The sequence below is a fragment of the Dendrobium catenatum genome, unplaced genomic scaffold (assembly GCF_001605985.2).
Source record: "Dendrobium catenatum unplaced genomic scaffold, ASM160598v2 original_scaffold_217614, whole genome shotgun sequence".
Taxonomy (NCBI): domain Eukaryota; kingdom Viridiplantae; phylum Streptophyta; class Magnoliopsida; order Asparagales; family Orchidaceae; genus Dendrobium; species Dendrobium catenatum.
In genome coordinates, this window is record NW_021536024.1 from 1 (window position 1) to 63,243 (window position 63,243).

Genomic DNA, 63,243 nt, shown 5'->3' on the forward strand with positions numbered 1-63,243 from the left:
AAAAGGACGACGGTTCTCTGCCAACACAAGGGAAAGTATAAAAGGACGACGGTTCTCTGCCGCACATGGTAGTGGTGAAAAGAGTATTTGTAAAGGCTTCTCCGCCTTGCTGTGGGTGCAAAAGGAGAGACACTAATTGTATTAGTGCAATACTCAGAGGGTGTCTCTGGGGAGTGGATGTAGGTATGGTTTAGACCGAACCACTATAAATCGTGTGTCCTTTTATTTTATTGCTTTTTATTTTCTGCTTTTAATTTTGTGTTTTAAAAATTTGTTGTTGAAAAACTTTTTATAAAAAATTCATTAAAGTTTAATTTCGGTTAAATTTATCAAAAGAGGGAAAATTTTTAAATACAAATTCACCCCCCTCTTGGTAACCTTGGGACATTAACTTAGGTTTAACAACCTATTCACTAGACTCAACATATTTCTCCATCAAACCTCTCAATAAATGTATGGCTTCCATAATAGACCTACCCGGCATGAATCCAAATTGATTTTGAGAAACATTCGCTCTTTGTTTATTAACAAAAAAAAACCATCTTAAGCAAAAGCAAACACCAAGGCACATCCTCTAGCAAATGTCTAATAACAAATTACATGAAGAAAAATCTTACAATCGACGAAATTAGGAGGCGGTGAACTTAGGAAACTCATGGACGATTTTTGCCAAACCAGTCTCCTTTTGTCGGTGACGAAGGCGGTGATCATCGGCGACGTCGCGTGAATGTTCAGAAACCTCGGCGACGGCGATCTAGGGTGGGGCGACGCTGGGGCGACAAGAGAAGAAGGGAGATGCGAGAAATGGCGGAAGCAAAAGAGCAGCCAGACGGGCTAGAGTTTGGAAATAGGGCTTTCGCCAGCGGACTTTCTGGCGTCTTCTACGCCGGAACTTTTTCCGGCGTCTTTTATGACTGTTAAAAGTTATTGAGTTTAAAATGGCCATCGTCTTGTCCGCTGGTAAATGCGACGGGCTATTTCTGCCGTAAAATCTACCGCTCAGAATAAAATGTTGGTATTTTCCGACGTTAACCCCGGCGTATTGGGCGTTAGAAAACTACCAATGACGGTTCTGTCGGAAATAACGTCGTTCTTTTTCAGTAGCAAAATGCGCCGGTACGAATGCTGTACTTTCCGGGGACAAAAAATCTGCCAGAATGTGCGATGGTAATCGCGTGTTTTCCCGTAGTGTGGGTTGGTGATTTATTTGTAAAAGCATATCACATCTCAGATTTTAAAGAGACATTCATAGTCCTTAAGAAGAATAATATGCTTCTCAATCTTTTGAAATATACGTTGGTTATGTAATAGCCCAAAAATATGAAAAGTGTTTAAAAAATCTCTGATTTTTTTTTTGAACTGTGGCGCTGAAATGCTAAGCTTTGTGATGTTTTGGAGTTAACCTAAGAGAACAATAACACCAGAAATCACCATTGTAGCATTTGAGTTTCTATTTTACAGTAATTTATTTATTATAAATGATAATTATGATATGTATGATAGATAACCAATTGGAAAATAGTTGTGGTTAAAAATTATGAAAATATTATAATAAAGCTGGATGTCCTGTCATACTGAATGATACTGGAGATCATAATTGATGCATATACATGTATTGACTGCATATAATACATATGATTGATAGTAGATAAAATAGATAAGACTGATGATATTAACACTTGTAGGTTATGATTCATTTACTGATTTGTGAATGGTTTAGATAGGATTTCTTTACAAATTTATTAATTTTTGTATCAACTATTGATTCATCGAAATGATTTCTTATTTTTTATTGATCATTTTTTAGCCTTATGAATGATAACTGATCATTGATGAGATTAAATTGCAAGATACTTGAATATCACTCCTTACCAAGGCTTACTCATGAACCCTAAAATATTTTGCAGCCATCCCAAGCCCAAAATGGTAAAGCATCAAGGGTTAAACCTTTAGTGGCATCCACATCAGAGATGTTTGGTTGCACGTACAATTAATGAATGTATTTCTTTTTATGTATTTTGTTTTACTTTTTTCTATTTGGTATAAAGGAAGGCAAATATATGGCATTTATTTGAGCTATTGCTAATACCTAAAAAATAGTCATTTTTTCATGTCTTCAGAACACAATGGAATTGAGCAAATTTGAAAAACACGCTAGCAACCATTCTTCATTCGAGGAATGGACCTAGATGATCATTTTTTTATAAAAAAAATAACTACTTTATAAGTTGTTCAAAATTTAATTGGTTGGACCACTACTATTTAAAGATATATGTTTCATTTGGGTCGACTTTCTTATTGCTTCTTAAATCAGCTTTTTAGTACAAGAATTAAAATTTTTGTACTAAAAAGCTACTTTAATAAGCAATAAGAAAGCTATTTTAAACAAAGTCATAGTTTACCCATAGTAATAATGATATATAATAATCCTTAATTTTCAGAGAAAAAAAAAACTAATAAAATTAGCAATAACTTATGTGATTGTTCTTATAACATTAGCAATTAATTATGCTAATGTTGATTATGATATACTTGCATATGTATTTATTATTCATCAACTCTCTTATTAATATAATCAATCTTATATATTCATATATCATTGTATGGTGTTGCATTTGTAGGTTAGTTTACTTACCTGTAAGTCATTTACCCATATTATTGATTGGGATATAATTTACATTGATTTTATTACATCTCATATACATCTTAAATACCAACACTTCTATATACTTATGTGAGCTTGATTAGTTAATTATTTACATTTGGGACTGATTTTTTATTACTTTTAAATCATCTTTCTAGTACAAAATGAAAAATTTTTATACTAGAAAGCTGCTTTAAGAAGTAGTAAGAAAGCCGTCCAAAATGAAGCCTTTGTAATTTTGAGTTAGGAAAACTTTTAAATAAAATTATAAAGTTCAATCACACACTTTGGCTTCATTAGTTTTTGTCTTCAATACAAAATTTATTTCTTATATTAATTGATAGAATTAATGAAAGGGGTTTATAAACCCAAAAAATATAGATCCCATCGAAATGATTTACAATAAATAAATTTAACACTTCAAATAAAACTCAGCATAAATATATGAAAAATAAAGATCCATAATATTGTTCCCAAAAAAATATAATAAGACAAATGATGATTTGATGATTAATAAAATATATAAATAATAATAAAATTTTAGCACCTAATATAATTGAGTTGTCATTTGTTAGTATTTGATAAATCTAATAGTAAATAATTGTGATCCCTCTAAAGTACAAAAAAAATTCTTCCTTTTTTTTAAAGCCTCATAGGCCTATGATGAGGTTGTCTATCACATTGCCTCCTAATTTGTATTGAGGACATGTCTTTATCCTTCATGAAGTCCAATAATCTTTTATTAATGTAGATTGAGTTCATAATTTCAAAATTAACATATGCTAATTAAATTTTATAAATAAAATAATATCTTTAGCTTTTGAATGAAATAATAAAATATTTTTGATGTGCCATAATTGATTAATAGTCTTGAGAATAGTTTAAGTATAAGAATTGGCCACTAATAATTTATCTTCTATAGTTTAAGTATAAGAATTGACAGCACACCTTATTAAAATACTGGGGCTTCAAAACATGCAAACCACAACATATAATGCTTGTACTCATCCCAAAATCCAAACAATAAACGCTGATTTAGGCCTCGTTTGAGACGGCTTTCTTACTGCTACTTGAAGAAAATTTTTAGTACAAAAATTAAAATTTTTGTATTGAAAATTTACTTTAAGAAGCAATAAAAAAGTCGTTGATGTCTTAGGCTTAATTTTCGACGGCTTTCTTATTGCTTCTTAAAACATCTTTCTAGTACAAAAAATAACTTTTTTTTATTACATAGTTGTTTTAAGAAACAATAAAAAAGTTGTCCAAAATATAACGTTAATTAGTAAATATCCATAATATCTTAACCTCTCTATAATTCTTCAATTGTTTATGATGGAAATCTAATAAGGGGGAGGAAGCATATATCAACATGTAATAATCTTTCAAGCCATATATTTTGTGAGAATTTTATTTTTTTGAAGCATTTTTTTTAAAAGTAAAAGGAAAAAAAGATGTTTGGTGGCTCCATTCTTTCACCCCCTTCATTATTTTAAAACTTGTACATAGCTCTTCTATAACTAGGCTAAAATACAATAACTAATTCTCTTCAACGGAGTTGTTAAAAAAAATGGCATTTTAACTAAGGAATTTGACTTTATATAACTCATAACTATCATAATTTGAGAAATATGTTTATTATGTATGTATTTTGAGATAATTTGATTTGCTAAAAAAAATAAAATAAAATGAAATGTTATATAAAGGGAATGTAGTCTAAAATGAAATGCTATATAAAATAAGTGTAATATACTCGGAATATTTGAAATTGTTTGGATGAGCATATAATAAATGCAGGTGATTATTATTATTTTTTGTTGAATTAAAATGAATGCAATATAAAATTTAAATATGATGGTGACGGGTGATGGCAAGTGCCATAGTAGTGGGTGGAGGCACTAGAGGGAACAAAGGCAAATGGCAGCGGTCATCGATGGCGGCCGGTGGTGACAACGATAGTGATCGCCTATGGGTGGCTGGCTGTGGTGGCGGCATTTGTGTCTGTCAATAATAAGTGGCGGCTTGTGGCAGCTTGCGACTACAATGATAGAGAATTTACAATGTATTTGAAAATTGGCAAAATCTAATTATTTCCAAATACAATAAAGTTGAACAAAATGAAACATTCTAAATATTTTAAAATTTCATTTTGTATTTCTTTTATTTTAGATAGATTACAAGGATATTTCTCCAATATGTGTCATATAAATTCAACATTTTATTTTTAATATACACTTATTTTTATGAAATATAATAAAGATTTCTTTTTTATCCTAACATAAGAATTAGATATCAAGAAAGTGTGTGTAAGTCAATTTGTCAAAAATTAGCATAGCTTAGATAAGAATACTCTGTTAAAAATTCCATGAAAATAAATTAAATATTGAACTTCTTTTAAGATTAATAAAATATAAAGTCTTATAATTATGAACTTTTTTATAAGCACGATCAATCCCTTTGGTAGGTAAAGAAATATTTTTAAAAAATAAGTGCTAGTCATAAAATAAGTGTCATATGGCATTGGCTCAAAACATCAAGAAGTGTATAATGTAGTTTAATAAACAAATAAAAAAAATCAATCTAAAGTTGTCTCGTTAAGAACTTGAATGACCTGAATCAAACATGTTAACCCATTTGTATTATTAAAAATATAAATTATTAACTATAAATTTAAAATATTTTATTAAAAATAAGAAGATTTTACCAACAAATAAAAAAAAGAAAAAAATTTAAATGAGTCATTTATAAATCAAAAATGAATTTGTTGATAACATGAATTAACAAATTTGATACATAAGTCAAAAAAATCTAATTTACATTAAACTAGTTTATTAAAAAAAGTCAAATTCAAATTTAAATTTTTTGAATCAAAACTGATGATAATCACAAATTGGTTCATACTCATCAGATTTAACTTGGTTGGTGGACTTGTATGGTTGGGAACTCCGCAACCCACATTCGATTCCTCTCCCGAGCGGCCGAGCAGCTGGCCTCCTTTGAGGGGAATACACTAAGCATGGTTGGCTACGGCTAGGTCCGTCGAGCAATTAGTTTTGCTGCCAAACGACTCGAATAAGAGTGAGCCAGATGACGACAACGGATAGATATTCCCATTTATATATATATACATATAAATTCATATCCTCCACTTACACCGTAAATGTATATAAGCAAGGCGGTCTCTTTTACCCATGACAGAAATGGATTGGGCTCCAGTAAGCAGGGCCGTCTTTTTAACCCTCATGATATAGAAATAGAATTGGTTCCAGCGTCGCTGTTGTCTCAGTTGGGTGTTCAAACCCTAACTACCGCCACCGCATTGCAATGATGGTGGAACCCTATGCGAAATCTCCTTTCCACCTTTCAATCATCGTCAGATGGAGAAGAGAGAAAAAAGAGAGGAAAACCCTATTGGAAGTAAAATTGAGGGCAAGCAGTAGGGACCAGGGTAGTGAAACTGGGCCATGGTTGTTGGCAGTAGCTGGTATATATCACCAACCCCCTTTCCTTCCTTCTGTTTCTTCCACAAAGTCTCCTTCATCTCATCTCGAGTCCTATCCGTGGCCCTCTTTTAAGGTAGTGTTTCTACTGTTTGTCTCGTGTGCCCTTGTGATTTTTTTGAGGAGCCTTCTAGCTATTTGAAATGATTCGCCCTTCTTTGTGATTTATATTCTCTTGGTTTAATAGAAGTGATTATTGAATGGTTTTCCATTTTCTTTCTCTTAAATTTGGTTTGTATAAAGTTCATAATCTTGTAACTTATTGATTTAAATTACGATTTGGGCTTATTGATTGACATTATGCTAGAAAATTGATTGCAGCGTTTTCCTTTTTTGTTACTTCAAAACTTTCTGTATTCTGAGATTCTTATGGTTTATCTGATTATTATTTTTATTAATTTATGCTTGATAAATAAATCTTCTTGCATAATTGGCACTGAACCATTGATTTTGAAGTTGACATCAATTCTTTAAATTCTTGTATTGCAGTCGGGTTTTTTATTCGTATTTTCCTCATTATGGAATTCTTAATTCTTGAACCCATATTAAAATCCTTTTCATTCTTCACAATTTCTGTTATAATTAGGGCTGAGCTGCTGATATAATTGATATTTCTTTTGTCAAGGATCTTTCTATATAGGATAAGCTTACTTGCTAACTTTGTTTATTACTTGGTAATATGCATGCGTTAATGCTATAAACATGCTTTAGAAATGTATCAAATTCAGATTTGTAGTTTGAAGTACTTTTACCTGTACAGTAAATGAAAATGTCATAAAAACTTCATTTAAGCAACCTCCTTATGATAGTGCAGATTCATTGTGCATCTTAGTATTGATAAAAATGACATATCCTTTTACATTTTTAAAATAAGGGTGAATGGTAAAAAAGAAAACCGTAGCCTGTGGTTTTCTTTTGGTATTTCTACATTTCAATACATTGGACCAGGAAGAATGGCAATAGAACAAATAGAGGGAGAGAGAAATTTTAGGATCAGTTGTTATGTGGATGGCAATTGCATAAGCACTTTTTTCTTAAATTATTTGGATGCTCACCCAGTGTTAATAAAGGTGAGCTAGATGTTTGTCTGTGCACCTCGAAAAGCAAGGCTATAGCACCTCACACACCTCTCAAGTGAGACCAGTAGTTAAGTCAACCCTTGCCTTTCACCTATGGAAGCTTATTTTTATTTTAATATTTTAAATGTAGAAGCTGAGTTAGTTTTTATGATGATAATTGTACATGTAGTGATGTCAAAAGTTAAAAATGAGCTTAAGATACAAGAATGTTAACTAGGAAATATGATAGATTAGATTTAGGTGAAAGAGTTTCAAGTCTTAGGTAGTGAATCTTGAGGATGCATATGATAAGTTTATGGAGATAGTAGAGGAGATGGACAACCATAAATCCATTGAAGGAGAATGGTCTATAGATGATGATGATGAAATATGTTGTAGCTCAATTAGATAATTAGACAACTATGCATGCCTTAAACTTAAAGTTATTTCATCAGCTAAAGCTATTATTAATGTAGTAGAAAAAAAAGTCATAAAATGAAAAATTGAACCAAATTGAAAATATGACATGCTATTTAGTTTTCTAATAGTTATGGTTTTATTTAAAATTTTTTATGAAAAGGGCCAAATTAATTTACGTATGATTCAATCAATAGTTTGATTTAATTAAATATTATTTGATTTGATTATAAGATAATTAGATCTTAGTTGGTCGTGATATGATTATATTTAATTATATTTGATTAAATTAAATTGTAGAAATAAGTGGAAGAGTTTATATATTCAATTCTTTGTTGATCTAGTGTACAAATTGGGTTTAAATAGAAAATAGAAAGATGTGATTCATGAATTTTCAATGGACAAGAAATAAAGACTTTCTTAAACATGCCTTTATATATATTTGAATTCAGATCATTATTCTATACAATACACGAAGAAAAATAAATGCCCTAAATCAATGAGTTGAAAAAAGCAAAAAAATTGAAGCTCTATCGATAGGTGCTGGCAGATAGTTGGGGGAATTCATGAATTCTAGTAGCATCCAATACTCCACCTCAACTTGGGTAATAGATATTATATACACCCAACTTGGGATTTAGACTCTCAAAGTTTCTACGTTGGATGACCTTATTTAGAATATCAACTATTTGAAGATGTGAAGGAGTGTAAACAAGTTGGATAGTATTGCCATAAATCTTTTTCTCGATGAAATAACAACCAATCTTTATATGTTTCGTCCAATCATTATTGCTTGAGTTCTTAGCAATGCTAATGGTAGCTTTATTTTCTCACAATAATTTCATTAGACTACTTAATGATCTCTTTTGTTCTCATAGTAGTCTCTCCAAACATTTTTATTCATGGATCTTGTATGACATAGCCTAAATTTTATTTTAACATGACGTCATATCATGACAATCTTGTTTATTTTCATATGAATTAAGTTCTTCATACATCTGGGCAATATCTAGTAGTTCATTTCTTAGCAGTGATAAAACTTGCTAAATTTGCATCAGTGAACACTTTCACATCTCTGTTACAAGTTTTCTTAAAATTTAATCCTCTACTAGGGTTCTTCATGAATCTATTGGCCATGTTAACTGAGAAGAAAATATACGATTGGGTATACATCAATTAAATTAATTTTTTTTACATGTTTGTGAGATCTTCCTTTATCAATAGAACTTTCATCATTAGTCCCCATCTAACATTTTGGTTTATTAATGTCTATTGGCTTATATCCCGTTATTCTAGTTTCATTAAGGAGATCAAGACCATACTTTTGTTTAGATACAAACATTTCATTTGATCATGCAATTTTCATGCTAAGTAAATACAGAAGTTGTCCCAAATTCTTAATACTAGAGTCTTTTGTCAAAAGATTTTTTAAACTGGTTATATTCCCTCATCATTTTTATTAACCATAATATCATCAACATAACTAATATATATGATAATCTTGTATATTGACATATATTTTTGAATATGGTGTTATCAATTTGGTATTAAGAAAAGCCATGAACTATAACAAACCTTGATGATCGGTCAAACCATGTTCTCAGTTGTTGTTTTAGGTCATATAAGGTTTTTCCGAAGCTTGCAAATTTTGTCAATGTTGAATTGACTCTCAAGCTCAAGGGGAACAATCATATAGGCTTCTTCCTTTATTTAGATCCTTATTTAAAAAAAATAAATTAATACAAAGTTGGTTTAGGGTCCAATCTAGGTTTGTTACATGGGATATAAATACATGAATGGAGTTGAGTTTAACAATTGGAGCAAATATCTCTTTGTCGTCTATCTCATAGGACTATGTCATCTTCCTGCTCACCAACATAATCTTTGAATCCTATTCATACTTCCCTTAATTTTGCTTAAGGTTGGTCTCTTTCTCTTAGAATTTATTCTCTCTCTTAGAAGTGAGTGATTTTGTACGTGCCATTTCTTTCAAAGGCATCAATTTCAACCATTATAATTTCTTGATCTTATTGTTATTTAGATTTTGAACCTCAATTAATGATGTAAAATGGGCATGATTGGTAGGTGCTAACTTGCCATATGATACAAAGTTTCTGATTAGGTGCTTGGTATAAGATCTAACACCTTTCCTAACTGTAATAGATTGATTAAGATCACATAAAGTTGGTAAGTTTGTTATTTGATTTGGAGTTGAGCTGTCTTCATGCTTAATTCTGAATCATGGTTCTATCACTCATGGAATTTGAAGGATGGGTGCTAGTTTTGGGTGAGTTTGCATGAATTATGGTATTTTAAGTGGGTCAATATCATGCTCAATTTCCCAAAGTATTCTCCCTTATGATATCTGCGGTATAAAAGGGTTGATTTTGAAGAAGGTGACATTCATGGTACTCTATCTTTGCTTTTTTGTTTTTTTATGATGTTGAAGATGGATGTGGACTAAGGAGATGCATATAATGATTTTGGTTGGAATGGATGGTATGATTTAAGGAGGGTAGGTTTGGATGATAGCTTGATAAGGAGTTTGGGAATTTAGTATTTAGGGGTCATGAAATTAATAAGAATGCTACAATTAATATAGTTTCGCCTTTAGAAATATCTTGGAACATGTGAAGCAATTATGATTCCATCATATTTATGTTTTTTTTTTTACTTTTGATAACTCCATTTTATGGTGGAGTGTCGACACGTGTGGACAATCCTTAATCCAACGGTTAAGACCCAAGGGCAAATTGTTGGTACTTATGCCCATTGTCTGCCTGAACTACTTGGCATTTAGCTTTGAATTGAGTTTGCACTTTCTTATTAAAATTTAAAATATTGCTAATGTTAGATTTATCTTTCATATGGAATAATCGTGTCACTCTAGAGTGATCATTAATGAATATAATAAAGTATCTTTAGTCTGTGATTTTGTTAACATTGGATGTCCCCCATTCCACACTATGGATTTCAGAAAATGAATTCATGGTTTGTATGGGTGATTAGGGAAAGAGTTGCGAGTGTGTTTGGATAATTAACAAATTTCACATTGATCAGATCCAAATTTTTGTTTAAATAATGAAATATTTATTTTAGCTAAAAAAATACAAATGACCCAATCTGTAGTGCTATATCATATGACATTCTCATTATTCATGCTAGAAGATGAAATTACACTTGCCTTTTCCCAATATTGCCAATCAAGTTTTTCTTTTCTGAGATGATGAAGATCAACAACGATCTTAGGACTATCAGTATTCTTTACTTAATTCAACACCTAAAATTAGCACATGTTTGTGTGGAAGTTAGTAACACAATTTAGGTCTTTTATAAATTTGTTGATGACAAAAATGTTACAATCCAATTTAGAAATATGAAGTGCAAATTTAAAGGCAATGCCTTCTGAAAATATGACATATCTAATTCCAACAACAACAGACAAGCATCCATTTGCAATTTGAGTATTGAGGTTTTCAGTGCATGATTTATACTCATGGAAAATTATAGCATAACTAGTCATGTGATTTGAAGCACCTAAGTCACTGACCTAGAACCATACTTTTCATCATTTAATGAGTTACCTCTTTTAACAGCATAAGTTAAGCTCACCATAACTCCAATAGTTTGCAGGGTTTGTTGGGACTTTAGTGATTGTTGAATCAAAATTTGAAGGAATTCAATTTGTTCTTTGTTGAATGGACATAGGTCAATGGTGTGTGACTCTCAATAGTGATCATGTTGCCATGAATTTCATGATTTTGTATTGTCCTTGATCTGCAGCAAGTGTGTTTTTTTTTTTGTATAATTTCTAACATTTGTGTCCAATCTTGTGACAATGCTCACACCACAATCTGGTTGTTTTCTTGTAACTCTACCACCCTTATGGCTAAATTGGGTTCCACGAGCTGCAACTTCATAGTTTTATCATCAGTGTTTCAAGCATTGTTGGGCACCCCCAACATTATTTTTCTCCTAGTTTCATATCTTTTAATCTCATATACGACTTCATAAATACTAGATATAGGCTTTATGCTTAAGATTCTCCTATGAACATTATCTTGTATTGCTGACTATCTTGTTGGCACCTTTAGTCTTTATCATGAAAGATGCGCAGTTATAATGAACAACTAGTTAAATATTTGAAATATAGCATCATAGTGTTGTCGTTTCGATGTGGGTCATAAAGAAAGATTTTAATCTTGAATATGGTTTAGTTATTGTCAATTGGAGTAGGTATTATTTGTCGCATCTCAAATTTCTTTGGTATTTTGTAGTACATGGAAATTTCATCAATTTCGTTTTTCATGGAATTTATTAGTTATGACACCACAATACTGTTTTTGGTCTTCCATGGATTTTTTGATTTTTTTTTTGTGAAATTGTCTGCCATAGAACTTGGGGTTATGAGTTGCTCCTATGAGATAATCCTCCATGCTTTTCTCACATACGACATTATCACCGATTGAGACCGGCAACAAACAAGAACAACATCAAGCTTTTATCTCACCGTGGGGTCAGCTTTATGAATATTTTTTTCATTGTCCTGTTAAAATTCAACTGATTGAGAGCATTAGATGAAATTTTACCCAGCAAGTTTGTGGTCATTGACATGAAAAACAGAAGTATTTAATGGGATTGTATCATTGATCAGAATTGATGGACTAATAACAAAAAAGTAGGTGTTTTTTCTGCTGCCAGCGAGAGAGCGATATATGGGATAAAATAGGTGGAACAAATAAGAGGAAGAGCGAAAAAAATGGCCTGATATCATTTAAAATATGTGGAAAGGTTTATTGATTTCATTTACCGTGGATTCTAGAATTTAAGCTAGGTTTAGATAGAAAAGATCCCATGGACAACTAAACACTTCCCTAAACAGGAATGACGAAAAAGAAAAAAACATGATATGAATATTTGAATTTAGCTCTTTATTACATATAATAAAAAAAAAAAAAAAAAAAAAGCTTAGGGTCGATGAGCTGGATGAAGCAAAAATAAAAGCTCTCTTGGCTGGTGCTGCCGGAATGCAAGGGGAGTTTTTGGATTCCCACAACATCCAATACAATTATAATTTTGATCATAATAATGTTAGATTTTATTAGATGTATATTAGTATATTTTTTTTTTTCAAACGATTTGTTTCTTAACGTGTAAAATTCTATGATCTATAAATATGGATGTAATGTAAAAAGGTACTTTAAATTTTATTGAAAACTAGGAAGCACATCATATTTGGTTGTGAGCTCCGAAAATTCGGCCCCGGCCTCTGCCCGCTTTTCTTTTTATTCGGCGAGGAAGTTTTAACTGATAAGTTCCGAGGTAAATTTTTGAAGGCAAATGGGTTTGTAGATAAGACACTACCCAGAGATTTCGCCCTCATTTTGTGAGGACTTTATGTTATGAGTTCTGGTTTCCTATAGGCGCAAGCCCCTATAGTTAATTACCTCTCCTGATCACGAGAGAAAACTTTCGATTAAGGCTAGTCGTCAATCAGATATGTAGAGGATACATAGTATCTGACATATAGTAGCAACATGGATGTTGAGATTTGAGATGTTGAAATGGTTGGAGAATTTGATAATTTTGATATTTAAAATTGGAATTTCACCATCTTTCACTTAAAGCATATGATGGACCCGATCAAGATCCCATGGTTCCGTCGTCCCGGGCCATCGTGGTCCCTAGTCTACTTAGTCAGAGGAGGTAGTCGACCCAACCTGACAGAAGGATCCTTGTCGGCAGCCATGGGTTGCTTCGTCCAAGGGGACCTTGTAGACCTCTGGTGAATGTTTGTCTAAGGGGACAAATTTGAATCAACCTTAGCTGACATAGGGCTTTGTGCCCTATCAATCATATACTATTGATTCATAGCTCAAGGATTTGATTCCTTTAATGAACGTATTGGCACTGGCCATAATCGGTATTTCGTGGTGCCATTTAGCGGCAAAATCACTTGGTTCAGAGGGCCCCGGGTCATAACCGTTTATCCTGCGGCGCCATTTGGCGGCAAAACCGTCGGTTAGAGGACACGTACCACGTCCTTATTGGCAGGAGATTGGTTGAGAATAGATCCTAGTGATATTTTCGACTAGACATTTAGCTCACTGTGAGCTTAAGTAATTTTTTATTTGTCCACCTCGACAAACTGTTGCGGAGGGTGGATGGATTTTTTGCTTTTAAGTGTTTAATGGTTAATTTCATTTTTAAATATTTGGGATTTTGGGATTTTTTGGATATTTGGATTCTGAGTGGACTTTTGGGAGGCATTTGAAAATGCCTTAAATTAACCCCTCCGATTGAGATCTTCAATCAACGTGGCCATCATCGGGGTGTTCAGGGTCATTTCTCTTTTGTTGATTGAATCTTGTCAACTCTATCGAATTATCGATAGAGGATTGGATTTCGTTGGCTTTATGCCCTTGATAGTGAATTCTCTTTGTTATAGGGCTTGAAGGCCTAATATTAATGTATTAAGACAAATATGACGGTCGTCACGACCGTATATTTGTTTGTTGGTTCGAACCCTGTTGACTTATATTGACCCGTATAGAAGGATCGGTTTCGAACTTGAATTCACTTGTCAACCCGCGCAACATCCCTAGACGTCACGTGTGTACCAATAACACGCTCGTCGGGGCCATGTGGGTGTTTGGGGGCATTTTATAATTGAACTCTGTCCACTCCTTTTATCTTCTTAGGAGGATCGGGTTCAAATTTAATAACTTGCGCAGTATCCCTGGACGTCACGTGTGTACTAATAACACGCTCGCTAGGGCCCTTGCGAGTGTTTAGGAATTTCATTGATTTAACATACCCCTTTGTGTACCTATGTGTATACAAGCTACGGTGCACGTGCAAGAGTATTTTGAAAGTATTTGTATACGCCTTCTTTCCGCTTGTATGAATGTTGCGGATCCGGTGGCGTGGCGTAGTAGTTTCTGAATAGAGTTGTTTGCTGCTTCGTACAGGTAGACTGTCGTGCACTACTCGTTGCTTTATGTAGGTAATTCGTAGTATACTAACGAGTCTTCTGCTTTTGTTTGTATAGAGAGTTGCATTTGTAGGTAATTCACATGATCCCTTTGTTCGTGGTCAGCTCTCTTTACATATAAATCTTCTAGAACCGGCCGTAGGCTTTTGCATTTGCTACTGTTCCTCTACATTTTCTCGTAGGTAGCATTTAGTGTAGATGATGGGTTCCCTATAATCTTGTATATATATTGAACTTTGTTACATATCATCTGCTATCGCTTATCAGAGCCAATACACTTGATTGATGTTGGACAATTGTCGGAGGCTATCATATTTACCATGTGTTATCTCTTCTACTCGTAGATGTTCAATGAATTTACTTGCAAGTTGATATTGACTAGACAGGGATCATCACATTTATAGCTTATATGTAGTTCTCGCTCACGAATGTATGGCTGCACTGATCATAGATACATCATTGAATCCCTTTGAAATTCCTTTATTTGTCTGGTGTAACTGCTTACAAGTGTTGATATCTGCTATGACTCTTATACTTGTTCGTAGATAAAGAGTCTTTTGTGACGATCGACAAGAACTCATATGCATCACAAATATGTTATTCTAGCTTGTAGATAGCACGCTGTAACTTTTTGACCATTGCTTGCATATGAACTATAATTGACATGGGGTAATTCATTATATTTCCTTCTTGTCGACTTCCTACACCTGTAAGGCATCATTACAGTTGCTTGTATTTTGACTTATATTGACTATGGGAGAGCTACAGTTTGTTGTATGTCACTTGTATTTACTCGTGTCATCGTTTCCATCACTCTCCTTGCATATGTTTGTAAGATGGTGGATAATGCTATTACAAGTCCTTTATTTTCACCCTCGGGATGAATGCTTATATTATGGTTTCTTTCTTTTATAGATTGATTGACTTGGGAAATTTGTACAATCATCCAAACTTATTCCCTTGGGTTTTCGTTGCTCAAAGCTTACATTTGCCCAAGTGCTCCAATTATATGTCACAAGTGTGTAACATAGGTTTCTTCAACATGAGTCTCACATTTGTTTCTCGATATGCATTTGATTGATCAAAGCTATACCTTGATTTTAGTATCTTCAAAATGTATTTAATAATTTTGAAGTTCAATTCCTTATAGATCATTCAGAGGCCCATGTCATTCTGCACTCTGTTTAGGTTCAGTATTCAAGTCCAGATTTGAATCTAATTCAAGTTCAATTTGGTGTGCAGATTCAAGTGTTCGTTGGTCAAAATACAAGTCCTCATTTTTGCTCAAGTCATAATCAAATGAGGTTCAAATTGAGTTAAAGCTCTTTATGTCATTTTCAAGTTCATAAGTTCCTCTCACTTGGTTCAAACCAAGTTCAAATGCATGTCCATAAGTCATATGTTGTTCTTGTAGAGTTCAAATGTCGAAGCTCATGTTCAAGTTTAAGTTCAATTAAGTCATTTGTTGCAAGTTCTAGTCAAAACTCATTGCACCAATCTCCTTTGAGTTCAAGTAGTCCATATCTTGTTTTGAGTTTGTTTTGAATTTGATCAAGCTCAAATGCATGTCCATAAGTCCTTTCAAGTATCAAACTCAAGTTCACTTGAGTTCAGGCTCATTTGAGTTTGAGCTCTTTTCCATATGGTTTAGGCTTAGTTCTTTCAATTTATTTAGATTCAATCCCTTCTTTAGTCATTTGATTTAAGTTCTGAGCGTAGTTCCAAGTCCTTAGATTTTCGATCCAAATTTCGACAGCCTCTCGGCGTCTCCCCCGTTTAGGGGAAAAATCAAGAGGCAACCTTTCCCCTCGATGCTACGTGAGCGCTTCAGGTAGGTGTCAGAATGATACCGCGGTTGCAAATTATTTTTTTTATTCCCGCCCACTATGTGAGCATTTAAGGGTGTTTTTTTATTATAAGAAGAAAGCACATGTTAGAAAGACACAGATTTCCCCCCTCTGCACCACGTGGGTGTTTGGGGGTACTTATATAAAAAAAGAAAACACATTTTTTTTATTCCCTTCGCCGCAAGCGCCGCACCGGTTTCCCTCCCCACAACGCTACTTGAGCGCGTAGGGGGTTTGCCGGCTCGTTGCTAGCATTGAAGAGGGATTCTTAAATTGCCGCAAGCGCCGCGCCGATTTCCCTCCCTACAACGCTACGTGAGCGCGTAGGGGGTTTGCCGGCCCATTGCAAGCCACGAGGAAAGAATCACTTTTTTAAGATTAATTATAATTAAAATAATTAATTATTATTAATGATAATTAATAAAGATTAATTATAAAAAATTAATACCTTACTAACTTAAAAGGCCGGGTGTAGGGTCTGGGTCGTCGGGTTGGATAGGGAGAGGCAGGGTTCGACTACTAGCAGAGAGGAGGAGATCGGGATGGGGGTCTTGGCTCGGGGACGAACTCGTGGAGGCCGGGTAAGGATGCTCTCTCCTCTCTCTCTCTCTCTCTCTCTCTCTCTCTCTCTCTCTGGACGGAGGGGATCGGGAGGAAGCCTGAAGGGAAGAGGCGAGCTTGGGGCTTGGTTTTGGCATCGGCACAGAGAGCTGGGGTCGGGTGGAGAGGAGAAAGTAGCGAATGGAAATGGAGGAGCTGAGTGTGGAAGTAGAGGGAGAATCGGTGTTGGAGTTTCGGCTGTAGTGGGGATCGGAAGAGAGCCAGTGATCAGGAAAATGGAACTTTGGCTTCGGGTGTGAGCGAGAGAAGAATAGCGGGAACCGAGAGGCTGTGGAGGTCTGGTATTTAACGACGTATTTGGGCATTCGACCGAGGAACTGCCGCAGGATTTGAGTAGGAATTGCGGGATGCGACTCAAACGGCGCCGCGTACACAGGGATTCAGCGGGATTTGAGCGGAATTTGGGGGATGGTCATTATAGGTAAGTAATTATTTAAACCTCTTTTCTTTTGTATCTTCTGGATAACACAGAGAGGTCAACATTGGTTAAGACAATTGTTATTTAATTTAAAATTTTCAAAACAAAGTAACATCTAATCTTATCATGATCAAATAAAGTATTGTCAAATCTAATTATTGAGTCTAGTTATGCATAAACTGTGATGATCTGATCCGAGAATAATAATGCTTTGAGATGATCCTGCATCATAATTGCCATTTCATGTTCATTCTAGCGGCTAAGAAATTATAAATTTGCAATTATTTTCTTGTATTTTCTACAAGACGTTCAGAAGCTTTTTAGTTTTCTTAGTCTTCAGGTTTCTGGAGGATGAAATTTAATTGATAGACTAATGCTAACAATGGAATATTTTCTTTCCAGGTCTGGTTTGGATGACATATTAAATCATCCAAAGTTGCATCTTATGATTATGGGTTCTGGAGATTGGTTTAAAACAATCATTGGCAAGAGGAAAACAAAACAGCACAGATCGAAAGAAACAAAGGTATCTGATGAACTTTCTGTTATGGTTGTTTTTCTTTTCCTTTTGCTTCTCTATTTTTCCATGCTTGACCAGAGAAGCTACTTTTAATTGTTATTATTATTTCATTTATAAGCTTAACTGAATCTTGGTGCTTGTTTAACCATCAGCCTGTAAATGCTTTCCCAAAAATTTACCTTAGTAGAGATTGCATTTCTTGTTGTGTAAGAGTTAATTGACAAGCGGCCAATTCAGAAAATTAATTATTAAAACAGTTTACATTCTTCATTTTGATATATACTAGAAAATTAATTAGTAAGAAACATTTTACATTTAGGTAAAACTCCTTCAATGTTTATGTTATGAATAAGTCTTACACCTTTAATATCAATCATATCAAACCTTGACACAATACTAAGTCATCTTCTTATTTTTTCAGCCAGAAATAAGGAAATCAGTGTCAGAATTCTTCACGTTGTTGTTGAAGTGTGATTTCGGTTTCTTTATGGTTGTTAATGTGAGAAATACCACCAGGTCTATCACTACTACCGACAACAACAATGTCAAGCCTTTATACCACTATGTGGGGTTGGCTAAATGAATCTTTTTTTTCAATTGTGTCCTAACAAGAGTCAAATTTTCATTTAAATTAAAAAAAATCATTTCAAATATTTTTTAACCAGGTTTTTTTAGGTATGCCTCTATCTTTCTTAACATATGCCAAATCTAATATATCTACTCACCTAAACGGGTCATTGGAAGATTGATGTTTTATGTGACCAATCCATCTAAGGTGACTCTCTCTAATCTTATCTGTCACTGAAGCTACTCCAAAATTTTCATGTATGTACGCATTTCACATTTTGTCTTTAAGAGTAAAGCCACTCATCCACCTGAAGTGCGGTAGTTGCTAAAAAGTTTCTTGTTCAACCAATCAACATCAATTTAGTTTCGTTAAGCATTGGAATCTAGATTATAGCAGCATTGCTAACAGAAATTTCCAAGAATGTACTAATAAACCTTTTCCGTGTATTTGTATTAGAACTGATAAAAGAATAACTATGAAAGAACCTGGTTGAAAAGGAACCTTGTGTTGTAATGTTACACCCATTTGCTTCATAACTATGATTTAATTGGTGTATAGTGGCCAGAGTTCCAGCAAAGGAAAACATAGTTTCTCTTTCATTATGCTAATAAACTATCAATTATCTTCTACTTATTCTTAAGGGAATGATTACTCGGTGAAAATTGCTTCAGCGATGCTTACCTTTTTAGTCCATAAATCATTATCGTCAGTAGCCTTTTTTTTTTAAATGCCAGCAATTCATTTTGTTCTTATTGAGTGTGGGAGTAGTGACCTTAAAATTTTTGTTATTATCTTAATATACGTGCACTTCAAGCACATTAGTTCTTTTTTTGACATCGTATTGTTCATGAGTGTCATTAGTAGTGCTGCTTTTTATTCGACTATTTCTCCTAATCAACAAATTTTCTTGCTGTTCAACAGGGATCTGCTCGTGACCAGTCAAATGGATTCAAGTTGAAAAACCAGCCTAGTAAATCATCAAATAAATTATATAATGGTTCTCGTGGCAGAAATAATCTGGGAGAATCTGGTTTTAGTTCTGAGGAGATGGCAGCTATTCGAATACAAACTGCATTTCGAGGCTACAAGGTTTGTAATCCCAATTTTAACAAATATCCTTGCTTGTAACTATTTGAAATGTTTGATGTGCGTGAGGACTTTAGTTGTTGAAGTAAGAAACTAGGTTTGTGTTGCAACTGATAGCCGATAGATGCTAGGTTAAGCTAGATGCTGGGAGCTGTAGTTTGCATATCTATGCTTAATTTGTACATCAAATGCATGCTACATGATACATTTCCGTTGAAACTTCACCGGTTCTCTTGCCTTTGTTAATTTTCTATATCATGAGCATTTTTTTGTATTCCATCTTTTTGATGAGAGAAAATATGAAATCCAATTTGTTTTGTTTTACAGGCTAGAAAAATTTCACGCCAACTGAAAGGAACACAAAGATTAAGTTTCCTTTCTGATGGCGGTTCTGTTAAAAGGCAGACATCTCTCACTTTGCAGTTTGCTCATTCCTGGAGCAAAATACAAACACAAATAAGAGCTCGGCGTGTTTCTATGGCAACAGAAGGCCGAATTAAGCAAAAGAGATATGAAACCCAAACAAAACTTGAGGCCAAGCTTCATGATTTAGAAGTATGCTCTCTTCGCTCTCCAGTCCTCTTAGAGTTTCTTTTTCTCAAGGTGTTTTTGCTTTTGTGTTAAATATCCCGTCAAATGTGAGGCTTCTATGGTTTGATCGACTATTGTAAGTTCCTTCTTAGAAGCGTATTGATTTCATGATGCATCATTATTCTGATCCTATGCATCAAACTGCAGTTAGCATTTTGATTTAATGAGATGGAATCTGTTAGTAGAGATAGCCACTTTCTCTCGACTAATTATAATTGACTTTGTAGTTTTTCGTGTTTTTGCTAAAGGTCAATTTTTTTTTCTTCAAGGGCATTAGCAGGTGCACAACGCAATTGCTAGAGTTTTTGGGCAGAGATTGATGTGTGCAACCTTATCACTACTCCTAGTTTGCATTAAGATATTTTTTTTATCATTTTATTGAGATGCAAATCCCACGGGAGAAGTGAATTAAGAGTTAAGTCCCTAATGCACTAATTGTAACATTTATTAGTCAGCTTAAGTTTTCAGATTGATGTGCATCTATCTACTCGTATAATGTGCTCGACCAGTGGGCTCCAGTGTTTAACCTCCTAAAAAATGATATAAGATTCAATGATTTGGCTATGGTCCAGTGTCTTATATAATTTGTAGCTCTCATAGCTCTTAGTGACTTTCAAGCATGGCCATATATACAAGGTTCAAAAGTGGTTGTCACCCACACTGACTCCATGTCATGGGGTTAGCTCTTAGTTTTGGCTAATGATATTGAATAGTTATTATTTGTGGGATAGGTATGACTGATGTGGAGTGCTCTTTTATGTGGGCTTCAAAAATTCGTGCCCCGGCCTCTCCGCGACCTCTTTCTTTTTCGGAGCGTCGAGGAGAGTTTTAACATTTAAGTTTCGAGGTAAATTTTCAGAAGGCAAATTTGGTTTTAAATAAGACAATGCCTAGAGATTTTACCCTCATTTTGTGAGGACTTTATGATCTGAGTTCAGGTTTCGTATAGGCTCAAGCCCCTCTAATTATCAGTGGACCTTACATTTAGCATAAACCATTGGTTTGATTGGTGTTTAACCATTAGCATATTTGGCTCAACTTAAATCCCCACTCAAGTCATTTTTGCTTCAAAGTTTTTGAATCAACACAATAGTTTCCATCTCAATTCTATAAGATATACAATCAGTTTTACATCCATATAATAGTTGTACATTGCTTAATAGATTTTATATGGAATGCAAATCACATCTTCATCTACTAGCTAACAGGTGGAATGGTGTGGAGGTGTTGAAACAATGGAAGGAATCCTCTCCAGAATCTATCAAAGAGAAGAAGCTGCAGTTAAGCGTGAACGGGCCATGGCCTATGCATTTTCTCACCAGGTAATCAAATAACCTGCTCAATGCTTTCACCAAGCAACTAAAACAGGTCTTATCCAGTATATCATTGATTGCAGTGGAGGGCCAACCCTGGTGTAAACCAAGGGCAGCCCTATGAAATTGGTAAAGGAAATTGGGGCTGGAGCTGGATGGAACGGTGGATTGCTGTTCGTCCGTGGGAGATGAGGATCACCACCTTGCAGAAAACACAATCCAAAGCAGCAGTCAAGACAATTAAGAAGGGAAATTTACCCATAAGCAGTGCTCAGAGCGTGATCAAGCCTCCAATACCAATTTCCGCCAGTAGAATCCCTGCAAAGAAGAATTCAGCTAGGTTGGCAGACGAAAAGGCAGTTAACCAAAAACAGAATCCTGCCACGATGACTACGCAAACTTGTGAAGTTGTCTGAGAAAACCAATTCACTACCTAAAATATATTGTGAGTAAACTATTATGATAGATTGAAGCTTCCTTTGTTCATTTTGCAATGTTTTTTGAATGATGTAGAAGGTTGGAAAGTGCGCTTAAAAATCACACCTAACGCCTTTGTCTACTTGCATTGATGCGTAAAAGATAATGGAAGGGAATATCCTGACTAAAAGTTTTTGGTTGGAACAGGCATACTCTCCTATATCAGTGCAGGCTTCTGCTGGAAAAGAATGGTTAGGTGTAATTTATCTTTATGTATGTGCTTTCCATGTGACCTGAAGACTGTTCTTTGATCCCCCACCGTAGCTTCTTTGGAATAAAAGATCGGATGTGGTGCCCGAAATGAAGACTGCTTACAATGATTGATTTCAAACGATAATCACTGTACATTTTGTAAGTTTTTATTATCATATACTTCTTTGTTTGCTTGCTTCTGTCTCTTTTTTGTTTTTTTTACTTTTATTTTGGGTGCTTTCGGAGGATTAGATTGGAATTCAACTTATGAATGCAAGTAATTACTGTTTAAATTTTTTATTCTCTTCTTGTTTATTTATGAAATAGAGAAGTGTTTTAGGTGCAGTTTTTTATTCTCTTGTTGTTTATTTAAGAAATAGAGAAGTGTTTTAGGTGCAGTTTTTTATTCTCTTGTTGTTTATTTAAGAAATAGAGAAATGTTTTAGGTGCAGAAATTTGCACATTGAATGATATGGTTTGCATCCATTCGATGAAATTATAAATTTCATTGCTTGTGTGCTACATCTCACTCAAGTTTTTGACAAATTTCATCGGCCCCTAAGCTTCATCTTTTTATGAAAGAGCATATAAACTGCATCAGTGCACATTTGTTTCACAGATAGATTTCTCATATTTGAATAATTTAGATGGTAATTTTACTTGGATCAATACCTAATATTGCTATCATTACTACTCTTAAGATATTTCATGGGCAATTAGAATCTTACTTCTGTTGATTTTTGGGAGCGTGCTGGGCTGTAACAAGTTCAGTTAACACAGTTTGGCTTGAAAGCCAGCGAATAGAACACTAAGCTAAAGGTTAGTGTGACTCTTCTTTCATGAGCAGTCTCATCTAATTAATGGTACTAATGTATTTGTGCGGTCCTTTTAAGCAATATTTCTTATTAGTGAAATTTTGCGTTAACTTTTTCTTATTAACAGGTAGGAATCTTGCATGTGATACTGAATTTAGCAACTTGATTTTCATGTGATGCAATATTTCTTTTATAAAAAATATGTTTAGAAAGACTTGGACTAAAAGTTTCAATTATTAAGGGAACTGTAGCTGAATTGTGTTATAAGTGAAAGTTTCCTGAAAATTTATATAAGCAAATCATCATTAAGAAAATGTTCAAAAAAAGAACAGTCCAGGTCAGAAATTCAAGTAAAACTTGGAGAATAATCCTCCCAATCCGTCTCATGTGGTCAATTACGATTATAACAGGGTTTGAATTCTTGAGAGAGAATGGTTTCAACTATCACCTCAAAATACTTGAAAGTTGTGTTAAATTAAGTCTTCATTTGGAATAATTTTTTTGTTACTTTATAAAATTTTTTTTAGTACAAAAATTTTTAATACTAGAAAGTTCTTTTAGAAAGCAGCAAAGTTGTCTCAAACGAAGCTTAATGCTTAAGCTTCATTTGTGATGACTTTCTTATTTTTTAAGTAGTTTTTTAATAAAAAATTTTTTGAATTAAAAATATTATTTTAGAAATTACAAAAAAAAAGCTGTTGGAAGCTTCGACTAAATTATACAAGATTCAAATATTATTTATCTTTTTTAATTAATAATATAACCTGTTTTATATATATATATATATATATATATATATATATAACAGAATATTATTAACTTATTTTGAGTAATTTCTTTATATTTTAATACTGTTGAATTAATGCGATATACAAGGTGCAAGTCGCTGCGGTCTAGTGGCAAGGAAATGTACTAACTATTAATTTTAATAATTATAATTAAATTTATTAACGTCATGAAAAAAAAAAGATGTAACAGGGTGTGATCTATTTCATAAAGCCGGGAAAAAGGTAAACTGAAGAGCAAATGAAACAAATTCTGATCCCTGTATAAACGTCCATTCCCCTATGGTCGCATAGGAGCACCGACACTCATAGACCACCTTGCTCATAATCCTATAGGGCCAAGTGTGTAGAGGCTGCGAGGTAAATGAATTTAAGTAAATTTTTATAGTATAACAACTAAAGAACAAAGCTTCACACATCTCTAAATTAATGTATTTAATATTTATACAGGAGATAGAATGTTAACAAGCATCATATTTATTCATGACAACAAAAAATAATGTTGAAAATATATTGCAGATTAAAGCGGAAAAGGTGTTTGTTTTTGGGAAATTAAAGGAGCACTACGATATTGGGTGTTTGAGCGTTGAAATGAATTTTTATATAAATATTGTAATCCACTAAATCAATTTTTACAAAATCTCATTTTCCCTAAGGACTGCAGGCTAGTGATTTAAGCTTTGTTAGAGAAACTCCCGATTTTCTGTTGGATTTTTCAAATTTCTTTTGAATTATACCGTTGGCGGGTTTCTTGTGGGGGATGGAAGATCACCGTCCGGTCACCTCCGATGACCGGAATGTTCCGCCGTGGAAGGTCATAGATTCTACTACTGCCGATAAAGCTTTGTTTGAGAAGTCATCGAGAAGAAGCAATTCGCCTTTGGTGATCCGAGAACCAATCTTGGAGAAGGTTGCGGTGGTATCACCTGTGCTGGGAAAAGGCAAACAAGCCATGACTGAAGAAGAAAGGAAATCTCCTCATCTTAATGAAGGTTCATCGTCATCACAGAGAAATATAATTGTTAGCAGGTTCACCAGTTTGAAGCACAAACTTATTATGGAAGACGATCATTCGTCTGATAAGGCTCAAACTTGCAATCCAATTGTTTGTGAAAAAGCAGTAGTAGATGGAAGTCAAATTATCCCTGTAGTAGAAGGCAACGCCAGCGATTTATCATCTGAACAAGAACATTTGAATCCATGGATTAAACGTCCATATATTAAAGTCAATCTTCCGACCTGTGGATCTTTTATGACTGAAGACGGATCAGCTATCAAATTATTTGAGCCCAATGTTAAAACAAATTCAAAGAAGCTTCAATTCTCTATTGTTGTGAAGGTATTTGGGAGGCGAATTCTTGTGCAGCTGGTAGCAGCTGAGTTGAGATGTCAGTGGACGAAGTATGGTAAATTTCATTTAACGAGCCTTGGCTCTGACTGGGTTCTATGTTCATTCTTCTCTAAGGAGGCCATGGAGAATGTTCTATTGGGAGGGCCATGGTTTGTCAATGGGCACATAGTTGGCCTTGATAAGTGGAGCTCAGATTTTAATCCTAACTCACTCAAAGGGCTGTCTTCTCCAATTTGGATTAGGATGCCGAGCTTGCCATTATACTGCTGAGACGAAATCAATGTCTCAAGGATAGCGTCGTATATTGGTGATCCTATTTTGATTGATGGGGATATGTTCCAATGGGGGAGGAGAGAATTTACCAGGGTATGTGTTCGAATCTAGCTGGATCGACAATTGCCTACTGGTGTTTGGGTGGAAGGAGTTAATGGTATATTTTTTCAAAAAGTGGAATATGAGAAAATTTCCAACTTTTGTTTTAATTGTGGACGTATTGGCCATTTGAAGGAAGCTTGCAATGTTGTTGAGAAGAAAGCAGGGCCAGTAGAGACTACTGGACTGCCTAATAGAAGTATTCCAGAACAGGCCGTTAGCACCATGACAATTCCTGATAATGACTCTTGGTCTTTAGTCAATAACAGAAGGAATAAAAAGAAGCCATTACGAATGCAGAAATTCATTCCTAAGGGTAGTGGAGCAATGAAATCTGTTGATGGGTAGCATTCTAATATTGCAAAGTATAATGGAAGTTTATTAATAAATCTGGAATGCAGGAACAATAACTCAAACAAACTTGGAGAGGGAAAACTGCCAGAAGTTAGTACAAATTTGCTGGATGTTGCTAGCAAACCTGCTGAAATTCGTAATTCAGTTGAAAATGCAGTGGATTCTATCGAAGCTGAGGTGGATATGAGTTTCCAAGCCAGGAATTTGGCGGAACAAAGAATTCCTGAGGGAAATTTGGAGGTTGATTCAAACAAGGTGGCCTTATTTTCTTCTAATAACAAATTTGAATTGCTAAATGCCTTATGTGAGGGAGGCAATAATGTTGAAATTCAGGTTGATTCCATTGAAGAAGAGGTGGAAGAAGGTGAAGTAGTGGAAAATCTAGAGATCTGTCATCACAATGGCACAGTTGTAGCTGCTTAGGGTAGCATTGAGAGGATTTCTGATAATCCTATTGAGGAGAAAATTTGCTCTGAGTAATGGAAAGGGTTCTTCTCATAAAATTAAACTTGTTAAGGAATTGAGATACTTGGGCTCATTAAATATGGCTTCTAGGCAAACTAAAATCAGCATGAATAAGAGAAGGGGTGGGGTTTCATCCCCATTCTTATCCAAATGATTTTTATTAGCTTTTGGAATTGTAGGGGGGCTAATAAGAAGGAGGCCTCCTTGTATTTGAAGGAGTATATAAGAGATTGTAATGTTTTTTTTTTGGTAGGCATTGTGGAAACCAAGATTTCTTCTCTTTCTAAAGAAGAATTCGTCAAATTGATGGGTGAGAACTGGGATTATTTTCTGCAGCCATCAAGAGGTAATTATGGAGGAATTCTAGTAATCTGGAAAATTGAAGTAGCTTATTTCTCCTTGATAAAGACCTCAGATCAATGTGTGCTGGGGGAACTAAAGGTTTTCAACAAAATCAATTGGATAGTAGCTACTATTTATGGTAGTCGAGAGACTCAAGGAAAAAGAGATTTATGGAATTTTCTGGATGGAAACTTTAACCAGGAAATTCCATCTGTGGCAGGAGGTGATTTCAACTGCATTCTGTCACAAGATGAGAATAAAGGTGGAAAGAAATTTTCTTTCTCACAGGGGCCATTTGAAATGAAGGCTTTTATGAATAGGAATGACCTACATGATGTGGGTATTCTTGGTTCTAAGTTCACATGGTACAATAACAAAAGTGGAGGTGCCCGGATTTTGGAAAGGCTGGATAGGTGCATGCTGAGTTCAAAAGCTTTGGAAATAACTAATCAAGCATCAATAAGGCATTTGAATAGAATTGCATCTGACCATTGTCCCATTGTTTTGAAATTTTTTGATCAACAATTTCAAAGTACCAAACTTCGAAAGTTTGAAGATGTATGACTGTCTTATTTAGCTGCATCATCTGTGGTCAGGAATTCTTGGACAAAACCAGTGAGGGGTGATGATATGGAAGCTCTAAATAAGAAATTTTCAAGAGTACTTAAAGCCTTGTTTTTTTGGACCAAGGCTAAACATCATAATCTGGAAGAATTAAAGGAGAATTTGAAGATGGAGATTAAAGGATTACAGCTGGAAGAAGCTTCAGAATAGCCATTTTCGGATAACAAAGCTCTGCTTCTTAGAACCAGAATCAAGGAATTCAATTCCACACTTGCACTATTGAACACATGGTGGAGATAAAGGGCTAAAGCCATGTGGATTAAAGAAGGTGACTCGAATTCTTTTTTTGTTTTTTTCAAGCTTTTGCTAATGGTATAAGGAATAGCAATTCGATCAAGCAATTGAAGATTGAGGATGGTGAGCTGGTTGAAGATCTGATTATCAGATTTCTTTAGTTTTTCTGTAGCAAGTGGAAATACAAGGAATGCCATTTGGATAATTGGCCTCCTAATGGGAAAATCCTGAAACAAGAAGATTGTGAAATATTGGAAACTAATTTTACCTTTGAAGAAGTTGAGAAGGTGATTAGAGAACTTGGCAACAACATTTATCCTGGAATGGATGGAATAACATATTCCTTTTTCAAAGCATATTGGAAGATCATTGGGATGGATGTGTGGAAAGCTATTCAACTATTCTTTACTTCGGGTAAAATGTCTTCCAATTGGAAGGAGACATTGGTGGTACTTATACCCAAAATAAGTAATCCTCTATCTCCCTCAAATTTTAGGCATATTAACCTATGCATGTCAATTCACAAGATTTGTGGCTAAAGTGCTATTAAATAGATTGATGAAAGTAATTCATTACTTAGTAACTAAGGATCAAGTGGCTTTCATAAAAGGGAGGTCCTTATGTGAGCATATGCTTTTTGCTCAGGAACTTCTTCATAAGTTCAGGTACTCTAAATAAAAAAAGGGGATTGGTGGCAATCAAACTAGATATGGAGCAGACATATGATAGTATGGCCTGGAATACCCTTAAACAAGTGTTGAATTACTTTGGGTTTCCAAAAAGATTTTCTAATCTTATTATGGAATGTGTCACTGATCCTGTGTTCTTGGTTCAAATTAATGGTATTGTGTTGGAAGGAATTAAAGAAAGGAGCGGCTTTAGACAGGGATGCCCTCTTTCACCTTACTTATTCATTCTTTGTTCACAATTACTTACTAATGTTTTTTTTGTCCAAAGGAAGGAATTTGGGCTTAAAAGTGGCACCTATGGCTCCAAGGATTTCTCACTTGTTGTTTGCAGATTACATCTTGATCTTCTCTAATGCCAAATTGGAGAATCTAAAGAAAATTAAAGATATCACTATGGATTATTGCACTTGGACGGGTCAGCAGATTAATGTTTCTAAATTCTCTATTATTTATAGCAAGAACATGGAGGGGAGGAGGAAGATGATCTTTAAGCTTATGGGGTTCATGGAGGTCAAAGAGCTTATTTATTTAGGCAATAAAATTGCTCTAAGAAGACTTGTGGCAACAGACTTCTCAAAGATTTTGGAGAAAGAAGCTTCTAAATTGGATATATGGTGTAAGAAGTATATCTCTTCGGCTGGAAGAGTAACCCTAATCAAATCTGTGTTACAATCTATACATGTCTTCAACACATCAATGTCACTGATTCCATTGGCGGTTTTGAAGAAACTTGACAGTATGTGTAGGGAGTTCCTATGGAATAAAAGTAAGGGGATAGTGGTTTACACTATGTGGCATAGAAGAAGTTATGCAAACCAGAAAGCTATGGAGGCCTTGGCATTCATTATGCTGTTGATACGGTGGAGTCCCTTAGAGCTAAATTGGTATGGAATTTTTTTAAGAAGCCAAATTCTTTACTTAGTAAATCTTTATCTGCTAAGTACGGTAAGTATGTATGGGATGATGATAGAAGGAAGAATTCATCTTCAGCTTGGATATTGATGCTTAGTGGAGCAAAAGCTTTAAGGCAAATTGTTAGATGGAACATTAAAAATGGAACTGCAGTTAATAATATGAAGGATATTTAGATCCTTGATAAAAGGTTGGACAATTGGCCAACCTTCTTTTCAAATGAAGTTGACAATTTTCCTAATCTATCCAACTTTATTTCGGAGGGAGCATGGATAACAGAGAAGCTGCAGGAATTTTTTGGGGAAGATTTGGTGAAAGTTATCTGCAATATAAAGATTGAGCTAGAAATTAATGAAGATAATTTGGAACTCTTGAAAATTCATTTAGGAAAAATTATATCAGGCATGGTAAAATGTGCAAATGCCTACTGGGAAGAGAGTGAACCAATGTTAATTCAGAATTGGATTTTTATCAAAAAATTGAAACTAAATCCTCGGGTTTCATTTTTTGGTGGAAATTATTGAAGAATGCTATCCCAACAACGGATTTCTTAATGCATAGAAGGATGATTGGAAGTAACCTTTGTCCAAGAGGTTGTGATATGAAAGAAGATGAAGAACATGTGGCAGTGAAATGTTTGAAGTTAAAATAGGTAATTCAAATAGCAAACCGTTGGGGTTTTGCTCTACCAGCCTTCAACAATTTACAAGATTGTCTTTATTTTTTGAGAAAGCAAGGTGAGGAGGATCCATTTATTGCAAGAATATATTGTGCATTGGTTTTCAATTATTGGAAAAGTAGGAACATACTAATTCATGAAGGCCAAAGTCTAGGAGAAGAATTTATTGTATCTAATGCTATCACCTATGCATCTATTTCATCATCTAATCTTTATTCAGACCACTGGGGTGCTAACTAGCAATTTAAGCTGTTTTCTTCCACTTGGCATCCCCCTACACCCGGATGGATTAAGTGAACATAGATGCTTCCCTTCTTAATTCTAATGAAGCTGGGATTAGAGGCATATTTAGAGATCATAAAGGAAGGATGCTTATATCCTTTGGATTCTGAGTGGTGCACTGGGACATTGGATACTTTGAGTTACTAGCTTTTCATTCATTAAGAAGAGTTACCAAGCAATGGATGTTGAATGTTAAAGCTTAATTATTGAAGGAGACAACTTGAATGTTATTAAATATTTACAGGACTCGGTTAGTCTTGATAACTGAGCAGTGGATCGTTCTAAGAAGGAGGACTTGTACTTTCTTAAGGAGTTTGAGGTAACTTTATTTCATTTTGTTAATAGAAGTTGTAATAAGTTAGCTCATTGGTGTGCTAACTATGCTTTGAAAGGGGATTTCTTTTGGGACATCTTAGAAGTTAATAAGGTTCCTCCTAATTTTTATTCTTTGTTAAAGGAGAAAAGTGATAGGGTAGCTATCACTTTGTTTTGTTCCTGTTGTATTTCTTTCTTTTATTGCAATTGGCATTTCTATCAAAAAAAAAGATTGAGAGAAAGAGAGATCCTAAAAAGATAAAATTGTTTTTGGCAGCTTTGGGCCTATTTCATTTGTGATTAAGATAAGTTAATTTTTTTCTATTTAAGCTTTTAATAATTTAGAGTTTTAGAAATCTCTGATTTAAATTATAAAAATTTAACAAAAGTGGGTTTATTCTGACATGACCTAACTTTAAGCATTTAACTTTCAATATATTATAGATTATAATATTCTGTAAGTTTAGATATATTATTTATAACTTGACAGTTTTGATTCTATGTTAATTGAGTATTTGATAAATATTTTTGCACTATAAATAGTGACGGAGTAAAATAAAGTTCATGAAAAATTGTCGTAAATAATGTTTGATAATTTGTTTATGATTTGAAAAATGAAAATTTGTGTTCGAGTTCACCCCCAAAATTTTATCTTGCTACAGTATGACATTCTATGAAATTTTGTGATAAGTTTGAATGAATTAAACTTTTAAAATTGCCTTGATCAAGCACAAATCTTTGATGCATATATGAATTGGAAACTTCTAAATTAAATTGGGACCATTGAAACTCTGATTTTGGCAAACTTGTACTAAAACTAATTGTCTTAATGAGACGTTCATTCGAAAACATCAAAATCAGTCCAATCCAAGCCCAAATGGGCTCAAATCAAAGGCTTAGAAGCATATTTGGAAGCTCCAAGGCATTAATTAGATGATCAATGATATCCAAATATGACATGTTTATAATCAAATCGAGCGGCTCGATGACACAAATCCAGTGAGCCCAAGCTTACTTAATTCTAACATCATCGAGACACTTAAATGTTGAATGAATGCTTCATTATCGAGGGGATCAATATGGGTCATCTGATGGAGTACTCTAAAGTTACCCTGGATCTTCCTTATATTTACAATGTATGTCACTATCAAAATCTTTAAATAGAACCTCTCTTCCCACATGAGGTGTGTGTGTGTGGTGGGGAGGGGTTGCACTTTTGAAGGCTTAGATCCTTAGCTAGAGATTCATGAGAGCTTTAAGGTTTGAAGCATCCTAGAGCACCACCACGAGTGAACCCTCGCCACCAGGACAACACTAATAGACCTTTATACAACCATCATTGTTAGACCTCCATCTTATCGCCATGATCAGGTCTTCATCCAATCTTGGTCTCCTACTAACTACGGTACATCCGACCACTATCACACACCAACTACGCTCCCTCCAACATTATTTCCTATCGACTATGATCCCTCCAATCACCATTTCCCATAGACTATATGATCATTCCGACCACCATTCCGCCCGACCAATTATGGTCCCTTTGACCTCAATCGCTCATCGACTACCATCACTCTAACCATCATCGCTTGTCACCTACAGTCCCTCCGACCATCATGACCCGCCAACTAAATTCCCTCTAATCATTGTCGCTCACCGAATATAGTCTATTTGACCACCATCACCCACTGACTACATTCCCTTCTATTGCCGTCGTCCACCGAATACGATCCTTCAGTTTTACCATCCAAATGAATATGCTAATATTCTTTCGAGAAAAAAGTCACATATCATTGGATTCTTCCAAGTCCCACGATGTAAGGTGGTCTATATGATGTATTTCCAAAACTGAGCCAAGGCCTTCCCTTGAGGAAAGGAATTATTTGTAATCTACTATAAACACTACTATAATCGTTTGAACTATATGAGGTCCTATGGTTTTTCCCCTTTTGCAGTATTTTCCATATAAAAATATTGGTCTCTTATGACTCTTGCACTACACTCCCTTATATGTGTATGTTTATGTTAGATTTTTTATAACGCTAGGAAGCTAAACCCTACTTCTCTCTTCCACCTTGAATGTTCTGGCACACAAAAAGTCTAATACTAATTATTATATTTGAGAACATAATTGTTTCTATGTTTATAACTAAAATGAGTGAATTGGAGAAGTTTTGATGATTGAAAAGGAGTTCTAATGTGTAGTGTTGAGAGCTATAAGGGTCAAAATATTTATTTTGATGTCTAAAGGGAGTCATAAGGGCCTGAGTTATTGAATATCTATGGTGCTAAGTATTGGGAGTTATATGTTGAGAAGTAAAACCACGCAACAAAAAAACAAATAAGAAACATAAAGCAATTCAAAGAACACCATGATTTAACATGAAAAACTCAAAATTGAGAAAAACCACTAAGTTTGACCACACAAAGAAATCCACTATGAAAATCAGAAGAATTTATACATATCAATCTTCTCACACTCTCTTTTTTTTTATCTCTCTTAACTTCACACAAACTCTATTATCTCAAAATAGATAGGAGACACACTTAAAATAATCCAAAAGGATGCAACCCTTAAAGTGATATAAGAAGAATAGAGAATAAAAACTGCTCAACATGACTCGCAACGCCGCAACGCTCCACTCTTTGCCTTTAGCCTGTGCTTGAAGCTCTACTGCACTATAGTATATGACTAAACTGATGGAATTGAGGTTTAAGTGAACAATAAAACTTGATTGATAGACACAATCTCATTCGACAAAAAATTAATAGTATCCCAAATTGAAATTGATTGTGATCGAACTTTCTTCTGATCTGTAGCACCGATCATAGTACCTATAGTGTGACTAACCCCTATCCCTAAACCTTCATGAAGACCACCAAAAGCTACACATAGATTTAGTTATTAACTATCACCATCTTCATCAGCATGTCTATAGGATTCTGGATCATGTATATCTACTCCAAAGATAACTATCCATCTTCTAGAAGTGACATAATGAAATGATACCAAAATTAGATATGCTTTGCCATAACATGGAATGCAATAATCTTGGCTAGATGAATCACGCTGATGTTATCACCATGAAACTTCCTGATGCTTTTCTCTCTCCTAAGTTCTATCATAAAATTTTATAGACATGATATTTTCTTATTAGCCTTAGTGATAACAATGTACTTAGCTTTTGTGATTGAGAGCATAGTAATCTTCTATAACTTGAAAACCCAACTCACTACAATGTATCCTAAAGTAAAGATATAACTTTTTGTACTTCTACCATACAATAAGATCAAAATGTACATGTCCATGTAGTTCAATCCTTGCATATCCAAAGAAAAGAGCTTTATCAACAGATTCTTTCAAGTACATGAGAATCCACTTAATCTCCTCCTAATGGAGTTTTCTTAGGTTACTCATGAATCTATTGACTACCCCCACTATACATGTTATGTTTGGTCTCATATCGATCATAATATATAACAAACTTTTAACTCCAGAAACATATAGAGTCCTATTCATTTATTCTTATTTTGCTTTAAATCTAGGTAATTATTAGATTGTTAAAATTCACTACCTAAGGGATTACAAACTGACTTTAATTTAGTCATGTTGAATCTCTATTACACCATTTTAACATACTCAACTTGAGATAACTTTAATATACCTATACTTATATTCTTGTTGATTATTAAACTGAGAATTTTCTATATTGGACCCCAATCTTTAATTGCTAACTCTTTGATAACTCTCCTTCAACTCTCTTATCTTCTTCATATTTGATCCTATAATTAGCATATCATCCAAATATAAGCACAATAGTATATACAATTATTAAAAATATTAGTGTATAAACGGTACTTCGTGTACCTTTTGTCTAACATAAGCATGTCAACTATCTTATACCACTATCTTGGTGCCTACTTCAACTTATACATGCTTTGTTTAGCCTATACACTAAATCTTATTTACATGTGATCACATATACATGAGATTGTAACATATACAACTCTTCTCTAGATCACCGTATCTTCACATCTATCTATTTTAGATGTAAATCCTCCACTACTACTATGTTCATGACAACTCTGATCATTGTCATCTTCACCACATGAGATTAAATTTTAATGTAGTCCACTTATTCCTTATTTTTAAAACATTTAACTACAAGCCATTCCTTATAACACTTGTTACCATCAAATTCATCTTTTAGCATGTAAACCTATTTATTATGCAGTGATTTCTTACTTTCTAGTAACTCAGTAAACTCCTAAGTTTGATTTAACTTAAGCGAATGTATCTCATCATCCATGGCTTGCTCCCACTTCTTTGAATCATTAACTTGAATAACCTATTCATAGCACTCTAGTTCTCCATCATCTATCAATAATTGATTATAAAAAAGGAGAATACCTTTGTGCTAGCCATGAGATTCTATTGGATATCCTAACTTAAATAGCAAGCATTTGAGGAAATTTCTATGCTTCATCACACCTCTTGTCTTTGTCTTCCTAATCATCACCAACCGCTATCTCAACATACATGAAAGAATCTTGTGTAGTCACATTTCTATCATAATATACTTCATTATAATTAAATGTTACATCCCTACTCTTAATGAATTTATGATTTTGATTATCTCTAAATTTATAGCCAAACTCATCTGAGTTATGTTTTATAAATGTACACTCGATAGATTTTTGATCAAGCTTACTCTAATATTTTGCATCAACATGAACATGGAGGAACAACCAAAGAATCTCAGGCGAGATAAACTTACCTTCTTTCTACTATAAGCTTCCTTAGGTAATCTCTCATTTAGAGGAATTGATGGACCACTATTGATCGGATAAACACCAATATTTATTTCTTTCTCCTAGATTTTTTTGGGTAGACCAAGATACAACCTCATGCTCGTAGACCGCTCAATAATAATTTTATCTATATGCTTTGCAACACTATTATGTTATAGTGTTCTTGGAATAGTGAAGTTATGTTTGATTGTGATCAAAGAACAATACTCCATGAACTTCTTATTATGATATTTGTCATAATTACCTGATCTAAGATACTTTTGCTTTAAACTTGTCTCATTCTCAACTATGGCTTTCCATTTTTTGAACACTTAAAACACATCTGACTTGTGTTTTAAGAAGTATACCTATATTTTTCCATTATAATCATCAAATAAATATTACAAAATATGAAGATCCTTTTGTATAAATAATTGGAGAAGGATCTCACGCATCTTTATGTACTAACTTCAACTTCTTTGACTTTACATTTGAACAAGTCTTTAAAAGTTCACCTTCTGTTACTTATCACATATATAATATTCACAAAGATCTAAATATATAGAATTTAAACTAAAAGGTTTTTCTCTAGTTATAAGTGATTGCATACCATTCTTACTCATATGGCCAAGCCTACAATGCCAATGATCTCCATGTGCATTTGAATCAACTACTCCAATAAAATCTAGTCTTTTATTGGTAATATATAATGTGCTTTCAATGTTAGCATGAGCTATAACCATATCCCCTTCCATCACCTTATATGAATGATGTCATATAGCTTGAACTCATAAAAACTAATTTTTTTTAGATAATGAACTTGTCTAACATTCTTTAGTTTTCAAAAAGATCTATATGGCAATCTTATATCAATCCCTACTTATCCTTCTATATTATAAGGTATGTTTCTCTTAAATAGACTTCCCCAGTTCACTTTAATTGTACTTTTTGAACACATCCTTATTTGGACTTGCATGAAATGAAGCACCTGAATATATAACCTAAGATTCAAAATTAACCAAAGATAAAACCAGATAATCACTCCAAAGTTATACAGTTGTGTTTATAAAGTGACTTTTATCTTAACCTCCACCATTAGTCTTCTTTGGAGGACTGTAGTCCAAATTGAAGTGACCTTTCTTTTCATAATTCTAACACTCAACTTTCCCTCTATCTAATTTGGATTTTCCTCTCCTCGATTTAGATTTTTCCTTACTTGAGTTTTTATCTAAACCCCTTCCTCTAGTTTAAACATTCAGAGCAGAATTTGAATATTCACCTTTCATCTTCCAACAAACCTCTTCATTTAAAACTAACCCAATAATATCCTCAAAGTTTAGCTTTGTACTCCCTAAAGAATTACTCACTACATTAACTAGCCCATCCTAACTATTTTCTAATGAAGATAACAACAACAAAGCTCTTACCTCATCATCAAACTTGAAGCCAATAGAGCATTACTGACCATCACAATATTAAAATTTTTCATATGTTCTTCCATTGAACTACTTTCTACTATCTTCATAAAAGAAAACATTGTTTGAAGTCAAAGACTTCTTATACATCTTAGTCAGTATAGCAATGAGATGGACTATAGTATTCTCATTAATAATGTTGAAAGAAACATATGAGGAAAGTGAAAGTCAAATCAAACTTAAGGCTGTCTGATCAAGTACCTCCCTTCCCTCTATAGTCATTAACTATGGCTTATTGGTGATTCCATATAGCACAAACATAACTTCTTTTGATTGAGTAGATCTTCAATTTTCATCTTACCAAAAGCAAAGTTTGAATCATTAAACTTCTTAATCTTGTACCTTATTTTGACAACCATTACTCTCACTCAAACCAAAGAATATGACTCTAATACAAGGTATTAGGAAATAAAACGATGCAATACAAAATAAATAAGGAAAATAAAGTAGTGAAAATAATACCATGATTTAATGTGAAAAAACCTAAAATCAAGAAAATAACTATAGAGCCACATCACGTCAAGAAATTCACTATGAAAATTGAGAGAAATTGTATAGATCTCTCTTCTCACAATCTAACTTTTCCTTTCTTCACTTCATACACATTATATTAGTCTCAAAACAAATAATGGAAAAACTTAAAAACATCCAAAGGATGCTACCCTTCAAGTGAAATATGAAAAAAAGGGAAGAAATACAACCAAGCTAACTCATAATGCCTCGATGTTGGGGTTGGAGCACTATGGTGCTCCATTCTCTATCTTTATCTAAGCTTGAGTGTTATATGGCTCCAAACTATAGTGTTGTGGTGCTATATAGATAGAATTATTTTTTGGGACCTTGCCCCTAAACCCTTAAGAAAGGGGTATGTACGAACCCCCCAATGTGTTCCTCATCGAGCTCGATTAACAAAATTTAGGGTTGAGTCAAGAATACAACTTGATTGATTGAAATAATCTGATTCCACATAAAACTAAGGGTATGTTATCTAATATACTAGCACAAGGACTCATAAGGGCCTAAATTCTAAAATTATGATATATGTTGGGATGTATAAAAACTTGAGAGGAATGAATGTGATAAGTTTTGAATGACTGATGTGATGTATTTAATTTTTGTTATCTATGATATGGTGTGTTGACTTTATTATTTTTAGTTCTCTTATCTTTTTTGTTTTTTGAACTATTAGGTTTGTTTTCAGATACTATAGATTATCTCACTATTCTAAGTAAATGAATACTATTCTATTCTATCAATATTATGTAGAAGGTTTTGTACGAATAATCTGCTTTACAGCTCTATTTTGCTATGCTTGATTTTGTTGTTTTTCTTATTAAAAATTTAGGTAGGTTCATTGTAGCCTAATTATTCATGGTTTGCACATGCCTGTTATTCTCAGTATATTTCATATCAAGGTAATAAAAAAAGGAATGGTTAAGTAGAGAGAGTATGTAGGTTCTGATTTGTTTGTCGTAAACTTTTGTTAAGATTTGGCAGCCATGGACTTTCTATTACAGTTCAACACAATATGATCTGTTTTGTATATGGGTTAAGTCGGGTTAGGTAATGATTCTCTCTCATCTCTTTTCCTCTCATCTTTCTTTCATTATTTAATATGTAAAAGAAAATTACACCATGCATATTAATGAACCTCCCAAAGCTAACACCTTAGATCAACTTTTAAAATAAAATAAAATAATATGAATAACTTATATTAGAATAGAGGATGCTATTGATGAACATTTAAATTTGTTTAAAATATAATTCAAACTCTGCAGGATCAATTATAAAATTTGACATGGTGGATTTTAATCAAAGGTATATTAGAGCTATTTCTTATGAGCCTTTTGTTCTTTAGATTCTTTCTCAATTTAGTGATAGTTGGGATATTTTGATTGCCTTATTAATCTAAGAAAATTCTTAATGAAAAAGTAAGTGCCAAAGGATGGTTAGAGATCTATTATCTTGGTTGATCCATTAGTCCCGAGGATAACATAGTGATGACTTTATTTATAATGACTAAGAGATGTAATATAGAGTGCTTTAAGTTATTTTTTGCCATGAATAACTAGTTCTTCATCAAATGCAATTCTCATGTTAGTTTTACTAAATTATTCAATATGCCTAATTTAAAGAAAAAATAAAATATTTATTTAGATATTCATACTTATATCATCTTTGATTATAAAGGACATTGTAAATGTATAACATGCTATGATATAATATAATGGCCTAATCTTTTTAGCACTATTTTTGGCATTTTCAATAGATTAATAATTAAAATTTATTAAATATTCTAATTTTTAAAAAATATGAAAGCATTCAAATAATTTTCAATAAATTAGGATATATTTAGAAGACTCTTTATCCAACGATATCAACCTATATAAGATTTTTGGGATCTTGATGATCCTTGCACTAAAATAAAACTTAAAGCCTCAACTTTTATTTGAATATATAAGCCTAACAAAATTTTAGACTTGTTAAATCAAATGGAGTTTTTTTAAACTAGTATACATGGATGATTATCAACAAATACATTTGCTAAAATATTTAGGGAATTTTTAAGAAACTTAGAAATCATAGAATCTAATTGATTTAAATTAAGGTAAAAGCACTCTTAAAGAAAAAAAAAAAAAAAACTATCCTAGGTTTAATGACAAGCATCTATATAGTCAATTTTTCCTCTAAAGTATGAATTATATTTGTCTGATTATACAAAAACATTTGAGTTCCTACTCATAAGGGAAAATTGGACTGAAACTGATTTGCAACTTGCTAATGAGTTTATCATCAAAATATAATATGAACTTAAGAATGAACTTAAATTAATGGATCCTCAGAATTTATAAGAGATTTTTTACTTTTCCTTAATGATTATGAAATAAAAACTGGAATCACTACAGGAAAAATGCCATTTTTGTCAGAAAATGGCCAAAATCCGTCAGAATATTGCATTTTCGGCAGATTTCCAGCAGAAATATTTTCGTCGGTTCTACACGCGTCGGAAAAGGACTTCCGTCGTAAAATAATTTGCCGGAAACATTTCCGACATATTTACGGTGGATTTTTCGCTGGAAAAATATTTTCGTCGAAGTTTTTATTCGCCGGAATGTCAGGAAAAATTAAAAAAATCATGTAAATAAAGCCGACCGGCCCGCTGCTCCCCCCCATTTCCACTCCACCCCAGTCCATGAAGCCAGCTGTCCTGCGCGGTCCCATGGACACATAATTTAAGTAATTAACTTCAATAATTTAAGTTAGTAAATTCAATAAATTAAGTTATATTTTAAAATAAAAAATATTTTATTTGACAATAAGTTATTAAAATATAACTTAATCTTTTAATTTCTGTAAAAAATCCACCATAAATTTCGCCGGAAATACCTTCGGAAAAAATTTGTCGGAAAACCAGTCAAAAATTATGTCGAAAATTCGTTGAAAATTTCCGTCAGAAATCCGCCGGAAAATCTGACAGAGTTTGTGACGAATTTACTTCCGCCGGAACTTATGTCGGAAATGAGCTATTTTCCTATAGTGAGTTCCCTCTATAAAGCCATAAATCCCATCCCATTCAACTTTTGCATCCAAGTTTATTTGTAGGCCAACTACTTTAACTTCCACTACTTCAAAATCCAGTAGTGTGCACTAGTTCAAAATCCTCCCCAAACATAACCATTAGAGCACCAATTTACTTAGTCGTTATAAATGTCATATAAAATATCATATGTAGAGATGGTATATAACCAAAATTCTATTTTTTAAAGGAAACCATGTTCCCTGAACCTAAAAATTATGAGAAATGTTTTGATGTGACCATCTTTTTTAAAATAAAAGTGATTTGGGTGACACACTTGTGAAATGATGAGATGCCTTTTGGTGGCCAAATTAATTCAAAAGACTAGTAATGATTTAACATTTTTGAAAGGAAAACTACCTATAATAAGAATATATAATATTATTATTAATGGTGAGAGTGTAATGAACCTACATAAACATCCAAAATAATGTCAAGAAAATGATATTCTTAAGAAGGGCTTCTTACAAAAGAGCTTTAGCCCTTATGTTGTCACTATCCTTCTCACACTAAAAAATTAATGTCTCTTCGAGCATATGCATATATAACTGATCCATAAATACGATACTAATCAAGTATAGTTTTGCAACCTTAGGCATGATGATATGCTCAATTTTATATCTAGTTTAGCCATTTTCCTAAAATAGATCTTAGAAATGGTTATCATCAAATTATGAAGGCCTTATGATTAATTGATGACTACTTTTAAGATATAAATTGATTTATATGAATGGTTAGTTATGCCATTTGGATTAACAAGTGCTGCTAGTACATTCATGAGATTGATGATTGAAGTATTTAAACTATTCATAAGAGAAATCATGGTGGTTTTCCTTGATGATATTTCAATCTATAAGATAAATATAAACTCACATTTTGGTAATCTTAATCTTTTACTTTAAACTTAAGGTCTTGAAAATTTGATATGAATATAGAAAAATGTTTAGTTATATTTTTAGGTTAAATATCTTTTACTAATATACTACAACCTGACCCTATTTAAGTCAAGTCAATTATAGAGTGGCCAACACTAAAATCTTTCACTAATGATAAATGCTTTCATGGACTAGCCACCTTTATAAGATATTTCTTAAAAATATTAGCACTATATATTACAACCCTAACTATATATATTCTTAAAAATGATAAGTTTTTATAGCCAATTAACATAGCCAAATCTTTTTACCAAATTAAAGTATTCATAAATTCTTCATATATAATTTGGTTAATTGACTTTACAAAGTCATTTGAAGTCTCTTGCAATACCTTTGGAATAAGTATAGGTAGAGTGCTCAGTTAAAAAAAAAAATCATATTACTTATTTTAGTTAAAAGCTAAATTATGCCAAGTAATGCTACTCCACTTATGATAGAAAATTTTATGTCACCCTCAAATGCTATAAACACTAATAACACTACTAAATACACAATGAATTTGTCCAATATTATAACTAACATTCTCTTAATTTTATCTTCACTCAAACAAAAAGTTAACCATAAGCACACAAAGTGTGTAAAATTTCTCTAACAATTTTTTTTTTAATTTTCATTAACTTATCTACAAACTTGCCAAAATAACAAAGCAAAACATTGGCAAATACATTGTCCTCTTGGTGTCTAACCAACCTTGGGAGAACCTCTTAATGGACATAATTTTAGGATTGCTAAGAACTCCTCGTGGATATGATAATATTTTTGTCGTTGTTGATCTGTTATACAAAATGATAGAGTTTTTACTCTATTAAAAAACTAATGATTCTTCCCATATAACTAATTTTTTCCAAAATAATTATACTATTATATGGATTACTGTCTATAATAGTTTCATATAGGGATATTAAATTTACTTTAGATTTTAAAAAATTATTATAAAAACGATTTGGGACATAATTAAATTTTATTTGCATCCACCCCAAAAAATAGAGGATCAAACAAAAGTTTTATATAAATCCATAGATAACTTCCTAAGGTATTCAGTAGGTAAGCATATTAGCACTTGAGACTTTCATCTTCCTATTTATAAGTTTCTAAATAAAAAAATTATTTCTAGAATAATGTGAAAAAATACCTTTCAAAATTGTTTATGATTTTAATCCAAAGAAACAAATTGATTTCTCAATAATTCTTTTTTAGTGCAACATTTAACTTGCATAAAGTTTTCAAGGTCTGTATGAATTAGTGAAACAATGAATTTAATTAGGCAATAAAAATATGCAAGTGCTGTATTTTCTATGTTCTATTCTAAGAAATATAATGAAGGTGATCATGACATAATTTAAAATTACCCTAAGCATTATCCCATAAAATATAGTTAGCTACATGATCTAGCTTATGGAGCATGGCCCAATCAAAATTCTTAAGAAATTTAGATTTAAAACTTACCTCATCAAATTACCTTTTGAAATATACAAAAGTCTTTAAGCCATGAACCAATGTCATTAACATAATATTTTAACAATTTCAAATATAATTTAATTGAGCTAATTTTACTAACATATCTTTGTACAGGTTTGAAGTACTAACATTGTGGTACATGTTGGAAAAGCAAGTTATAATGTTAAGTACCTTAGACAAGAACAGAAATGGCTCTAAGAAAGTGCGAATCTCAAAATTTCAAGGCTAGCTCGTGAACTCATCCTGTAATTCTAGAAATTTAAGCTAAAATAGACAATTCAAAGTTGATGTTATAAGTGTCAAAATTTATTTTTTATTCTTTTTATTTTTACTTATATATGTATTTTTATTTTCAAAGGTTGTATGATAAATAGTGTAGACACACACATGAGATGTATAAGTAATTTTTTTTAATAATATTTAATTCAAATTTATTTAAATAGATCATAACATATAATGCATATCAGATTGTATGATATACCATAATCTTAAATTTATGATAAGATTAATTTGCACAAACTCAAAACTTTTAAAAATTGAACTAATTATACTATATGATATTAATTGTACATTACAATCAGTACTATCTTAAATGGCTAAATCACTCAATTAAATTTTTAATTAGATTAATTCAAATTTTGATTGATTGAAGTACACCATAATATATGATGGATTATACAGGCTAAGAGATACAAATCAAATTTAACTGATCATGTTATATATATTGATTATATTGCATGATCATATACTACTCTATTTTATTTTATAGAATTAGAGTTTTTGGGCCTTAGGCGTTTAATATAAATTGATTTTTTCAAACCCTAAATGTGAAGGACTAAGATAACCATTGAAAGAATAGGGAGAAAAAAAGTTTTCTTGATAAAAGTTCTTTGAAATTTAATTTCAAACCATAAAGAAGAGTTTTTCAAGTGAGTGTGGACATGGAGGATGTCTTCTTCATCTATATTCCTTGTAATCCCCTAAATAGAAATTATTGTTATTATGAGAACTCGAGTTTTATGCATGTAAGAGATCATTTTGATCTCAAAGAGCTTTGGTGTGCTTTTTAGAGTAGCCAATGAGTTAGAGTAGTGGCTTCTTGTTTTGAGTTATAGAGAGATATAATGTTTACTCAATACCCATTAGGGAAAGCGATTTCTCTACCTAGTGGTGATTGAGCAAGAGGTAAGTCAAACATTGTACTATAAAAAAGAAGATATGACATAAACATTGTATCACTTATGATGAGATTGTTATGATGAAATAATCCTGAATTAATATTTTTATGCTTAAATATGAATTATTATGTATGCAACCAAAATTTAACATTCTAGATTTACTAAGGTTGTTACATTATTGCATGCTCTTGGTAAAAAAAATATTCCAATGTAAAAGTATAATAAAATTCTTAGGTGTCTTCCTGAGACTTGGGATACAAGTTTGATATTGATATCTAAATTTAAAATTAATTTACATATTCTATATACTTGTTATATAGCTCTCTTCTAGGTTATGAATTGAAAATTAGCCAAAGGATAATAGATACAACTAATAGAAAATAAAATAAAATTATTCTAAAGTTCAAGATTATGATCATAGTCAGATGAATGATTCCAATGATATGTGGAATTATTGACCTAGAAGATCAATTCCTTTCTCAGAAGTAAAAAAGAAATGATTTATTGAAGAAAAGAAGGTAAGGAGGAAGGTAAATCAAGTTTAAAAGTTATTACTTATATGATTTACTTCGAGTGTAAGAAACTAATATATTTTAAATGAGTGTGTCCATCTCTTAAAAGATAAACATAGGATCAGTGGGTGAAGGTAACTCCAAGAAATTCAAAAAGAAGGCTAAAGAAGCTTTCTTAATCAATTTAGATATAGAATCATGACTAGCAAATGAATTGAAGAAGGATGTTAATAACCTATTCTTAATGGCTCAAGATGGGTTAGGTGACTCAAATTTAAAATAAGTATATAATTGACCTAATAATGAATTACTTTTATTGAGAGAAAAATTACATAATAGTTTCTAATTACTTAAAAATAACTATTTTGATTTGAAAAATGATTTTATTTGTGTAGAAAAAGAATATGCATCATACTACATGAGTTAGAGAATGTTAAGAAAGATTTAGATTATAAGAGCTTCATGTGCATGGAATTTGAGAAGTGCAATTTGTTGTAAGAAGAAATTCTTATGTTGGATTAAATCACGTATGATTTTCTTATTAGAATAGGGGTATTCACTACTTCTACTAATCATTACCTTTGACTAGAATTAAAGAAGTTATCATCTTCCATGAGCACTACAATAAAAAAACATGATTTTATATCATGGCATTATTGCATCAGCATCTCATCTGATATTTAAATATGTTGTAGGCCATCAGACAACTTAACTTAAATGATAGATCTCTTATATTAGATCATACAACTCTGATTCAAAGCCCAAAACAATAGGGGAGTTCTACTATATTTGGTTTTACAAGATTAGGGCTAACGATGGAAAAAAAAAGGAATGGATGTACCTTAGTGTATCTTCAATCTCTAGCTCTAAATATAGACCTTCCGAGTAAATTCATTTTACTTAAAGAGTTTGAATGAAGAAAAATATGTCAAATTGATCCAGTAGGATCTACATGAAGCTAATAATCAATCCAATGATTAGATGTTTATGGTCATTTCCTTTATAAGGTCAAGACCTATTTTAATGTGCTCGAGTTTGAGTTATACCTCAAGTTAATGGTCTACTTATGAAGCTTTCAATTTGCACAAGTTTGTCTAGGCTTAGGGAAGAAATCTCCTTTAGAAGTCGAAGCTTGAAATGGACTTGAGATGAGTTAGATTTTCACCATTGCCTTCTCACGGGAGCTTACTTGACTTTATTCTTATAGAGGTTTGGAAGCTTAGGTAATAGAAGAGGAATGCTAGTTTTTCTCTGGGAAGCACTTATAACACTCTAGAGTAAATAAGAAGCAATATGTGTGAAGTATGATTCATTAGGTCTTTTGGGCATACGCATTCTATTAAGCCATAAGGTGCCACCAGGGATAGTTAAGATATATTAGAATGATAGTTTATGATGATAACATATATATTGAATTAGTTATAGATAGAGCATGGAGTCATTATCAACCATTTTGTATTTCTATGGGTTGGGTTTAGCTTTAAGGGTTGTAATAAGATGGAGCCAAGTGGCTGACCAGGTATAGGAGATGAACTGGATGTTATACTATGCTTGTGGATGAAATGTATAGGTTAAGGTTGAGCAAGTTACAGTAAAATGGGTATTTACCCATTTGGGTGCCCTTTGGGTTATCTCAAAGGTTAACATAGGTCAGCCCATCGGATGAGTTGGATATGGTGGTATGCTTAAGATTTCTACTTCCCATTAGCATGGATTTAACTCCAAGGATCCGTATGATTTTGTTTTGATTAAAAAAAATATATATTTTTGAAAATGTATTAATTTTCTTTGGGAAATATTTAATTTTGAATTTTGAAATTGAATACATCATTATGAACAATATATTGCCTCGAAAGACGAACATATCGTTCCCTAATGGGTTCAAATTTCAGAATTTTAAATTTATCCGGATCATCGTAGTCAAACTCAAAGGGAGAATCATATTTGACCCCGGAGGATCAAAATAGAATTTAATCAATTGTTTGACTATGTTAATCTAGATAAAAGATCATTAGTTTCATAATCAAAACCATGATAATAATTGATATATCCCTCCGAAGAAAGAAGATATCAATCATTATCGATCGATTGAAAATGTCGATAATGATCGTTGTATTTAATTTTCCCAAAGAGAATTAATTAAAGGTTTTGAAAAATTGATTTTGAAAATCAGTTATGGGTTTCTAAATCTCCTACAAGCGCAAGCCCTCGTAGTTAATTACATCGTAGGAAATCAAAATTTCCTATGAATACTCTCGATTAAAATAGTGGTATAAAATTTTATTTAAGATTTTGAAAGTTCGATATCAAAGGAAGAAAAAGGTTGAAATTTTCAAGTGGGATTGGATCAAAATAGAAGACTTATTTCTTGAATCAAAGGAAGAAGGGTAGGAGGTGTTTTAGGATTCTGAATTATTTCAGAAACATCTCAGTCTATCCTAAGTGTTGGGCTTGAATTTGATTGAAAGTGATTTAATGTTTAAGTGGTCAATTTTATTAGAAAATTGGGATTCAATTCCCAGTGGTCGAGGTCTTATAGCCCGAGCTCACCTCAGAACCTAAGTCTAAATTGGGCACTAAAAGTAGCCCGAACCTAACTAGTGCAATGCAAATTTGGTCTTACCCCGACCTAGATTGGGGAGCCAGCTAAACCACCTAAACGATTTAAAATTATGAGTCCGGTCAATTTATGTAGAGTGGTCGGGACGTTAATTAGATTGAGTTTGAAGAGTTGGGGCTCACATCTAGAGCGGATCCTAATTGTCCCCTTAGACTTATGTTGGGTATTTGATGTCTAAATAAATGCAATTAAATATTAGACTCGATTTTAATTTGTTACTAATGCGATGCATGCTAATCGACTCGATTGAATGAAAAATTGATATCTAGGCTTAGAAAATAGGTTTTTCCCTAGAGATTGCAAAACATCCGCTTGACAGATCGGCACCCTCATAGGCCTGGTGGTCTGCCAGAACCCGCAGGCGGGGAGATGCCTAACAAGGTGGAGAAAGTATAATATGAATGCATGAAAAACCCTCGGCGAGTCTGAGCTTACTTCTTAGGACCGTTTAGAGTTTCTATATTATCTTAAAAGTTCTATTTAATTAGAGTAGAAAAATTTTCGACAAACCATTCCAGGCTAAATTAAATACGACATGCAAATAAAAAGACTAGAAAAGCATATAGTTCTAATGCGCAATCATTTAAATAAATCAACTAAATTAATTATTCAAATTGAAAGTCCATAGGCAAGTGCCCTTATTATTAAATCACAGATTTGTAAGAAAGTAAAGTGGCCGGGCACCACTGACAACAACCCGGATTTCTAATCCTAAATCAAATGACTTTGAGATTTGGGATTCTTCTCGTTGACCATTTCTTCGTCTTCTCACAAACATATTGATTCGTCGGTTCCGGATATCCAAATGGAATGAAACTCCCCCTTGAATGGGGTGTTATCTTTCCTCTTGGGATATTTGAAAGGGATCCTAATTTGACTTCCAAATGGAAGAAGACTCTCCCCTTTAGGGATGTCTTCACCTCTTTGAAATTCAAATTGGATCAAATATCCCAAATTCAAATCATTTCAAATATTTACAACCTTGCTCAATCAAATTTACATTAATTAAAAAAAATATAGACTCGATCCTGCAAGGTTATCCTAATAATCAATAATTATATATGCAATCCCAAGAAGTTATTATATGAAAACTCTTCCAAGTGAGAAAAACCACATTGCAATAAATGTTTACAAGGATTGGCTTTCTATCAGACATCAAATGCAATGCATTTAAGCACTCTTCAAAGCTATTAAATTGAGGAACTTGATATCCCCATTTAATAAGCCAAGAAATAGAATTCTTCAATTTTCCACAACCTGCAGCAATATGATCATTATTTTCCTCCACATTGCAACCCCTCGGGCATCCTGTAACCAGGGAAATCTTTCTATGAAAAAGGAATGAGTTACTAGGAATTGCTGCATTAAGAACCCTCCACCAAAATAGTTCAACCTTTGGTCTTAATTTGATAATTTTCATCCATTTCTTTAATTTACAATCATCTTCAAACTGCTGGATTAACTCCTGCGAGAGAGCAGCAATAGACCGTCCCTTATGTTTCCATTTAATTTCAATGTGATCTGCTCCTTGATCCGGAAAGATAGGAACTTCTGTAATGATTCTAACGAGGTCTTCATTAAAAAACATCATGAGACGATCCAATATCCAATTTCCTTTGGAAATAAAGAAGTTTAGGTTGTGATTTTCAATCTCCTTATTACTAACAAACATTGGCCATTTAGAGATACTTTTATCCAGCAGCCATGTATCATTCAACCAGTCAATAGAGTTTCCATTAAAGATTTTCCATCTTACTATATTAGTATGATACTTAGCTCCATTGCATAAGATTTTCCATGTAGAGAGCTCCTAACCTTCCTTTGCTTCTTCTATAAATCCCCTCCATATCTATCTCAAAGAATACAACTGAGCAAGGAGTCTTGTTTAGTATAGAATTCCAAAGCAAATTTGGCCCTTAGATGACCAACTTTAGTAGTAGCCGAAAAAAGCCCTCTACCTCCTTTTTGTTTAGGTTGGCAAAGCTTCTGCCAAGATACATAATGAATCCCTCCTATGCCATTTTCTTACTCCACAAAAAAGTTCTACACATTCTATCAAAATCTTTTAAGATTCCCAAAGGCACCAAAGAAAGAGTAGAAAGGAAAATAGGAAGAGATAATAAGGCAGATTTGATCAACACCATTTTGCCTTCCAACGAGATAAATTTCTTACCCCAAATGTTCAATCTAATCAAAGCAACTTCCATCAGATTATTAAAATTTGATTTCACCAATCTTCTAAGGTTGATTTTCTTTGATCATAGTTAGTTTGGAGGAAGAATGATCATCCATTAAAACATTTACACTAAAAAGGGAGCTGTAGCTTGATAGTGGATATCGCCTATCCAAGACAGTGGAATGCCTCTATTACAAGAAAAAAATGGGAAAGAGGAATAACAAGGGCAAGATCTACTTCTTCTACACAAAGAGGAGCACTGGAGCTTGATAGGGGATGTCTCCTATGCAACACAGTAGAAGACCTCTAACATAAGAAGAAATAAGGAGAAAGAAGAGTTTGAAGAGGAATTTGTGCTCTTCCCCTACCCCTAAGTGGGGTATTTATAGGTATAAGGGGGGAAAATGAAACAAACATTCCTGAATTTAATGAGATTTTTTAATGATTAAAAAAAATTTAAAGGAAAAATTAATTATTTCCATAATAAAATATTAAAAATTAACTAAAAGATCAAATATTTAATAAATTCTAAGAGTCCATTCAATATATTTTCTTTGTGCCTATTTATTTTTCAAAATTTTTTAATTTTTTTTAAAGAAGATTGAATTGAGATCAACCCCTTATGCTCGCAAAGGGCACGCATTTCCATGGTCTAAAGTTCACACGACCCCAAAATATGAAATGAAAATGAGCACCTATTCATGGGCACGTAGGTGCATGCAAGCGTCAGCTGTGCTCGATGGAGGCGACAGTCTGGCCAGCTTGTTCAGCTGCCTGCACGTATTAGAGCTCAATTTTTAGGCTGAAAAATCAAATTTGGATATTTTTGGGATCTTTGAAACCATTTTCAACATTCCAAATCCAATAGTTAGGGTAGAGAGCCTACAATTGTCATTAGGAGGTCCCATAAGATCTTGGTTTTTTTTTGTAAGCCCTATATTTAGGCCACTTCCTAGTAACCCTATAGGTTGTATCTAAACTAGGTTCAAAAAACCTAAGTACTAAGGATTAGGGATAGGAAGAAGAACTTGACCTCATACAAATATGTGGTCAACAAGGACCAAGAAGGTTAGGAGGGGTTATCCTTAGATTGGATTAACATGGCATCAAAGTCTTATTCACAATACATTAAAAAATAAATTGGGTTAGGGTAAGGCATTTTGCACCAAAATCCATATATTCTTTGGTCAAACTGATTTATGAAAGAGCTTAACTTGACAATAATGAGTAGATTTATTAAAAATATTTTAAATGAGGGTGGCTAGATCAATACGAGTAATATTATAGTGACGGCCTCATTAGATCATAGAGTTTCATAGGATTAAAGATAAGATTCCATTTGGTGATTGACTAACGGTGGAGGTTGGAGCTTATGGGGTGGAGAGGTGTTTAGAGTATGCAACAAGACGCATTAGTGATTAAGATATTTATCGACCGATCTCATTACTCTTCTTTCCTATTTAGTGGTAGTAAGGTAAATTAGGGAATAAGGTTGTTAGGTGTGATCTAACAAAATGTTGCCAACTATTTAAGAATGTTATAGGATAATTGTGTAGATTTACATTCTATTAAATTTGTACTTACTGGCCAAGTTGGAAATCATGGGATGTTTTACCAAAGTGTTGAAGAGAAACCACCTCATATGATAATGAGAAGTGTGGATTAGCTTAGATAGCTAAAGGAAGTTGAACAAAGCAAGTAGTGGATGCGCCAAGAATAAATCATAGCTTAGGTTCACCAATGGATTTGATTTAATTTGGTTAAAACCTTACAATAACCCAAATGGGCTGGGTTGGCTAAGGTAATAACCTTATAATGTAACACTAGGATAAAAGCCAATGATAAGATTATAGAGTAAGGCTCTACATCAATATTTTGGTTATTCATCTAATATAATGCTCCATGCAAGCTCATGGATGACCCATAGTCTCTTTAAAATTGTGGAGGAATAATTAATAAATTTAATTTAAGGTCTAATGAAAGGCCTGTAAGTTAAATAGAAAATAATCTTCATAAATTGCTTAAATTGAGGACTTCTTTACTTAGTTGTGGGGCCCAAAATTTTTTCAAGTGGGCACACAAATTATATTTTTTAAACATCACCTCAACATTTTTATCTAGGCTTTAGATCAATATTTAAAATTTTTAAAAAATATATTTGAATTTGTTATTTTAAAAAGCTAAAATGTATGATGGTAAATTAAACCACTCATGGATTATTTAATTTGAAAGCTTTAAATTTTATTTTACTTATCTTCATTTCGTTTCTTTTATATTTAGATAGGTCATCAATCTATGCAATAATATTTTATGAGCTCCTAAGACTTTTTAAAATTAATTAGGCTTATAAAATGCTATTGATCTATTTTTTATGTGAGGTTGTGGGCTCCGAAAATTTGGCCCCAACCTCCATCCGCTATTTGCTTTTCCTTCTTCGGCTGGAGTTTTAATAAAATAAGTTTGAGGGTAAATTTTGGAAGGCAGGTGAGGTTGTAGATAAGACATTACTGAGAGATTTCACCCTCATTTTGCGAGGAATTTATGATCTGAGTTCTGGTTTCCTATAGGTGCAAGCCCCTATAGTTAATTACCCCTCCCGATCACGAGAGAGAACTTTTGGTTAAGGCTAGTCGTCAATCAGATACGTATAAATATATGTTATTTGGCATATAGTAGCAACATGGAATTGGGATATTGGGAAATTTGGATGTTTGGAAATTTGGGTTGATATATTTGAGGATTTAATATTTAAAATTGAAATTTCACCATCTTACACTTAAAGCGCATGGTGGGGGAATGGATGATAGACCCGATCAAGATCCCATGGTTTCGTCATCCAGGGTTATTATTGTCCCTGGTCTACTTAGTCAAAGGATGTAGTCGACCCAACCTGACAGAAGAATTCTTGTCGATAGCCATGGGTTGCTTCGTCCAAGGGGACCTTGTAGACCTGGGGTGAATATTTGTCTAAGGGGATAAATTTAAATCCACCTTAGCTAACAGAGAGCTTTGTGCCCTATCTATTATATCTTATTGATTCATATCTCAAGGATTTGATGCCACTAAGAAATGTATTGGCTATGACCATAATCAGTATTTTGTGGTGCCATTTGGCGGCAAAATCACTCAGTTCAGAGGGCCCCGGGTCATAACTGTTTATCCTGTGATACCATTTGGAGCAAAAATTGCCGGTCAGAGAACACATACAACTTCCTTACTAGTAGGAGATTATTTGAGAATAGTTCCTAGTGATATTTTTAACTAGGCACTAGCTCTATGTAAGTTGAAGTGAATTTAATTTGTCCACCATGAGAAATTGTTATGGAGGGTGGATGGATTTGGCTTTAAGTGTTTGAATGGTTAAATTTTCATTATAAATATTTTTGGATTTCAGTACTTATAGAGTGTTGGATTTTCGTGGGTATTTTAGAGATCATTTAAAAGTGTTTATAAACTCCTCCGGTTGAAATAGACATTCAATAGAAGAAATGCTGATCTCAGAATGAAGAACTGTATAAGAGGTTCTTCTCTCTTAACTCGTTAAAAATGCTTGCTAGTTTTCTCTTTGCAATTAACAAAGTAGAAAAATACTCGAAGATGGAGCTATTGATCAAAGAATTTGTCAGAATGTTAGCTTTGGATTGTTGCGGATCTATGGTTTATGATTTTGATGATAGCAAACATTCTTATTTCTCTACGATTACCTTTTGTACTGACATTTCAAATCCACACGATCAGACTGCAATTTGGAACCAGCTCAAGATTGGGTAGACTAGGTCTGAGTCAGTTTATACACTTTTTCCTTTCTTGAGTCAGTTGTATTTAGTTTGGCACCTGATGATTTGTAACTTGGAAGATTTTCTATTGTTCCCTAAAGATTTCTATTTTTCGTAACATCGTCCGGGACGATATTTATATCGTCCTGGATGATCTTTCCAAAAATAAAAACCCTAATTAGGGCATCCTCATTAAGGCAGCCATCATACATTAATCGGCCTGGATGATACTTGTATCGGCCAGGACGATAAGCTCAATTTAGAAAGAATCAGCCGCCATGATCAGATTAGGTATTCATTATTTTAGGAAATCGGCCAGGACGATATACACATCATCCAGTACGATCTAACTCAATTATTCCTAAATTAATCTAATATCTTTGGAAAGCATTAATGGATGATTGATACAATCACATCATTCGGGACGATCCTAGGATCGGCCAGGACGATTGCCTGGATGATTTACATCGACCAGAATCTATTCAGGGTGATGATCAGGATGATTGAAATCGGTTTTAAACTAATCGTTCGGGATGATCGTGAGAGCGGCCAGGACGATGTAACCAATTTTCTTCTGATCGTCCCAAATCATCTCGGGCTGATGAGCTGAATTTGAACTGATCGTACAGGATGATATGCCTATCGTCCTGGATGATAATGTCGGCAACTTGCAGTAATGAGCTCATTTTGAGATCTTATTTTTAAGCTATGACATGACACTTTGTATGTGTCTTTGGTAGCCATTGTAGCTTCGTTCTTGTGGGGGAGACTTGAAGAGAGAGCTTGAAAGGGAGTGAGGAATGGGTGAAGTCTGAGAGGGAGAAGATCCTGTGAGGGGGGACTCAAGGGAGTGTGGAGGGGATTCCACACGGTTGCTCCAGCAGGCTTGCATCTTAATACCGTCGGATTCAAGGCTTGTCTCGAGGGAAGTTCACCAAAGAAGAAGTTCACTTTGATGTCAAAGGACCCGGCGACTCCGCCGCACCGGGGAAGGTGGAAGTGATTTTGTAAGGGCTTCTCTGCCTAGCTGTGGGGGCTAAATGAGAGACACTTGTTTTAGTGGAATACTTGGAGGGTGCCTCCAAGGAGTGGACGTAGGTCAAGATTTAACCGAACCACTATAAATCCGGCGTGTTCTTTCTTATTATTTTCTTCCGCATTTGTTTTATATGTGGTGATTTTGGTTTGTACTTTGCTTAAAGTTTCTTCTTTACCAATTCACCACTCTCTTTATTTAGCCTTAGGCCAGTTTTATAGGGCCTAACATACCTAACAAACTTTCAAGTGGTATCAGAGTACTTTATAGTGTCATCTGAGCACTTTCATGGATTACGGCTTTGGAAGTTGGAAAAGGCATCTGAAATACCTTTTTGTAGTATTCATAGGTATTATGTGGATGTTAGTGATAAATTGTATTTTCCTTATTGTTATCTTTTGTAGTTTCTTTTTTCTTTTAGATTTTTATTTGTTTTTTAAACTTATTCTAATTTCTTATGGGATCGTTACTATGTCCTATTTTTTAACTGGTTGGAAACTCTAGGATACTGACCAACCTTCGGGTTGTTTAATACTTTGGTATCCCCTGCATCTCAAGGGTTTTAAAATGGGAAATAGTGGGTCTAATTTCAATAATAATAAGTTTATTTTAACAAATATTCTTTTAATAAGGTTCCTTTTTCTTTTTGATCAAGGAACCATTAGTTTTTTCATTCTAGTTTGCATTAGGTTGTTATTTCTTTCCTTTTAATGTAACAATTGCATTTCTTCAAAAAAAAAAAAAAAGAGAAACATTCAATACGACCATTATTAGTGTGTTTAGGGGCATTTTTATTTATGAACTGAACCTTATCGACTCTATCGAGCTGTTGATAGAAGATCGGGTTTGATATAGGCTTTGTGCCTTTTTTAGTGAATTCTTATTGTTATAAGCCTTGAAGGCCTAATATGAATGTATTAAAATAAATATACTGGTCCCCTCAACCGTATATTTTTTTTTATGGATTGAACCTTGTCGACTCCTATTGATCTGCATAGAAGGATCAGGTTTGAGCCTGAATTCCCTTATTGACCTGTGCAACATCTCTAGATGTCGCGTGTGTTTCAATAATATGCTTATCAGGGCCATTGCAGGTACTTGATTGCATACCCTCTTTTAGTGTACCTATGTATATACAAACTACAGTGCATATGCGGGGGTATTTTGAAATATTTGTAGACACCTTCTATCCTATTGTATAGATGTCACAGATTCAGTGTTGTAGCATTATAGTTTTGTGGACGCCTTCTGTCTGCTTATATTAGTGTTGCAGATCCGATGGTGTAGCATTTTAGTCTTGTGGATGCCTTTTGTCTGCTCGTATGAGTGTTGCAGATCTAGTTGCGTAGCATTGTAGTCTTGTGGATACCTACTGTCTGCTCGTATGAGTGTTGCAGATCTGATGACATTTTGCAGCAGCTTCTGGATTATATTATTTCCTTCTTTGTACATGTAGATTGTCGTGCACTACTTGTTTCTTTATGTAAGAAATCTGTGGTGCATTAACTAATCTCCTGCTTTATTTGTTGATGACTGTATTCACATGATACATTTGTTAGTGCTCATTGCTTTGCATATGAGTCTTCTAGAACTGACTACAAATATTTATATTTGTTGTAGTTATTCTGTATTTTACTTGTGGCTGACACACTGGATATACAATAAACTTTTTATGATGACCCATGGGAAAATGCATTTGCTATACATTATCTACTTCTGCTTGTAGACGAGATATTGTGTATATGATGGATTCTGGATCCTTACCAGTTGTATTACTCTTGTTATCGTTCATAAATAATTCATTAATTTGGGGGAACTGTTGTAGAAATAAGGAGTCTTCTAAAGTGGCTCATTTGGAGTTCCACATGTACTAGAAAGCTTGCCTCATGAAGAATTATTATTTGCAGTCAAGCTAGAGTATTTGCTTGGAGTTGAACACCGTTGATTGTTCATATACTTCTTTCACTCCAAACTCATTGAATGCATCAAACCGTCATATTCATTGAATGTCAAATCTCACTGTTTGTATAGGGAAAATGATTATAGATCTTATACCATTGTTTGAGAGTCTTCCATCACATTTCTCACTCCGATCTTTACTTACAAATGGATTTTCCTTGGGGTTCTTTATTCATTAGGGATTATTGCATGTTTATTGGGTTTGCATTTGTTATAGGCAGCATATATATCATCTTCGTTTACAAGTAGACTGTTACATGCTCATTTGTACAATAGCTTATGTTGATAGCAATAAGAGAGGGGCCACCTCTTCTACATCTCCCTTGCTCTGCTTGTACTCTTGACATATTCGTTGCACATGATGATGGACCCATCATCATGATCATTGCATGCTTCTTAGTATCCTCCCTTCTGAACAAATTGATTGATCATGCTATTGATTATCCACAATTTTTCGTAAGAAACCTTTCAATCTTCATGTTTGTAATTGTTGGTTAGTGAGATGTAGAGATTTTCCCTAACCCCACCAAGAACTTTGCATGTATGAGGTTTGAATGGATCATAGTTCTTAATTAGCACTTGCATTCTGATTGGAATGATAGTTCCATTTACATCTTTCTCATTCTTCAAATAAAATTTATTATTGCTCATCTATTGGTGTTCATTTGAATATATGTCAAATCACATGATATCTTGAACTTGATTCACTCAAGCCCCTTTGAGTTACCACTCAAATTGAAGTTCTTCATTAATAACTTAGTTTATTTAGGCCCATCTTTAACATAGATTTAAAGTCATAAATTATTGCTCCAATTTCAATTTTATTGTATATCGCTTCTCTAAATTAAGCTCAAGTTCAAATTGACTTCATATCATCATATTTCAAGCTCAAGTACAAATTGACTTCATATCATCATATTTCAAGCTCAAGTTCAAAGTCTTTGTTTGAGCTCAAGTTGTCTAATTCATGTCCATTGCGGTCCAAAATTGATTCAAATCTTTGCTTGAGCTCAAATATTCAAGTCACGGTTTACTGGAGTAAAATGAGGCTCAAAATCAAGCCCATTTCAATTAAATTTAAACTCATGTTTAGTACTTTTAATGTCCAAATCAAATTCAAGTCATAGTCTCCTTGGTCCAAATCAAGTTTTAGCTTAAGTTCAAATGTTCAAGTCCTTGTTCCTTTCATTCAATATTCAAAACGAATGCAAATTCAAGTCACCTATAATTCGTTCAACTTTGCAAGTTTGATTATTGTTTGAATTGAATTAAGATCATTTTATTTGCTCAAATTTGAGCCCAAGTTTAAGTTCAAATTTTCCAAAATTTGTCCAAGTCAGGTCCCTCATCCATTGGAAAATCCGGTAGCCTCCCGACATCTTCTCCGTTTAGGGGAAACTACAGAAAATTTGGCCTCCTGCCATGCTAGAGAAAAGCGTGTACGGTAGGTGTCAGGTGACACTGCAGCCAAAAAGTCTTCAAATCCACCACACCAGAGAAAGACGTGTATGGGTCCTTGGGCACCTGTTTCAAGAAAAATGCAGTTTTATATTTTTTCCCTGCCATGCTTGAGAAAAGAGAGTACGTGGTTTTACCCTCCTCTTTGTAGGCATCGCACTGGGTTCTCTTCCCACCACACTAGAGAAAAGTGTGTATAGGCGGTTTTCTGGCTCGACACAAATGCTGAGGATAGGATTTTGAGTTTAGGAATTTTTTATACCTTCACGGGCTTGATGTTGACGATAAAATGAGTGCACACAAAGAACTTTCTTTCCATTCCTTTTTTTAAAAAAATCTTTCTTTCTTTTATTTTCTTCTCTCTTTTTTTTTTAACTTTCTATTTTTTTTTTTAACTTCTCTTTTTTTTTTTAATACATATATGTGCACAAACTTACATATGAGAAAATATGTGTTCATATATGCAGATCCAATGCTAATAACAATATCAAACATCATTATCTAATGAGAAGGCTCATAAATAATAATCTTAAAAAGTTACTGTTTAGGAATTTTTGAAGTGGATTTCAAAGCTTTTATAGATTTTAAGTGGACTGATAGAGTACATCAAAAGTAGATGGGGTATTTGGGCTCTAGTGGACTGGTGGAGAGGAATTATGTTGGCTAAAATGTACAAATGTTGGAAAGAAACTAGTGGGTTTTAGTAAGAGGTTTGGGCTGCTTGGATATGGACTTGTAATGGGCTCATGTTCTTTGAAGTGGCAAGTGCTGATTTTTAGTTGAATGCTACAGATTTTTAGAGCTGAGTGGGGCAAAAGTCGATTTAAGTGGCTATTTTTGATGGGTTGGAGTAGTGGTCTGAAAGTGGGCCTTTGAGGTTGGGTTAGAGGAAGATGACTAAGTGGGTTATTTGTAGCAGGCGTAGAGGGTTTATGTAGTGGGCGAATAATGAGCTGGAGTAATGAGTTGGAAAAGATGTGTAGTGAGCTCTTACACGTCAATGGGCCTCTCCTTTTCTTTTGAAGTAAAACAGCAGCTGAATGTTAATTAGGCCTTGCCTGAATAGGCTATTTTGGATTGGTGGTGTTATGGACTCAGTGGCACTGAGAAAATAGGTGATAATTGCTACTGCATAATTGAGGGATGCTGTAGGAAACGACAAAAGCTGAAGGTGACAGATTTCTTGTGAATGAGAAATGGAGTGCTGAGGTTGTTGTTGACCGTAGATTGGGTAGAGTGGAACTACTAGGTGTTTTGGAGGGTGTAACAAAGCTGCTGTGGACTGAAAATGGGTAGAATAGGACTGCTGGAATCTCCATTATTTTTTTTTGGACTGATTGTGGGCTTTCACTTGGGTGTCAGTAGAAAATAGCTTTCGCATGAATGGGAGCAGGTTATGAGGGAATCTTTGTAAAGGAAGGCTGTTGCTATTGTTGTTCAATAAACTTAAGGCTGCAGCACATTTTTGCTTTGACATGTAATGCTTTGGTTTTGAAGCAGAGAAGGTAATACTGTTTTGTTGTGTAGATCGGCTAGGTGGAGGTGTATAAGAGGTTGGGTTGAAGGGTGGAAGGAGTTGAGGTAATGAGAAGGTTTGCAGGTTGAGTGGTTCCAACAGAAGAAAGAGGGGAGTTGATAGGAAAATAAAGAGCTGTGATCTCTTACCAGAAGGTTACCCGTTGGTTGGAAGTGGATTTGTTGGTCTTAAGGAAAATCGGAAAAGGAAATTAGTGAGAGGAAGAAGGGCGGAATGCAGAAGAGAGGTGTTGAGAGCTAGTGTCCGTCCAAACCCAAAAACTAGAAGGCTGCTTGTTTTATTTTGATTTCACCAAGAGTAAGGAAATTGAAGTCAGCTATAGAAAGTGACGGGATTTGATCCGATATAGCCAGATTTCGACTGAACAAGGTATTGCGCTTAATTCAAGTTTTACATTTTCCTTATTGGGCATCTGAATTTTGTTAACACTTTGCCAAGTTAAATATTATATCAGGACTCCATCACTTATGTATTTAACTTAGAATGACGAAACTGTATTAACCAATCAAAATTACATCATTTTGGGTGCTTCCTCGTTTTGCATGCTTCCTCGTTTTACATGTATTTCGGTCTGTTTAACGTGTCGATTTCAGTGAATATTAAAATTAGATAAATTGATAGTGCATTTACGGTATTGCTAATGTTTCGGTCATAATGATGTAGTCTATTTCATGATCGGACATCATCTGGGTGATGCCGAGGCCTAATTCCCTCAAAATGCGTGCAACTACTTTGAAATTCTCTCGATTTGTGCGCATAAACTCATTTGAACAAATTGGCAATGTATTTAGAGTATTGATGGTATTTCGGACGCAGATGGATTCCATTCATCAATCGAACGTCGTTTGGATAGACCGAGCAACCTTTTTCTTCAAATTTGTGCTTTGACTCGATATCCATAATGAACCCCCTGCATGTTTTAATTTGCACAATTTTGTTATCTTTCTTAAGTATTTAGGATGTTCTGAACGCAGTGGCGGAGTTTATTTTGTGATCGGACTTTATTTGGCAATGTTGAGGCACATTCTCCTTGATATGCGTGTTTTGTCTCAAAATTTGCGCTACTAATCCAGATGCTTTAAATTGAACATAGAAAGTGTAGTTCTTGAGTTTTCGCGATATTCCTGTCGTAATGGAAAAATCAATTTTGCAAACGAACATTATTTGGATAGTGACGAGGCTAATTTTTCTCAAAATTCATGTATCAATTTGGATGTTCCAAATTAAACATAGAAAATGTGGTTCTTGAGTACTCATGATATTTCGATTGCAATGACGAAATCCATTTTGCAAACGAACATCATTTGGAAAGCAATGAGGCCGATTTTCCTCAAAATTCATGTCATCAATTTGGATGACCCAAATTAAATATAGAAAATATGGTTTTTGAGTATTCGTGATATTCGAGTCGCAATGGCAAAATCCATTTTGCAAACGGACATCATTTGGAGAGCGACGAGGCTAATTTTCCTTGAAATTTGTGTTGTTGCCTCGAGATCCATGCACCAATCTGGATGCTTCAAATTTAATAAACAAAATTTAGTTTTCATAGGTTGGCAACATTCTAGACACAACGATGAAGTCTGTTTGTCAATCCGACGTCGTTTGATTAGTCTCGCGCTTTAATTTTGGGTGTCATTCATCCCTTTTGATCGATCTCATCCGATTCTACTACGAGGGTCATCAACCTAATATAATTTGATCTCTTTATCGCAATGCTACTGTCCATTTGGTAATTGGAGATTGTTTGACCTTCAAGTGGTGCTCCACGCCAACTCACGCGCTGCTTAATTTGCCACTTTTTTCCTTTTTGCACGGAGTTTGAGTTATAGAGGTCAACTAAGGTCAATAACATAAAAATCAAATTCATTCATGAATGATTCTAATTCAGAAATCCTAATTAAAATAAAAAACCTAAAATCAATTGCTCAAATGCAAACCCAAAACCCCTTGAATCAAAACCAATTTTTTGGGGAAATTTTAAATTCTTCAAAATCCTATCAAATGACATTGGTTTCATGATTAGTCTGTTGAATATTTATTAGACATGTTCATAGGGTCATCCATATCAATTTGAAAGCATGTCAAGCCTCATAACCCTCAAAATTGAATGTACTTTAAAAGGCTACAAAAATCTTCAAATATTTATAACCTATGCCCCTATACCATGCATCTTATAAAAATTAACCTTGGAAGCCCTCCTAAAACCTTTGAAAATGTCCATGAGCAATATCATATAGGTTTGAATGAACATTGACCCTTTGTGCACCAAGGTTGACAATGGTTGACCATGAAACTCTAAAATCCAAAACCACTAAAAACTGAATTTCCCTTAAAATTCAATATGGATTAGTTAAACCAAGCCATGAAATCTCCTCCAAAATATCATATTGGTTAGATCTCAATGGCTTGAATTAGGGGAAAGAACAAAACACACATGAAACAATCATTCACTCAATTCTTCAGTTCGAAAGCTCCCCAACTCCTGGTGTTTCTTCCTCGGAGCTTCAAACATCTCCTCAAGCCTCCACACATCCTTTCCTATCCTTCCCCAGTTCAAAAAAAAAAAAATATTCGAGAATAGAGAGAGAGAGAGAGAGAGAGAGAGAGAGAGAGAGAGAGAGGGAGAGAGAGAGAGAGATCAGATTTAAAGATTAGGGTACCATGAAGCGATGTTTCAAATTTCATCAAATTTGGAGCAATCTACACAAAGTTATGAGCATTTGAATTTTTAGTTCAAACTTGAACTACACTCCCTGGATCAATCTGAACAGTTTGATGGTACATTTACTGTGATCAGATGGCCTAGGAGCAGTCAGACCATGCTCCATCTCCGACAATATTCAAACTTGCAACATTTGAAGACTGTATGTGCCTAAGTGGTGTGATCGCATATGTCCATTCCAAAACGCGTCAATCTTATTGCTCTCGAGCCGTGTTGCTGTTTTTAAGTAGAGGATCCTGGCATCTCAACATTTCCTACCATATTTTCAATGATTGGTGCCACCTCCAATCATTGCTCTTCTAGCCAAAATAAAATAGAATATTTAAAAAATTAATAAAAATTCTCAAAAACTTCAAAATTCTCCAAAAATCTATTTCTCACCTAAATTAGACATTCTTGAGCTTATTGGAAGGGTCTTGAGCCCAATATTTTTAAAAATTGATTTTAAATGATTTTGACGACTAGATTGTGAGTAATTTCATTTTAAAAAAAGAACAAAAAAGATTCTGTTTTTTTTTTTTTTTTAATTTTGCTTAACCAAATAACAGCTCAATTAGGGTAGCAAGCAAACCAAACATTCAACGAGCTACTTGTTGTTCAATTCAACTAAAGCTCATTTGTGATCGTTTAACAAACTAAACAAAAAAACTTGAACAAAATTTTTAATAATTGATTTTTAAATAAACAAGCATGAACACTAATATGCTAGGTTCATTTGTGTTCACGAATAACATCATTTGATGCTTGTGAACAAACTCAATAAAAGCTTGATTCGTGTTCGATTTAGAACTTGTGAATAAGATTGATAAATATATTCATATAAATTAATCATATTTTAATTTTAAATAGGCATTCTTTTATTATAAATTTAATTTCATTTTTTATACCTTCAATAGAATGAATTTGTTCATGAATAGGAGACATTCCACATTTGTCAATGTTTGCTAGATTATTTGTTTAAGATGTTCATGAACACATATACGATGAATCATACATTGTTTGTTTGTGAACGTGCTCATTTGGTAGCTCGAAAATACTAGTTATGAATTTATTCCTGATCTTGCTCTTTGATAGCTTAAGAATACTCATTAGAATTGTTCATGAACGTGCTTGTTTGATAGTATAAAAAAATTCGCTAAGTATGTTCATGAATATATCTCGTTAAGGCTTGTTTGTTTAAAGCTCGATAAGCACTAAACGAACCGATCATGAACCGAACATGAACCAAGCATGAGCACTATTAATTTAAAAGAACAAACATGAATACAAACAATAAGACTCGAATCAAATAATAACCGAACTTGAACAAACTAATAATAAACGAACTCAAACATGAACACTCATATACTCGGCTTGATTTGGTTCGTTTGCAGCCCTAAGCTCAATAGCAACTTTGTAATTCCACCAAACAGAAAAATACAAAAAACAAACAAACACACACAAATATATATATATATACAGTCGTGATCTCTGAGGACATGGAATTCCATGTCCTCAGAGATTCCATGTCCTCAGAGATCACGACTATTACTTCAGGCACAGTACCGTATATATATATATATATATAT

General features: G+C 33.6%; 1 protein-coding gene across 2 annotated transcripts; it reads left to right on the forward strand.

Annotated features, from left to right (window-relative positions):
* Window positions 1–5,877: 5,877 nt before the first annotated feature.
* LOC110113715 (protein IQ-DOMAIN 1) lies at window positions 5,878–22,543 on the forward strand. 2 transcript variants are annotated; one of them, XM_020846393.2, is made up of 7 exons: window positions 5,878–6,125; window positions 17,899–18,022; window positions 19,506–19,673; window positions 19,998–20,225; window positions 21,470–21,583; window positions 21,658–22,019; window positions 22,199–22,543. In XM_020846393.2, the coding sequence occupies exons 1-6, from the start codon at window positions 6,106–6,108 to the stop codon at window positions 21,988–21,990; spliced, it is 987 nt and encodes a 328-aa protein (XP_020702052.1). In that variant the 5' UTR covers window positions 5,878–6,105; the 3' UTR covers window positions 21,991–22,019; window positions 22,199–22,543. The 2 variants fall into 2 exon arrangements, with proteins under 2 accessions (XP_020702052.1, XP_028548348.1); XM_028692515.1 differs by having other exon boundaries at window positions 5,879–6,217.
* The last annotated feature ends 40,700 nt before the right edge of the window (window positions 22,544–63,243 follow it).

Bases quoted from the DNA above. Each gene is read 5' to 3' on its own strand.
- LOC110113715 (XM_020846393.2), top strand. From the start codon at position 6,106: ATGGTTGTTGGCAGTAGCTG. The intron at 20,226-21,469 runs GTATGCTCTCTT...ACTAGCTAACAG, and splicing joins CCAAGCTTCATGATTTAGAA to GTGGAATGGTGTGGAGGTGT. The intron at 21,584-21,657 runs GTAATCAAATAA...CATTGATTGCAG, and splicing joins CCTATGCATTTTCTCACCAG to TGGAGGGCCAACCCTGGTGT.